General features: G+C 41.5%; 1 protein-coding gene across 2 annotated transcripts; it reads right to left on the bottom strand.

Moving 5' to 3' along the window:
• Positions 1-32,913: 32,913 nt before the first annotated feature.
• Positions 32,914-69,378, bottom strand: LOC117560218 (titin-like). 2 transcript variants are annotated; one of them, XM_034237061.1, is made up of 16 exons: positions 69,269-69,378; positions 54,213-54,560; positions 53,860-54,087; positions 53,387-53,716; positions 52,506-52,733; positions 50,383-50,736; positions 50,047-50,256; positions 49,562-49,915; positions 43,377-43,604; positions 39,239-39,508; positions 37,111-37,371; positions 36,046-36,306; positions 35,115-35,196; positions 34,958-35,018; positions 33,472-33,698; positions 32,914-33,357 (listed from the first exon to the last, which is right to left on the bottom strand). In XM_034237061.1, exons 1-16 carry the CDS (start codon positions 69,321-69,323, stop codon positions 33,279-33,281), a joined length of 3,576 nt encoding a protein of 1,191 aa, XP_034092952.1. In that variant the 5' UTR covers positions 69,324-69,378; the 3' UTR covers positions 32,914-33,278. The 2 variants fall into 2 exon arrangements, with proteins under 2 accessions (XP_034092952.1, XP_034092953.1); XM_034237062.1 differs by having other exon boundaries at positions 33,472-33,695.
• Between the last annotated feature and the right edge of the window lie 2,711 nt (positions 69,379-72,089).

Genomic DNA, 72,089 nt, shown 5'->3' with positions numbered 1-72,089 from the left:
GTGTATTTAGCTGCTGGGTTAGCATCAGTGCTACAGGTCAGAGTCACTGAACTGCCCTCCTCTATCTCAGCAGAGAGACTCACTGACACAGAGGGGAGCTTTGGAGCATCTGGAGGAAATGTGGAAACAAAACTCAATCATAAAATAATAGAGCTGAAAAAGTAGTAATGAATAGTACAACCTTCCCTTGCCATACATGGACAGATTCAACCTTTAAATAAGTTGTTTGACTCACATTTCACATCAATAAAGTAATTTTCAGATGTCTTCCTCCCCATCATGTTCTCAGCTGTACAGAAATACTCTCCAGAGTCAGAGGCCTGCGTAGAGCTGAAGACAATCTGATGTTCTTCACTGGAATATATTAAGCCATTCTCCTTGTACCAGGTGTAGTTAGCTGCTGGGTTAGCATCACTGCTACAGGTCAGAGTCACTGAACTGCCCTCCTCTATCTCAGCAGAGGGACTCACTGACACAGAGGGGAGCTTTGGAGCATCTGGAGGAGATGAATAGAAATATCACTTTTACTGTAAAGGCAAAATCAAACTAGCTTGTCTTTAGTGCCCCCTAAAAAGAGGCAGCAAACCTTAACGATAATGACAAAGTGCAAAAGCAGAAGACGTTAAAGAGGCCCTGTTATGCTTTTGGGGGTTTCTCTTTCCTGTAGTGTGTCATGTAGATTTGAGTGCATGTAAATGGTCTGCAAAAGCTAAAATCCCTGTGTTCCTGCAGAGGGAGTTTATCTCCATCAGGGAGAGCGCTTGTGCTCCAACACATTGTACGTGATTGACTAAGGAGCGGGACATCTCTAAGCGGTTGACCAATCACAACAGAGCCGGCCAGCTAACCAATCAGAGCAGACTGGGCTCTGGTTTCAGACAGAGGGTGAAAAGAGGTGCTGCAGCACAGGCAGTATGAGAACAATAAAGAGCTTTTTGAACATTAAAGCATGGAGACATGTAGAGACACTACATACTGATATACACCTGAACATCAGCAGGAGAGGACTCTTTAAAGTAGAGACACTACATACTGATATACACCTGAACATCAGCAGGAGAGGACTCTTTAAAGTAGAGACACTACATACTGATATACACCTGAACATCAGCAGGAGAGGACTCTTTAAAGTAGAGACACTACATACTGATATACACCTGAACATCAGCAGGAGAGGACTCTTTAAAGTAGAGACACTACATACTGATATACACCTGAACATCAGCAGGAGAGGACTCTTTAAAGTAGAGACACTACATACTGATATACACCTGAACATCAGCAGGAGAGGACTCTTTAAAGTAGAGACACTACATACTGATACACCTGAACATCAGCAGGAGAGGACTCTTTAAAGTAGAGACGCTACATACTGATATACACCTGAACATCAGCAGGAGAGGACTCTTTAAAGTAGAGACACTACATACTGATATACACCTGAACATCAGCAGGAGAGGACTCTTTAAAGTAGAGACGCTACATACTGATATACACCTGAACATCAGCAGGAGAGGACTCTTTTAAAGTAGAGACACTACATACTGATATACACCTGAACATCAGCAGGAGAGAACTCTTTAAAGTAGAGACACTACATACTGATATACACCTGAACATCAGCAGGAGAGGACTCTTTAAAGTAGAGACGCTACATACTGATATACACCTGAACATCAGCAGGAGAGGACTCTTTAAAGTAGAGACACTACATACTGATATACACCTGAACATCAGCAGGAGAGGACTCTTTAAAGTAGAGACGCTACATACTGATATACACCTGAACATCAGCAGGAGAGGACTCTTTAAAGTAGAGACACTACATACTGATATACACCTGAACATCAGCAGGAGAGAACTCTTTAAAGTAGAGACACTACATACTGATATACAACCTGAACATCAGCAGGAGAGGACTCTTTAAAGTAGAGACGCTACATACTGATATACACCTGAACATCAGCAGGAGAGGACTCTTTAAAGTAGAGACACTACATACTGATATACACCTGAACATCAGCAGGAGAGGACTCTTTAAAGTAGAGACACTACATACTGATATACACCTGAACATCAGCAGGAGAGGACTCTTTAAAGTAGAGACACTACATACTGATATACACCTGAACATCAGCAGGAGAGGACTCTTTAAAGTAGAGACACTCATACTTGATATACACCTGAACATCAGCAGGAGAGAACTCTTTAAAGTAGAGACATACATACTGATATACACCTGAACATCAGCAGGAGAGGACTCTTTAAAGTAGAGACGCTACATACTGATATACACCTGAACATCAGCAGGAGAGGACTCTTTAACGTAGAGACACTACATACTGAATACACCTGAACATCAGCAGGAGAGGACTCTTTAAAGTAGAGACGCTACATACTGATATACACCTGAACATCAGCAGGAGAGGACTCTTTAAGTAGAGACACTACATACTGATATACACCTGAACATCAGCAGGAGAGAACTCTTTAAAGTAGAGACACTACATACGATATACACCTGAACATCAGCAGGAGAGGACTCTTTAAAGTAGAGACGCTACATACTGATATACACCTGAACATCAGCAGGAGAGGACTCTTTAAAGTAGAGACACTACATACTGATATACACCTGAGAATGAGCATAAAATGTCCTCTTTAAAACAGTGCAGTGAACTCACACACTGAAGGAGAACGGTGATTCTCTTGTCCGTTTAAAGCACAGGAATAGATGTCTGCTGAACCAAAGTTGACTAAACCAGAGTAAGATATTTCTGTCCGAAGTTCCTCTCCATTCTTGTACCAGATTTAGGAATTATCAGGTGCCCGACAGCTGGTCTGACACTTCAGCTCTGCCTGGCCTGAATACGCTCTGCTCACCTTCAACTGGAGATCTGGATTTGTGAAGAAGAAACAGGAACGACAAAACTCTCAACATACGTGCAAAAACACAATGATATTATTTTGAGCTACTGAACATTTGGAAATATAAAACATGAGTGTTACCTGTGACAGACAAAGTGACTCCAGGTTCACCAAAAAACTTATCATAGTTTGTGGCGAATCTGAACTTGTACACAGCAGAGTCGCTTTCTATCAGGTCTTTGATTCTCAGAGTGCAGATGTTGTTTTCACAGCGATCCTCTACACGACCTGCGTACTCTGAGTCTGTGGTCAGATCTACAGGGTCACCATCATTCTGTTTAGTAAACCAGAATGTTTTCTCAACTATGTTAACACTGCCTTCCCATGTAGACGGGTATGTGAAGCTGCATCTTATTTCCACTGTTGATCCTTTCACTGCACAGATCTCAGTAGAAGAGTAAGTCACTCCCCAGTCTTTCTGACCCTGAGCCACTGAAACACAGAGCACACCAGAAACATTCATCAGACTCATATCAACATCAGGAGACACATTTTCATTGGTGAAGCTGCTTAGTCCACATTTCTCACAGCTACATATTCTCCAACGCCATCAAAGTAAAATAATGTTATAGCGCCAACCTTTTGTAGGGTAAAACTCTGACTGTTTTACTGCAGTTTGATATTATTTCTATCGTTTTGCCTTCATTGGATGGACCCCCTTTTGATACATGGCTTTCTCTAACAGGTGAGCTACATGAGCGCCCCCTGTTGATTTATTTGACTAAACTGAGCCTAGGGTTGAGGTTGAATCATCATGAAAAATCAGGTCCTATTGTTAAGGTTGAGCAGCGCAGGGTGAGGGTCTGCTAAGTGCAGACAGACGAATGTTTTAACTGAAAATAAACCTTATTCAGGGAAACTGGATAAAACCAACAAGTACTCCCATTCCCTCTAATCGCAAAAAGAACCCACCAAACCAGAACTTAAATACATACATGACCAATCAAGAGACAAGACACAGCTGGGGACAATATTTGTGCACCATCAAAATCTTCAACACTATTTTAATTTTTTTCATAAACTTAGCATCTTCTGCATTTCTGAGGTGCATTCACTGCCTTCAAATAGAAAGAGATGCACAGTACCTTGTGCAGAGAGAAGGAAGACGACAAATCCTCTCGCTGGTAAACTCATAGCTGCTCCTCACGTCTCTGATAAATCAGGTATCACATACTGTACAAGAGAAATGGGACGTTTCCTCTGTTACTATGTCAATGTGCTAATAAACTGCTGGGGATCCCTTCCTCTTTTCAGTTTGAAAATAGAGATGCCTTAAATAAGGCTTTAGGTTAAAATGAAGAACTTATTCCTGCTATGGTTTTGCAAACGATGCATTCAAACAGCTGGACATGGGCAGCCCTGAAGCCCCACTGATCCTTAAAACAGGAACTAACACAGTGCATGGTTGTTTTGTTGTGAAAAATCATCATTGATGTTGGTGTTAGAGCAAGTATTTTATAAAAAAGGCCACCTAATCGTGACGTTCCTTTAAGTTACAAAGTGATACCAGCCTTAACATAGAAAGACAGCAAGAAAGAATACCTAAGTTGCTTATTGTTTTAGTTGAGTTTTGCCTCTTTTGTTTTGACTATTGTAAAGGCCTGTTTTCTTTGTGTAAAAAGCTTGTTATTTTATTTTGAGTATTGCACAATATCATCCCACCATCGGATGCCAAGCAACTCATCAACTGTGAGTAACACAAGTGTAAAGGAAAGGAAACAAGTTAGAAATGTCTGTTTAAGGCGTCTAGTGGCTTGATGGAAAATAAGGAAGGAATGAAGGAAAACACGTTAGATCTGCTCTTCACCTGTAGTATTATGGTCTGAGGTGCAGGGTGTGCAGAGATCTCAGTAGAAGTGTGACTAACCAGCCTGTCTTTCTGATGCTTTACCAGAAACTCTTATAAGACCATATTTGTTCAAAGATGAACCCTTGCCCTCTACACTTCATATTTTTGAACGCACTTTGATGGAAATGTCCAGATCTTTGTGAGAAATCCTGTGTTTTAATCATTTGCTAATAACAAACTGCTGCTGTCTTATAAATGATGGCTGATGAGGACTGAACTGGATCTGCTGACCTTTGATTTTTAGTGTTAATATCAATATAATTCATACAGAGAATATTCAGCCGAGCTTAACATAGACACTTTTTACTTTTTAAATGTGTATTTATTAACTCTCACTTGATACAAATGGCACAGTGGACAGTTACGTTACAGACGGACAACCTAACATATTGGTCTCTGGAAAACAGCAAGATTACTTTTCCAAAAGCTAAATAAAGAGGATTAAAATTAAACTCAGGTTCATTTGTATAGTTGTTTACACTTTAGACTCTATAACAATTCAGAAAAGAGAAAGAAACCAATAGCAAGATGTACTGTCTGATTAAACATTGAAGCACAATCTATGATGAGGTTTAAAGAAGAACTTAAACATGTTTTAAAAGAGGAAGAAGCAAGTTACAGATATGTATAAAGGATGCTTAGAAGAACAGCTGTGAGAAAGAGAATGAGGAACTGGTTTAACCTTCATTTAACAACAAGGAGTTAAATGTAAGCTTCATTTTAGAAATACAAAAATAACACATATCTATACGTATACATATTTGGAAAGGTGGAATGAATGGATTAATATGAGGATCAGAATTCAACAATAAGTAAGGTGTTTGAAGAATCAACCTGTGTGTGTGTGTGTGTGTGTGTGGTGTGTGTGTGTGTGTGTGTGTGTGTGTGTGTGTGTGTGTGTGTGTGTGTGTGTGTGTGTGTGTGTGTGTGTGTATGTGTGTATGTGTGTGTGTGTGTGCCGATGTATTTACGTGTGTGTGTGCGTGTGCGGAGCTTGTCCCAATGGAATCTATAAAATACCCTAAATGAGAGGGGGATCTAAAATGGTCAATTTAAAGTGATTCCAGTTCTATTAGTATAAGCCGTGCATAGAAGTGTAAGTGCAGTTAAAACACAAGTGCAATGATAAAGATACAAATAATTAAAACAATCTCCCCAGTAATATTAATTAAAAAAGTAAGGGAGTGTTAAAATGAACTAATAATAATAAAATCAAGGCACACCGGGTTAGTAAAATCGTATAAAATGAACTGGATGTCACTGAAAAACAAAAACCACTAAAATCAAGGTCGGGTAAGTTTAAAAGATTCCAAAGGGTGTTTTGTGGCTCTGTGTATTTAAAAGGGTAGCAGGTTGGTGAAGAGTTCCTCTCTGCGGGTGGTTCTCTGGCCTCCAGGTAATACAATTATTTAAATAAATATAAATAAACAAATAAAAGCGTCCCTCCTCATGTGGCTTTGATCATTATCAGATAAAAACATACACATATATACATTAAAAATATAAAACATGTAAGAAGTAATAAAAACATAAATATGAACACCATTAAGATAGATAAGATAGTGCTAAAAACATGCGATAAAAATGTAGCACACCAATAAAAAAAGTCCAGATGAGGAGGATCTATAAATAATTAATAAATAAATATAAGTGCTAAAATACGTGGAGGGCGGATTAAAACAGGCTGACACACCCGCAGAGAAGGGAATTACAATCACCCATCTGCAGGGGAGAGACCCCGGGGGAGAGGAGATCACACAGGTTATTAAAGTTAATAAAACATGTTTAAGTCATGGGAGGCGGACCCATCAATTGAATTTTTCATTTAGTCCACCCGGGTCAATGGTGCCCAGGCGATGGATATGTGTTGGTTATGGTTAAGGGTAGGATAAGTCTCCAGGAATTGCATGCAAGACAATTGAATGTCCCCTGAAGTGATGGAAACATGGTGTGTGTGTGTGTGTGTGTGTGTGTGTGTGTGTTTGTGTGTGTGTGTGTGTGCATGTGCATGTGTGTGTGTGTGTGTGTGTGTGTGTGTGTGCATGTGCATGTGTGTTTGTGTGTGTGTGTTTGTAAAGATGCATGTGTTGTGCAAATACTGTCTTTCTTTCTGTTTTTCCCCAATTTTACTTTTATCGTGACATTTTCATTATAAATATATACATTGAAGGAATGCTGAACATATGATAAGTAGTTAGGATGCTAAATGTAAGCTGATGCACATTTCTGTTTACACCCCGACTCTTGCAGTAAAGTGTGTGTATATACTGTACATTAAAATACACATTTTACTCCATCTCCTGCTACATGTTGTTTCTGACTGCTTTCACTCCTACCTACTGTTACTTAACACCATGGAAACCTGAGGGTAAATGTTTCCTCTTCAATGTTTCACTTCTCTCTGTTTCATCCAGGTGAGTCTCCCTCTGGTTTGATGCATCTAAAATAAATCATGTACAGTTCTGGTGAGTTATTTCTCAGGAAGTTGTTTTGGGTTTGTTTTCATAAATACAGCTGAGTGAGAGCTTGCTGACCTTCAGACCAGGTCCTCCTGCTCCTCTGGTTCTTCTGTCTGTTCTGCAGAGACCATGTTCAGGTCTGAGACGTTCTCATACACAGAACAATGGTCCAACTGATGGAGAGACAACGAGAGGAGAGTCAGAGGCCATCATTTGAGAGAAATACAATTATATTTGATATTAAACTAAAATTAGGAAAACAAGTAATTTATATGTGATCATAGGCGGCGCGTGAGGCTAATGTTTGGGAAGGCTAAATCACTTTTTTCACCTGACGCTGCCTGCCTCTGGCGTCTATAGATAAGAGATCAACTCAGTGAAAGCACCGCCTGCTGATCAATCAGAGCTCAGTGTGCGGAGTTTAAATCTCTCAAGTCATATTACAGGAGAAAGGAAATACAGTTTAAACTGTCGTATGCAGGGAAGACGCCGACGTGTCGCACTTATCATTCATATTACATCATCAATCACATCAGCGATCATATAATATCATAATATATCATGTGTTTCCTTTTCTGTGTCAGCTTCTGGAGCCGTATCTGGCCGTGCAACACTTACAGTGTCACATAGGCCTACATATTAAGCAACACATGAAGTTGACGAAACACTCAACTCAAAGTCAGATCCACTCGTGTCTTAGATGAGGCAGTGATATCATAAATCTGTTAATGTACGCATTCAACCACTCGGTAGTTTATTTATTTTTTAACCAGCTGTTCTGTATTCACCTTGGAGGTGCAACTATGTGGCTTGTATCCTGGATCAGGCACGTGCACACATAGACATAAAATGGCGCATTTCCACCATGGCGCGGAGCGCGGTTTAAGCGTGCCATGCCGTGCCGGGCCCGTTTTTGGTTGCGTTTCCACGAGTCCTAGTTCCGGCCCGGGGCTACTTTTTCACCTTTTTTCTGGCCCGACAAAATCGTGGTTCTATCTGGGCCAACAAGCGGGCCAACAACCGGGCTAAATATGCAAAACTAGTGAGAGAATCGCTGGCAAGGGCGCTACAACTACAACAAGATGAACATATTTGACCGTGATTTCATTGTAATACACGTTTCTTAATGATGTCGTAACAACATACTGATACCGGTTAGTCAAAACCATGAATTAATGCTTTGACAAGTCTGCAGACAGACGGCAGGCGAACAACCTTTTAAAATGCGTGTTTTCTAAATGGAGGTCGGCTAAGCTAACGCACTAGATGCTCCGACCGTCCACACTCACAACAACGGCCTATACAGACATAAATAAACCAGCGACTGTATTCGCCATGACACAGGCAGTCTGTGGTTTGTACTTGTTTAACTTTTGTCTAGTTTCTGAACAGATATGAAGAGCAGTGAGCTCTGAGGGCTAACAGCTAACGGCTGATGTTGTTTTTCTGAAGATGACGTCACGGCTCCGCCTACACTGCGTTACTATAGATATTACCCCAGTTCCTAAACTGTAATGGAAGCGCAGCATTAAAGTGAGCCGGGCCTAACAAGGCCTAACAAAACCGTACTAAGTCGAGCGAGGCCTGCGGTGGAAATGCGCCAAAAGTGGACTTGAGCCCCTGCCCTTTTTCTTCCTCCAGAGAAAGTGCCCTTTATTCCCCTTTAAAAAAAAAAAAAAAAAGATTAAATATCTACTGCTGTTTGTGCACAGTTTCCCTTTCCAAATATATATTGATTGAATACAAAATAAAAATATCAGGCCGGGAGATTAGACTGTGAAGTTCCGATGCTCTCTCTACCCTCCCTCCCTCCTTCCACGTCTCGCACACAGCGGTGTGGACATCGGCAGTCACCTGGATTATGTGTTTAAGTCATGGATGTTTAAAGTTTAACTTCTTCATATTTGTCTAATATTATAGTCTAATTTTCATTTCACGCTTGTCCATGTTTGTGATTGGTCAAATGTTGCTAGCCCCGCCCCTTGAACACGCTCTAAGCCGGACAGAGAAACCCTGGGCGTAGTAGGACTGCTTAGCGAGATCGCGTTTGTTAGGGTTGGATAACTCCAACATATCCAGGGTATGTTGAACTGGCTTCGTAGTACAGGGCACTGGTGGATGCATAGCAGCGCTAATACCAAAGACACAAATATTATACTTTATATTTTAATTTGACCAGGATGCAGGGACAAAAACATTTGGGAAGGCTTAGCCTATCTTACAGTACCCACCGCCCCTGTATGTGATGCGTGACCTTGTTTATTAACAACAGGTAATAACCAGTTTCTAGAGTAGGATCTGTCACTGTGTAAATATACATGGGTAGTTGCTTTAAGAACGTAGTTACTAAGGTAAATGCACATTTTAAAGATGACCCTATTCAACAACAGGTAATAACCAGTTGCTAGAGTACGATCTGTCACTGTCTCACCTCGACAGTCTCTATGGGTTCATTCGCTTCAGTGGTGGAGCTCGAAGCCTTCTTGTTCCTGAATTTAATCCAAAAACAAACAGATTCATGAATAAAAGGATCATAAAAATCCATCTTTGAGGGTCAGTAAACAGGGGAACATATGCATGCTAGATATGATTATGTATTTGCAGAGTTACCTCAACCAGAGACAGACAAGGAGCAGAGGAATCAGCGCCAGAACCACCAGAACCACCAGAACCACCAGAGCCAACCTGGTGATGTTCATGATCATTTGGGAATTATCTAGAAATGGAGGTAAACAGTTGTGAGATACTTTACATACGTTAACTGGAACCTTGAACAAAAACAAGCCTGTTTGCTATCCTGGTTCAATAAATGTTAGAACGAGCTGCCCATCGACACCAGAACAGCAGAAAGATGACACAACTTGCGTCGTAGACTGAAAACCAAATCTGTTTCGACTGCATGATGGTGTTAATATAAAACAAATGTGTATATAAAAAAACTTCCTATTTCTGTATATTCCTAAAATAGTTTGGATTCTTTGAACCGAGGTTAGACCGCGTGAGGAGTTTAAAGAAGCAACACTTAATAAAAAACTAAAACGTTGTCTTTTATTAAATGTATTATGTCAACAGATTTCACATAACTGTATCAGGTTAATTGAATGCAATAATATTGCGTTGAAATTCAAAATATTAGGTTCAACTTAATATATTTGGTTCCAACTAACCTAATGTAACTAATGTAACTAACCTAATACAGTACTGTGAAATCTGTTGAAATAATGCATTTAATTAACCTGTTGAGCCTGAAGCCTGTTTTTCAGGTCTCATGCTCGAAAATGACATTCCATGAACAAATGACTATAACTTCACTTCTAAAAGGGGTAAATTAATAGTCTTTTTACTCAAAGCAATGATAAACCTGTGAGTTGGATGTAGTAAAGTCAGAATCAATATAATTTTTCTTATTTTACAGTAAATTCAGATTTAACATAGTAAAAAAATGTAAATTATAGTTTCCGTCAAAAATAAAACCATTACTTATAGTGAAAACCACCCTTGGATGATTGGAGAGTAGATAACAAGCTTTAGGAATCCAATCTATAACATATAATAAGCACCCTGTATCAAGATTGATGTAAAACAAGTGAAAAAATGTGACCTTTTTTGAGAGGTTTAGAAAAAAAACCCACCTCTGGGGTCATTTGGGTGTATTTACATTTTCTCTGGAACCCACGCAGTTTACCCAAACCGAAAGCTCTGTTACGCTCTGAAAACTGAAAACTACGCTTTTTGCCATACATATGATGATGGATTATCAGTAATAATTTCAAAGTGACACAGAGACATTGGATTAACCTTCAGCAGCGTTTTATGCGTTTTTATGCCATTGAACACAACTTTTGATGAGGGGGGGGGGTCAGCTTTCGGCCGGCGGGATCCCGGCCTGAGTCGGGCGGTGGGGGTATGTGGCAGCGGGGTGTGGTTAGGGCACCGGCTGCTGGAGTGATGGGAGTGGCTCGGCCGGAGACCAGACAGTTGATCAGAATCAGGTAATTATGCTCTCTATAAGAAGCATGCCGGTAACCTGATTCTGGTCTGTCTTGCAGTAGCCTGGTTCCTGTGAGGATTTCCTGGCCACAGAACGGGTCTGATTAGGACTACCTCGCACAGCGTCTGCACTATTTGAGTGGCGCATGATAATCTTCGACAATAAAATCCATGATTATTCACCTGACTCCTTCTCCTTCTGTCCTTTTTAACCCGGGAGTGAGCGGAGGTGCTCACAATCGGGTCATACTTATCGTTCTATTTTTACTGTGTAGCTGCATTTTAAACTTGGTCTGGTCTTACATATTGGTTGTATTGTTTAACACTTCAGTTTGGGTCGTGGAACGACGGATCAGCTTTCGCAAGGATCCTGGAGGGGGCCTGGGAGTACGCTTATCCCGTCTATATGTGCTTTGTAGATTTGGAGAAGGCGTATGACCGAGTTCCAAGGGAGATACTGTGGGAGGTGCTGCAGGAGTATGGGGTAAGGGGGTCTCTACTCAGGGCCATCCAATCTCTGTACTCCAAAAGCGAGAGCTGTGTCCGGGTCCTCGGCAGTAAGTCGGACCCATTTCCGGTGAGGTTTGGCCTCCGCCAGGGCTGCGCTTTGTCACCGATCCTGTTTGTGATATTTACGGACAGGATTTCAAGGCGTAGTCGTGTGGGAGGGGGTCTGCAGTTCGGTGAGATAAAGATTCCACCACTGCTTTTTGCAGATGATGAGTCTCACTGGATCGGTACGCAGCCGAGTGTGAAGCTGCTGGGATGAGGATCAGCACCTCCAAATCTGAGGCCATGGTTGACATCAGGAAACTGATGGACTGTCAAATCCAAGTAGGGAATGAGTCTTTAACCCAAGTGAAAAAGTTAAAGTATCTCGGGGTCTTGGGTTAGAACCTAACCGTTCTCGAGTGAGGGAACAATGGAGCGTGAGATGGGCCAGAGAATCGGAGCAGCGGGAGCGGTACTGCAGTCGCCTTACCGCACCGTTGTGACGAAAAGAGAGCTGAGTCAGAAGGCAAAGCTCTCCGTCTACCAGGCCATTTTCGTTCCTACCCTCACCTATGGTCATGAAGGATGGGTCATGACCGAAACAAAACGAGATCGCTGATACAAGCGGCCGAAATGGGTTTTCTTGGTAAGGTGGCTGGCGTTTCCCTTCGGGATAAGTTGAGAAGTTCAGTCATCTGGGAGGGACTCAGAGTTGAACCGCTGCACCTGTTAAGGATGCCACCTGGGCGCCTCCCTAGGTGTTCTAGGCACGTGCAGCTGGGAGGAGACCGAGGGGCATATCTAGGACCAGGTGGAGGGATTATATCTCTTCGCTGGCTTCGGAGCGCCTTGAATTAACTGTTATATCTCTCACAGGCTCCGCCCTCTACTGGACTCTATGGGTACTATCTTACCCCGCGAGCATTCTCCCACTGAGACTTCTATAGACGTAGCCGGCCTTGGGCAGGCCTACCTGAATGCGCGCGCATCACACCGTATAAAAGGAGGCCTCGCCTCCTGACTATCATCCTTTTCTCTTCAGCGGCGGAAGTGTTTTCACGGAGCTTAAAAAGACGAAGAAAAATAAGAGTAATGGAGTCAGTTCTTGACCACAGGACCTGCCCGAAATGTCCAAACCTGATCGCGTGGGCGGATCCACACCCCTTCTGCTTTTGTGTATGGGGCCTGACCACGCCATGAGCGGTATGGGCCCAACGCCGGCATGCTTAGCCTGCCAGATGCTTCCTCGGCTCACGCGTGAGCATCGTGGGCAGCATTTCCTGTCGGCAGAGGCCCCGCAGGAGGAGGTGGAGGATTCGGATCTCGACGTCGTCGAGATGGGCGAGTCTCAGGTCTGCGCGTTTGGATTTCCCAGCGGTGATGATCCTGCCGGCGGAGCGCGTAGGCCTACCGCTCCCCCCACCGCTGCCACCGAGGCCTGTAAGCCGCCTGAGACAGGGGTTTTACGGCCCATCCAGCGCAGCCAACCTTCGTTTCGCCCCAGCTGCCTGATATATGGCGGTGTGTGGAGGCGACATGGCAGCAGCCATTTAAAACGAAGGCCCCAGTAGCCGCTATGGCAGGCATCATCAAGGTGGAGGGCCGCTCGGACACAACGTGTTCGGGTGTGCCCCCCCTTGATGAGAGCCTGGCGGCCCATCTGCTTCCGCGGGCGGCTGGTTGGGCGGAGGGTAAGCGACCCCTGCCCCCGCTTCCCCGGGACCGAGACACTCTGGAATATCTGGACAAGATGTTCAAGCTCGGTACGCAGATGGCGGCTGCAGCAAATAATCTCGGCGTGTTGGGCGTCTCCCTGATCACCCCTCAGGCAGTCGTCCCCGCCTTCCTGTCTCAAGATGGGAGCGATTATCCGGACCGCGCTATAGGTCAGATGAACAATCTGATTCATGGCGTGGCCGCTGCAGCAGGGCGGGTGATTTCCTTGGCCACAGTGGCGTCTCGTCACGTGTGGTTGGGACTCACTGCCCTATCTAAGAAAGACCGAGAAGATCTCCTCGGAGCCCCCGTGTCCACGGAGGGGCTCTTTGGGTCAATCTCCTCGGTCACTCAGCGCTTCAGCCGGCTGGAGGAGGAAAGGGTCCAGCTTAGCCGGATGCTACCGCTGGCCCCGCCTCCGGCCCCGCTACGCGCTCCTCTAAGCGTTTCCATGCAGGCGAGGGAGCGCAGTGCGACAGTGAAGCGGAGGGAGAGGCGCCGGCACGGGGGTCCCGTGGCTGCGGCGCCCTCCACCTCTACGGCCCATCCCGTGGTACCGGCATATCGGCAGCCACGGGGACGGGCTGCCGATATTGATTCACCACCATCGACCTGAAAGACGTGTACTTTCATGTAGAAATTGCTCCAGAGCACAGAAAGTATCTGCGTTTTGCCTTCCAGGGAATAGCCTACGAGTACAACAGGCTGCCGTTCGGCTATTCCCTATCCCCACGCACATTCAGTAAATGTGTGGCCACAGCGCTTCAACCACTGCGCGCACACGGCATGAGAGTTTTATTTTACATAGACGACCTCATAGTCATGGCTGGGTCACGGGAACAGGCAATGTTTTGCACAGCACAATTGATCACACACCTGACCAAATTGGGCTTTGCGATCAATTGGAAAAAGAGCACCCCCATACCTCACCAACGGGCGTTTTATTTGGGTGTTGTGCTCGATGCGGGCACGTTGCGCGCCACCCTGTCAGAGAGCAGACGTGCGTCCCTTCTTCAGGGGGTGCGCAGGCTGCGACAGGGGGCAACAGTGACAGCTTTTACTGTCATGCAGACACTGGGTCTCATGGCGGCTGCTCACATGGTGGTCCCGTTAGGGTTACTACATATGCGCCGCCTGCAGAGGTGGTTCTCCAGCCTGCGCTTGGATCCCAAGAGGCACAAGCGGCGGCTGGTGACCATACCCCCCTCAGTGAGGGGCAACCTCCGGTTTTGGGGGTCCCCGGATTACCTCCGGAGGGGGTCTCCACTGGGACGGGTGACCTCCTACATCACAGTGTTCACGGATGCATCCAGAACAGGATGGGGAGGGACCTGCCGGAAGAGGGCTATAGGTGGGCGCTGGGCTCTAACAGAGTCTCGACACAACAACCTCCTAGAGCTACGGGCGGTAGTGTTAGTCCTCCAGCATTTCAGGCCCCTAATTCAGGGGAGACATGCAATGATCAGGAGCGACAACAGCACCACAGTGGCTTATATCAACAAGCAGGGCGGAGTTCGATCTGCCGCCTTGTTGACCACAGCGGAGGAACTGTGGTTATGGGCTTCAGAGGTGGTGTTATCTCTGAGAGCCCTCCATATCCCGGGACTGGAGAACAGAGGAGCCGACCTCATGTCGAGGGGCGGCCCCCTGCCAGGCGAGTGGGTGCTTCACCCGAAGGTGGTGTAGCAGATCTGGGCCCAGTTCGGGAGAGCGGAAGTGGATCTGTTCGCCAGCCGGCGAAACAGCCACTGTGCCCTGTGGTTCTCCGTGGCGCGGAGCGACGACCCACCCTTGGGGGTGGACGCGTTTGCACACGAGCCATGGCCAAGGAAGCTGCTCTACGCCTTTCCACCGCTGCGTCTCATTCTCCCTCTCCTGAGGAGAGTGAGGCGAGAACGTCTGTCAGTCATCCTAGTGGCTCCGGACCGCGTTGGGGCGCCGTGGTACTCAGAGATGACACAGATGAAGGTGGGCCAGCCCTGGGCGGTTCCCCAGTTCTGGGGGGCGATGTCTCAAGAGGCAGGTGCAATCGGGGCGTTACCCACTCTCGGCCAACCTCTCCAGGCTTGGCTCCTGAGAGGGACAGGCTGAGACAGGGTGGATTGTCTGATAGCGTTATTCAGTCTATCCAGGCAGCTAGAGCTGGATCCACCACAGCCTGTTACAGGCCAAAGTGGCTAGGATTCCGGCGATGGTGTGAGGAGCGGGGAATAGAGCCTCTATCTTGTGAGTTAGGCTCTATTTTATCCTTCTTACAGTTATTGGTGGACAGAGGGCTTGCACATTCAACAGTGAAGGTGTATGCAGAAGCCATCTCGTCCTGCCATGAGGGATTTGGCGGCAGGTCAGCCTTTAGTCAACCACTGATGTCGCGGTTTTTACAGGGGGTCAGGAGGCTGCGCCCAGTAGTGCACGCCTCCACCCCACAGTGGGACCTAGTGCTCGAGGCTCTGGCCTCGGGGCCCTTTGAGCCTCTGGAGCTCTCCTCTCTGAAAGCATTATCGTGGAAAACAGCTTTGCTTCTTGCCTTAACGTCAGCCAAAAGGGTGTCCGAGTTAACTGCTCTGTCGGTACACCCGAGTTGTTTACTGATTCGGGGTGACCGGAGCGGCGCGACACTCAGACCGAACCCCTCCTTTGTGCCCAAAAACCTAAGGAGTGCCTTCAGGTCGAGGGCTATTCAGTTAGGGGGGTTTAGTCTTCCCCCCCATGGTGGGGCCAGGGAAGCTAGACTGCACCTCCTCGGCCCGGTGCGTGCGCTAGCATATTATGTGGAGCGCACGGCTGCCCTTAGACGCACCGAACAGCTGTTCGTGTGTGTGGGGGGCGGTGTGATCGGGAAAGCTCTGTCCAAGAAACGCCTGGCAGGCTGGCTCTGCGAGTGCATTGCACATGCCTACGGACAGGCAGGGAGAGCCTGCCCCACGGGGGTTCGTGCGCACTCCACACGGGCTGTGGCTGCGTCGGCAGCCTTATTCAACGGTGTGAGTGTGGAGGATATATGCACAGCGGCGTCTTGGTCGACGCCAGGCCCCTTCATAAGGTTTTATCTCTTGGACATGTCGGGCTCTTTCTCCTCGTCTGTGCTGGCGGGGGCAACACAGGACTGGAGGGGGGAGGGGGGTTGTGAGTCAGTTGGCATCTGACCCCCTCCCCAGACGTAATGCGCCTTCGCTGTTCTCGGGCCCTCTGAGGGTCCCGGGAGGGGCGAGGGGCGCACTGGGCCCTTACAGGGCTGGAGGGCTGCTCTCCTCCTGCCGAGAGCAGGAGGGGGGTAGCCCTCCACAGTTTAGTCCACACACTCTGCACGGGGTCAGTGTTTGAGTGTGGGGCAGGGGCTCTGGCGCTCTCCCTGATATCCTTAGGGATTCAGGGAGGCAGGCGTGTAGTAAGCCCATTCGGGGCCGGGGGGGGGCTCTCCCCATCCGTCTGTGGGGGGGGTCCCCCGGCACTGTTTTTTTAGCACACTTTCTGCGAGGTAAGCGCAGCAGGGTGTGCTCTGTCAGCCACAGCCCAGTTTTCTCCTCGGTTATAACCGGGTTAAGGGAGAATGTGGGGCAGCAGCTGCTGACCATAAAAGCCGGTCAGGGGCAGTAGGGTGGAATATTGTTGTTGGACGACAGTGCGCTAATACATCGCGGCTCCACCCACTGTACCCATAGAGTCCAGTAGAGGGCGGAGCCTGTGAGAGATATAACGTTGGGTTACGTATTGTAACCCTTGTTATATTAGCACAGGCAGAGCCCTCTACTCAGGGCACTGTCTGTCCTATTCCGCTCGCTGAAGAGAGGTGTAGGATGATAGTCAGGAGGCGAGGCCTCCTTTTATACGGTGTGATGCGCGCGCATTCAGGTAGGCCCGCTCAAGGCCGGCCACGTCTATAGAAGTCTCAGTGGGAGAATGCTCGCGGGGTAAGATAGTACCCATAGAGTCCAGTAGAGGGCTCCGCCTGTGCTAATATAACAAGGGTTACAATACGTAACCCAACGTTTCACTCACATTTCACATCAATAAACAACTTTTCCGATGTCCTCCTTCCCATCGTGTTCTCTGCTGAACAGAAATACTCTCCAGAGTCAGAAGCCTGCATGGAGCCGAAGATAAACTGTGGTTCTTCATTCAGAATAGAAGAGTATGAAGTTTCATCCTTGTACCAGGTGTAGTTAGCTGCTGGGTTAGCATCAGTGCTACAGGTCAGAGTCACTGAACTGCCCTCCTCTATCTCAGCAGAGGGACTCACTGACACAGAGGGGAGCTTTGGAGCATCTGCAGGAGATGTGGAAACAAAACTCAGTCATAAAATAATAGAGCTGAAAAAGTAGTAATGATCAGTACAACCTTCCATTGCCATAAATGGACGGATTCAACATTTAAATAAGTTGTTTGACTCACATTTCACATCAATAAAGACGTTTTCAGATGTCCTCCTCCCCAGCTCATTCTCAGCTGAACAGAAATACTGTCCAGAGTCAAAGGAATTGATGGAGCTGAAGACAATCTGATGTTCTTCACTGGAATATATTAAGACATTCCTCGTGTACCAGGTGTAGTTAGCTGCTGGGTTAGCATCACTGCTACAGGTCAGAGTCACTGAACTGCCCTCCTCTATCTCAGCAGAGGGACTCACTGACACAGAGGGGAGCTTCGGAGCATCTGGAGGAGAAAAGGTGTAGAAATACAACTATTACTGTATAAGGTAAAATCAAACTAGCTTGTCTTTAGTGCCCACTACTAGAAAAGGCAGCAAACCTTAACGATAATGACAAAGTGCAAAAACAGAAGATGTTTAAAGAGGCCCTGTTATGCTTTTAGGGTTTTCTCTTTCCTGCAGTGTGTCATGTAGATGTTTGTGCATGTAAATGGTCTGCAAAGGCTAGAATCCCTGTGTTCCTCCAGAGGGAGTTTCTCTCAGAGCGCTAGCGCGCAAACACATCTCTTAGCGGTTGACCACTCACAACTGAGCCGGCCAGATAACCAATCAGAGCATACTGGGCTCTGGTTTCAGACAGAGGGTGAAAAGAGGTGCTGCAGCACAGACAGTATGAGAAAAATAAAGAGCTTTTTGAACATTAAAGCATGCAGACATGTCAAAGTAAAGACACTAAATACAAATATGAACCTGAGAATGAGCATAAAATGTCCTCTTTAAAACAGTGCAGTGAACTCACACACTGAAGGAGAACGGTGATTCTCTTGTCCGTTTAAAGCACAGGAATAGATGTCTGCTGAACCAAAGTTGACTAAAATAGAGTGAGATATTCCTGTCCGAAGTTCCTCTCCATTCTTGTACCAGATGTAGGAAGTATTATCAGGTACATGACAGCTGGTCTGACACTTCAGCTCTGCCTGGCCTGAATACGCTCTGCTCACCTTCAACTGGAGATCTGGATCTGTGAAGAAGAAACAGGAACAAAACTCTCAACATACGTGCAAAAACCACACCGCTCTACATTACATTATTTTGAGCTACTGAACTTTTGGAAATATAAAACATGAGTGTTACCTGTGACAGACAAAGTGACTCCAGGTATACCAATATATGATCCATCTTCTTGGATGGTATCAAACCTGAACCTGTATTCAGCTGAGTCGCTCTCTCTCAGGTTTCTGATTCTCAGAGTGCAGATGTTGTTTTCACAGAGATCCTCTACACGACCTGCGTACTCTGAGTCTGTGGTCAGATCTACAGGATACCATCCTTCGTGTTTAGTGAACCAGAATCTTTTGTCAACTAAGTTAACTCTGCCTTTCCATGTAGATGGGTATGTGTAGCTGCATCTTATTTCCACTGTTGATCCTTTCACTGCACAGATCTCAGTAGAAGAGTAAGTCACTCCCCAGTCTTTCTGACCCTGAGCCACTGAAACACAGAGCACACCAGAAACTATTATCAGACTCATATCAACATCAGGAGACACATTTTCATTGGTGAAGCTGCTTAGTCCACATTTCTCACAGCTACATATTCTCCAACGCTATCAAAGTAAAATAATGTTATAGCGCCAACCTTTTGTAGGGTAAAACTGTAGACTGTTTTACTGCAGATTTATATTATTTTTACCTTTTTATCTTCATTGGATGGACCCCCTTTTTGTACATGGCTTTCTCTAACAGGTGAGCATGAGCGCCCCCTGTTGTTTTATTTGACTAAACTGATAGGGTTGAGGTTGAATTGTCATAAAAAATCAGGTCCTATTGTTAAGGTTGAGCAGCGCAGGACGGACCCAAGTGCAAAGTACTCTCATTCCCTCTAATCGCAAAAAGAACCCACCAAACCAGAACTTAAATACATATGCACCATCAAAATGTTGAAGATTTGTTTTCATAAACTTAGCATCTTCTGCATTTCTGAGGTGCATTCACTGCCTTCAAATAGAAAGAGATGCACAGTACCTTGTGCAGAGAGAAGGAAGACGACAAATCCTCTCGCTGGTAAACTCATAGCTGCTCCTCACGTCTCTGATAAATCAGGTATCACATACAAGAGAAATGGGACGTTTCCTCTGTTACTATGTCAATGTGCTAAAAAACTGCCGGGGATCCCTTCCTCTTTTCAGTTTGAAAATAGAGATGCCTTAAATAAGGCTTTAGGTTAAAATGAAGAACTTATTCCTGCTATGGTTTTGCAAACGATGCATTCAAACAGCTGGACATGGGCATCCCTGAAGCCCCACTGATCCTTAAAACAGGAACTAACACAGTGCATGGTTGTTTTGTTGTGAAAAATCATCATTGATGTTGGTGTTAGAGCCAGTATTTTATTATAAAAAATGCCACCTAATCGTGACGTTCCTTTAAGTTACAAAGTGATACCAGCCTTCAATCAATCAATCAATGTTTATTTATATAGCCCAATATCACAAATGTTACATTTGTCTCAGTGGACTTTACAGTTTGTACAAAATATCAGTATGACAATACGACACCCTCTGTCCTTAGACCCTCACATCGTACAAGGAAAAACTTCCGGAGAAAACCCACAGTTTAAAGGGAAAAATGGGAGAAACCTCAGGGAGAGCAACAGAGGAGGGATCCCTCTCCCAGGACGGACAAACGTGCAATAGATGCCGTGTGTAAATTGAAAAGATAATACATTTGCAACATAGGTAGTCCAAATGTTTGGAAATGCATGTGTGTATAATAGGAAGATGAATCCACGAGGATATCCATCCAGGACCTATGATCCAGGACCACAGCCACGACTCAAGATCCAGGGCTCGCGATCCAGGACAGAGGAGCGCAGGATCATCCATGACTCCGGATCCCGGCGTATATAGACACCAAAAAGAAAGACATTTGGGGAAGCTGGGTTAATCGGAACATGAGAGTACACAGGTATAGACAGAGAGAAGGAAGAAGTAAGATGTCCCCCGACAAACTATGCCTATATCAGCAAAACTAGGGGCTGGATCTAATCAGCCCTAACTATAAGCTTTATCAAAAAGGAAGGTCTTAAGCGCACTCTTAAAAACGGATAGGGTGTCTGCCGCCCGAACACAAACTGGAAGCTGATTCCACAAATGTGGAGCTTGATAAGAAAAGGCTCTGGCTCCCATTGTACTTTTAGAGACTCTAGGAACAACCAACAACCCTGCATTCTTGGAACGCAATGCCCTAGTAGGACAGTAGGGTATAATGAGTTCTTTAAGGTAAGATGGCGCCTGCCCATTAAGGGCTTTGTAGGCGAGAAGAAGAATTTTAAATTCTATCCTGTGTTCTATAGGGAGCCAGTGTAAGGCAGCCAGAACAGGAGTAATGTGGTCCCTTTTCCTAACTCTGGTTAGTACACGAGCCGCAGCATTTTGAATCAGCTGAAGCGACTTGACTGACTTCTTGGTACACCCTGATAATAAAGAGTTACAATAATCCAGCCTTGAAGTAACAAATGCATGGACTAGTTTCTCTGCATCGTTTTGAGGCAAGATATGCCTGATTTTTGCAATGTTACGTAGATGGAAGTAGGCGGTCCTTGAAATTGATTTTATGTGGGCGTTAAAGGATAAATCCTGATCAAATATAACACCAAGATTCCTTACAGTCTCACTGGAGGCCAAATTAATGCCATCCATAGTTAGTATATCCTTAGATAATTTGTTTCGTAGATTCTTCGGGCCAAGTACAATAACTTCAGTTTTGGTCGTGTTTAACATCAAAAAGTTTAAGGTCATCCACGTTTTTAAGTCCTTAAGGCAGTCTTGAATTGTATTTAGATGATTAATTTCATCAGGCTTGATTGATAAATATAGTTGAGTATCATCCGCATAACAATGAAAGTTTACAGAATGATTCCTTATAATATTGCCTAACGGAAGCATATATAATGTGAACAAAATAGGTCCGAGCACTGAGCCCTGTGGCACTCCATGGCTAACTTTGGTTTGCGTGGAAGATTCATCATTGACACGTACAAACTGAGAGCGTTCAGATAGATAGGACCTAAACCAGTCTAAAGCAGTTCCCTGTATGCCAACTAAGTGCTCTAGTCTTTGCAATAAGATATCATGGTCGATAGTATCAAATGCAGCACTGAGATCGAGCAAAACAAGAATAGAGACACGTCCCTTGTCAGAGGCTATTAGAATGTCATTTGTGACTTTAACCAGAGCTGTCTCTGTGCTATGATGTGTTCTAAAGCCAGACTGAAAAGCTTCAAATAAATCATTGTTTTTTAAGTAATCACACAACTGTTTTGCGACCGCTTTCTCAAGAATTTTTGAGAGGAACGGAAGATTAGAAATAGGTCTATAGTTGGCTAAAACCTCTGGATCGAGGTTGTGCTTTTTAAGAAGCGGTTTTATCACTGCTACTTTGAATGATTGTGGAACATAGCCTGATAATAAAGACATATTCATAATATTTAATAAATAAGTGCTAATTAATGGAAAAACTTCCTTCAACAGCTTAGTTGGAATTGGGTCTAACATGCACGTTGATGGTTTAGAAGAGAGAATCATTGAATTTAATTGTTCAAGGTTTATGGCTGAAAAGCATTCTAGTTTACTATCTAGTGTAATATTAGAACTTACGTTTCCGGGAGCTGTTGATAACACTATACTGGTCAAAGGCAAGAGGTCATTAATTTTGTTTCTAAGAGTAACAATTTTATCGTTAAAAAAGCACATAAAATCATTACTACTGAGTGCTATGGGAATAGAAGGCTCAATCGAGCTGTGGCTTTCTGTCAGCCTGGCTACAGTGCTGAAAAGAAATCTTGCATTATTCTTATTCTCATCTATTAATGAAGAGTAGTAGGCTGCTCTCGCTTTACGCAGTGCTTTCTTATATTCATTGAGAGTAATATGCCAAATTAAACGAGATTCTTCAAGTTTAGTAGAACGCCATATCCTTTCAAGTTGTCTCGACTTTTGCTTTATTTTGCGGGTTTCGGCATTATGCCATGGAGCTAGTCTATGTTGTTTTATTTTCTTCTTTTTCAAAGGAGCAACTAATTTTATTCGCAGCGCATCTGTAGCACTATCAACAACATGATCAATTTGGGGTGGTGTACATTTTGTATAAGTTTCCTCCCTTACATGCAGACATGCTATCGAGTTAAGTATTGGTGGAATCTCTTCCTTAAATTTGGCTATAGCACTAACAGATAGGTTTCTGCTGCAGGAGCTTTTGACTAATGCTTTGTAGTCTCGTAACAGTACTTCAAAAGTTACTAAGAAATGGTCGGATAAAGCAGGATTATGCGGTTCGACTAATAGTTGCTCAATTTCAATACCATAAGTCAGAACAAGGTCGAGAGTGTGATTATAGCAGTGGGTTGGTTTATTTACACTCTGACAAAAACCAACAGAATCTAATATAGAGTTAAATGCAACAGTAAGGCTATTTTTATCATCGTCAACATGAATATTAAAGTCACCTACGATAATTACTTTATCTGTTTTAAGAACCAAAGTTGATAAAAACTCAGAGAATTCAGATAAGAATTCTGAATAAGGACCTGGTGCACGGTACACTGTAACAAATAAGATTGGCTGCAAAGTTTTCCAGGTCGGATGCGTAAGACTAAAAACGAGACTTTCAAAGGAGGTATAATTTAATTTTGGTTTAGTATTGATAAGTAAACTTGAGTCAAAGATGGCTGCAACTCCACCTCCTCGGCCCGTGCCTCGGGCAATATGAGTATTGATATGGCTGGGTGGAGTGGCCTCATTTATGCTGACATATTCTTCATGTCTCAACCAAGTTTCAGTGAGACATTATATATCAATATTATAATCTGATATTAAATCATTTACCAATATTGCTTTAGATGCTAGAGATCTTATGTTTAAGAGACCACATTTAATATTCCTGTTTTGTTGCACTGTAGTAGTTGTTACATTTACTTTGATTAGGTTATTATGTATGACACCTCTATTAGGTTTTACCTTAACTTGTCCTTGGGCAGACACACACACCGCTAATATTGGGTATTTTATTGGGTTCGGGATTCCTATGGATGACTGCCTAGGAGAGAGCGCAGAGAAGCGTGTAAGACTGCGACTCCGCCTCCTGGTCTCAACTCCAGTTTGTCATGGATTAAGTCCACAAAGCCCTGAAATGTTTGCCGAAATGAGATCGGCACCTTCCAAAGTAGGATGAATGCCGTCTCTCTTAATCAGACCAGGTTTTCCCCAGAAGGCTGTCCAATTATTTACGAAGCCCACATTGTTTGCTGGGCACCACCAAGACAACCAGCGCTGAAATGATGACATGATGATACATGTCATCATTGATCAGATTGGGGAGGGGACCAGAGAAGATTACGGTGTCCGACATTGTTTTAGCATAACTACACACCGACTCCACATTAAGTTTGGTGCATTCTGATCGGCGTATACGAACATCATTACCACCGACGTGAATAACAATCCTACTGTATTTACGTTTATTTTTAGCCAGCAGTTTAAGATGCGCCTCAACGTCGCCCGCTCTGGCCCCCGGAATGCATGTGACTGTGGAGGCTTCGGTCTCTAATTTCACGTGTCTCATAATAGAGCTACCAATAACCAGAGTTGGCTTCTCAGCGGGTGTCTCGCTGAGTGGGGAATATCTGTTAGATACGTGAACGGGTTGGTGGGGACCTGCGGGTTTCGCGTTATGCCCCTTCTGAACAGTCACCCAGTCTCCCTGCTGCTCGGGAGTTGCCGGGGGACGGCTAATAGGAGCTACCTTTTGCCGGTCCGCACCGGCTAACATGGGCTTTACTGTAGCTGAGTTACTTTCTAAGATGCGGAGCCGGGCTTCTATGGCTATGATTCCCGCCTCCAACCTAACAACTATACTACATTTAACACATGTACCGGTACCAGTAAAGGAGGTAGGGAAGTAACCAAACATGAGACAGTTAGAGCAGGAAATAGCACCCGAGGGTGGGGAAAGAGCCATGGCTAAAGTAGCTACCGTTAGCAAACCCGAAAAGAGTGTAGGCAACTGTGGAGTTACAGTCGCTAAGAGAAGGAGAGTTGTGAGAGCTTAAGTTATAGTATTTTCGTGTTGCACAGCACGATTTTAAAAGCAGTGTATTTCTACTGCTTGCAGCACGTCTTTTTCTCCGGTCGGGTCGAGGAAGACCTGAAGCTGTGTGGTTCATAAAAACATGTTCTTACTCAATATCAAGCCACAATTATTGCTTTTATTTTAAATCGTATAATTTCGGACTTTTGTTGCCGTCTGTGAGGAAAAGAAATGGGGCTCAGAGCCTCAGAATACTGAAATCTGTATTTTTAAAATATTTTTTTCCTTCTAATTTGTTATTCTTTTCAAAATAACAGACTGTTATTTACTCACCAATAACACACAATTATGCTTGATTTTATTTATTGCTTTAATTCCATAATCTCGGGCTTTTTTGGCCTCCGTCAGAGACTGAATTTCAAAATAAAAATAACCGGACATAGGCATTACTCAAGATCCTCAGCTATGGTTTTAAGCTCGCTTATTGGATGTTTTAGCCGCAATGCATGCTGGGATTTGGTGTTTATATGATATGAAATCCGGAAAACATTTGTGTACCTTGTGTGCATCTAGTGGTTAAAGCACGTTATTGAATTATTGTGTTTGATTAAAAAAATATTAAGAGTACATACTTTCATAGGGGGAAAGTATAAATATAGAAATATAGAATATAAAAAATCAAGAAGATACTATAAAGTGATCTCTACAATAAAACAGTTTAGTGCAGGATGTACAAAGATATTAATAGGAGGAGGTGCAAAACAGAAAAACGAATTAACCTTTATTTAAACATTAAATAACAGATTAAGGTCTTCTTTTAAATAAGAAAAAAACGTTGGGGGTATCTATCTACAGATAAATATTAAGCCTGACAAAGTACTTAACGTCTAATATATTGCTTTCCTGCAATGTTAACTATGTTGAAGCACTTATTTTAACTGATATTATACATATGAATTATACTCTTATGTATGTAGATAGAATAAGAAATGTGTAGAATATGACAGTTTAATGGTGGAGGTACACACATATTGATAGATGTCTTGTAATGCACTGTTGAGGAACCTGTGACCCAAGTGTTTCATTCATTGCATAACTACACCGTAGTTGTGTATATGATATGTCAATAAACCCTTGAAAATCTTGAAAGGGATGTGCAAAATAGCCATAATATACAGTCTTTAATTAACTATTAGTAGAAAATAACGAGTAATGAATATACTTTATTACTCGTTTCCATTCATGTCAATTGCAGATACATGTTTAGTCTTCTCAAGCCCCAACTATCAAATATCTCTCCTGATTGTTGGCACTTGACAATCACCTGCCCTGAATTTTACTCAGGTGTAACTAAAGTCTGCTTTAAGGGTTGTTTATATTTCACATAATTAATCAGAATCTGCAAAGTAACTCAAATAAATGCAGTGGAGTAAAAATACCAGGTTAACCTCTGAATTGTAGTGGAGTAGAATTACAAAGTAACAATGAGCTGTCATGTGGGTATATATAGCGATTTTCACCCATTTATTAATTATAATAAATAATATATAATAGTTTTACATTTGATAACACCAATGTGTTTAATACTGGCAACTTCTAATTGTGGGAAAAACGAAAACGTTCAGTAGAGATGTCCCATAGAACATTTGGCGAAACACAATAGCCAGCATCCAGCATGTGTAGTTCTGGGGGGGGGCGTTCGATTCCAGTTTTGGATAGTCTGCCGTGGTTTCGTTCCATTTCACACAGCTGTTTGACGCTCTGCGTAACCTTACGGGGAACTGTAGTCCTAAACGATAGCTGGGGATTATGGGTAGTGTAGTGTCTTCGGCCATCCTAAACTCAGAAAGGTTGACAATCGCAATGACGCTCGAAATGTCCCTTATAGTCCTACGTCTGTTTCCGGATATTTTATTTTGAAATTCAGTTCCTGACGGACGCCAAAAAAGCCCGAGATTATGGAATTAAACCAATAAATAAAAGCAAGGATAATTGTGTGTTATTGGTGAGTAAATAACAGTGTGTTATTTTGAAAAGAATAACAAATTAGAAGGAAAAAAATATTTTAAAAATACAGATTTCAGTATTCTGAGGATCTGAGCCTCATTTATTTTCCTCACAGACGGCAACAAAAGTCCGAAATTATACGATTTCAAATAAGAGCAATAATTGTGGCTTGATATTGAGTAAGAACATGTTTTTATGAACCACACAGCTTCAGGTCTTCCTCGATCCGACCGGAGAAAAAGACGTGCTGCAGGCAATAGAAATACATTGCTTTTAAAATCGTGCTGTGCAACACGAAAAAAAGGGGCAAATCGTGTTGGGGAACACGAATCGATAGATTAAAAATCGTGTTGGTGAACACGAAATGCCGTGAGACTGGGTTGCACATACACACACCCTCCCGGTCCTCCAGATGGCCAGTCGGTGCCTGCCGGTGAGCGTGGAAGTGTGTTCTGCCACAAGCGGGCGGCAGGAGCGGGGCTGTCAGCATCAGCTTGTAGATGGTATTTTAAACTCGATGGGCTCTGAAACTACGGGGCGGCCGAGGAAAAAAAATACACATAAGTTAATCGAGTTAAAATAATTAGTGGCGTACATTTTTTTTGTATCGGTTATCGGTATCGGTCTTGAGAAGCAGGAAGTTATCGGTATCGGTATCGGTTTCAAAAAACCAATATCGTGCATCCCTAATTATGGTATGAGGTGCAGGGTGTGCAGAGATCTCAGTAGAAGTGTGACTAACCAGCCTGTCTTTCTGATGCTTTACCAGAAACTCTTATAAGACCATATTTGTTCAAAGATGTACCCTTGCCCTCTACACTTCATATTTTTGAACGCACTTTGATGGAAATGTCCAGATTTTTGTGAGAAATCCTGTGTTTTAATCATTTGCTAATAACAAACTGCTGCTGTCTTATAAATGATGCCTGATGAGGACTGAACTGGATCTGCTAACGATAGATTTTTAGTATTAATATCAATATAATTCATACAGAGAATATTCAGCCAAGCTTAACATAGACACTTTTTACTTTTTTAATGTATATTTATTAACTCTCAATTGATACAAATGGCACAGTGGACAGTTACATTACAGACGGACAACCTAACATATTGGTCTCTGGAAAACAGCAAGATTACTTTTCCAAAAGCTAAATAAAGAGGATTAAAATTAAACTCAGGTTCATTTGTATAGTTGTTTACACTTTAGACTCTATAACAATTCAGAAAAGAGAAGGAAACCAATAGCAGTCACATTTTCAAGATGTACTGTCTGATTAAACATTGAAGCACAATCTATGATGAGGTTTAAAGAAGAACTTAAACATTTTTTAAAAGAGGAAGAAGCAAGTTACAGATATGTATAAAGGATGCTTAGAAGAACAGCTGTGAGAAAGAGAATGAGGAACTGGTTTAACCTTCATTTAACAACAAGGAGTCAAATGTAAGCATCATTTTAGAAATACAAAAATAAGACATATCTATACGTATACATATTTGGAAAGGTGGAATGAATGGATTAATATGAGGATCAGAATTCAACAATAAGTAAGGTGTTTGAAGAATCAACCTGTGTGTGTGTGTGTGTGTGTGATCTAGCATTACTATCCTTGTGGGGACCTACATCTGTTTACAGACTCACGTGTGGGGAGTCGCCTCCCTTATGGGGACATAAGTGCAAATACTGTCTTTCTTTCTGTTTTTCCCCAATTTTACTTTTATCATGACATTTTCATTATAAAATATACACATTGAAGGAATACTGAAAATATGATAAGTAGTTAGGATGCTAAATGTAAGCTGATGCACATTTGTTTGCACCCCCACTCTTGCAGTAAAGTGTGTGTATAAACTTTACATTAAAATACACATTTTACTCCATCTCCTGCTACATGTTGTTTCTGACTGCTTTCACTCCTACCTACTGTTACTTAACACCATGGAAACCTGAGGGTAAATGTTTCACTTCTCTCTGTTTCATCCAGGTGAGTCTCCCTCTGGTTTGATGCATCTAAAATAAATCATGTACATTTCTGGTGAGTTATTTCTCAGGAAGTTGTTTTGGGTTTGTTTTCATAAATACAGCTGAGGGAGAGCTTGCTGACCTTCAGACCAGGTCCTCCTGCTCCTCTGGTTCTTCTGTCTGTTCTGCAGAGACCATGTTCAGGTCTGAGACGTTCTCATACACAGAACAAGGGTCCAACTGATGGAGAGACAACGAGAGGAGAGTCAGAGGCCATCATTTGAGATAAATACAACTATATTTTATATTAAAGGGGACCTATCATGCAAAATGCACTTTTGTACGTCTTTTATACATATGTGTCCCCGGTGTGTCAGGGAACTCACCAAGTGTCAGAAAACACAACCCTCTCTCTTTTCTTCCATACCCAAATCTCTAAAAAAACGGGGCTGCAACGGATCTGATACAGACTGATCCAGATTTGAAATATCTCTGAAGTCAGAAATGAGGAGCTCCGCCTATATGGCCAACTCTCCACCTATCAGGGGAATGAGAGGTTGCATGATAAGTCCACTTTAAGGCGAGACACGGCAGGCAAAAACATCGTTTTTCAAGTACTGGTCAATTTTGAGATGTTGTGCTATTTTGATTCCATAACATGTTTTCTTTCAGGCTTTTGGAAGGAAAACGTACAAAATACACATTTAAGTGTTTATTTTACTATAGTTTGTCTATTTGCGTCTGTATATTTCTCCTAAATTCACCAAAAGTTAGCATTCTAACGTAACATAAAGTATCGCGACCGCTGTGTGCACCATGTCAACAGAGGTATCGCTGGAAAGCTCCGTCTCTCCTGCACAATCTCATCGGATCCAAATATGGTCATTTCCTTTGTATCAGCAACCAATCGTGAAAGCACAAAGGGGTCTTAAACCAAGAAACGAAATCTCATTGGCTGGTGTCAATTTCTGACAACGTGATTCGTTCAGATGCGTCACGTGGTGTGCTAAAACACTTCCTGGTTAGCTTTCAGCTAGAAATTGAAATCTCAAAATGCCAAAAGAACGGCGAAAAAAACGTTCACAGAGAAGACGACAACAATTGTCACTTGCACGAAGCAAGGTTATATAAAAAAAAATGACCCTGAACATGAAATACCTTCACGGAGTGCGTCGATGCGCAAGCTGTCATCCAAAGAACAGGAGGGTTTAGCTAGCGCCTCACTGCAATCTTTAAAGGTCGTTTTCTCAAAATAAGTTTTTTCTCCTACTCTGAGTTCGAAATTTCAACTTCAGTAGCACGTAGAGACACCAAACCTTCCAGTTATATTCCTATCAATATTATGAAGGCTTTTACAGAAGGGTTTGTTCATATATAATTCATAGCCTGAATTATACAACATTGTATACCTAAAAACATGGCGAAAATGGATATTTTAGGGCTGTTGACAGTATTTTCTGATTTATGGAGTGATAAAAAGAGATATCCAATATCCCTTCTGTAAAAGCCTTAGATACTAATATGACTACAAAATGAAACAATAATTTTGAATCTGGCTATATCCAAAGTTCAGATTTCGATTCCTGAAATGTGTTAAAATTAGGGCCGGGACTCGATTAAAAAAATGAATCTAATTAATTAGAGGCTTTGTAATTAATTAATCGAAATTAATCGCATTTTTAATCACATATAAATATTTGACCTGAGAACAGTGAGAAGCAATTTTTTTCGCATGGATTTTAGTATACCATTAGGCGCATTCACACCGCAGTACTTTTCCCACAAAGATTCATGAGAATTTAGTTCATGAGAACTCTTTGAACCTGGGGGAGGATTAGGCAAATGAAGCAGCTGACGTCACTTCTTCTTCTTCTGCTTCAGTAGAAGCTGCGTCCCAGCAGCCTTCCGAGTAAATCGCCAGAACGCCGACACCTCCTCATCTCCACCGCTCCCATGTTTTATTTTGTGTTGCCATAAATTAGTCTCTCTGCGTTTCTGCGCTGGGCTAATGCTAATAATGCTAATGCGAGGATAATAAAATTCACAAAACTTTTTGGGAGTTTTACGGGGCGTGGTTTGCAATCCGCCCAGCCAATCAGAAATATAGCTCTTTTCTCACAAGAGAGCCGTACGAAAGTCCCTGCTCTCTAGCAGCTCTCTGCTCTCTAGCAGGGACTTTCGTGGGGGTAAAAAGGTTCTCATGAACTAATTTTAGTACCGGCTCTATTTGGTGTGAACGCGATAAAAGAGGCTAACGTCCACGCTAGCTGCTATATGTTTTGCATTGAGGTGATACTTGAGGCTTGATGTGCTGCGGTGATATGCAAATTCCTTTTTGCATAATTTGCACACAACCGTGCTCTTATCGACGCTTCCATCCGTCCGTTTTTTAAAACAACATTTCCCACTGTTGTTCACTGTGGTTTGTTGTTGTCTGAAGTCATGAACGTTAGTTGGTGCTCCAGTATAATCGGTACGCCTGAAACTCATCCAGTGAGAAACGTTCCGCGGTGCAAAAATAAGTGCGATTAAAATGCGTTAATTTTTTTAACGCGTTAATTTTTGTGTAATTAATTAATCTTAATTAACGCGTTAAAGTCCCGGCCCTAGTTATAATATGTGCATATTTAATGAGATAATGGTAATTTGCATATTTAAACATGCTATTTCAGGAAACTTGTAATACAAAAGACAATTGCCTTATTGTAAGTAATTAACTGGAGACATTTCTAGCTGATACCTTTAAGTTAAAAAAATTACCCTATTCACCTGGGGTGTCTCGCCTTAAACTAAAATTATGAAACCAAGTAATGAATATGTGATATGTGACCTTGTTTATTAACAACAGTTAATAACCAGATGCTATAGTACAATCTGTCACTGTCTCACCTCCACAGTCACAGTTCATTCACTTCAGTGGTGGAGCTCGAAGCATTCTTCTTCCTGAATTGAATCCAAAAACAAACAGATTTATAAATATGAGAGTCAGTACACAGGGGAACATATCAATGCTGGATATGATTATGCATTTAAAGAGTTACCTCATACAGAGAAAGAAAAGGAGCAGAGGAATCATATACTGTGATGCTAATACTGTCAGTATTACTTACGTTAAATGTAATTTAGCTGACACTTTTATCCAAAGCAACCTACCTACAATGATTCAGAACGCCGCTGCTCGAGTCCTCACTGACACTAAGAAAGTGGATCACATCACTCCTGTTCTGAAGTCTTTACACTGGCTTCCTGTGTGTCAAATAATAGATTTCAAAATACTGCTGCTGGTTTATAAAGCACTGAATGGTTTAGGCCCAAAATACATTTCTGACCTCCTGCTAAATGATGAACCATCCAGATCTCTCAGGTCTTCAGGGACTGGTCAGCTTTCTGTCCCCAGAGTCAGAACTAAACATGGAGAAGCAGCGTTCAGTTATTATGCTCCAAATATCTGGAACAAACTCCCAGAAACCTGCAGGTCCGCTGCAACTCTGACTACTTTTAAATCCAGGCTGAAGACTTTTCTTTTTGTCGCTGCTTTTAATTGAACTATTCATATCTTAGACTGCACTGTAACTTTTATCCATGTATTTTTTCTTTTAATGTTTATTTTATTAGCTTTTCTTTTTAATGACAGATTTTAAATGCCATTTTCTTAATGTCTTTCATTTTTTGTAAAGCACTTTGAATTGCCTTGTGTTGAAAAGTGCTATATAAATAAACGTGCCTTGCCTTGCCTTACAATACGGTAGACATGCAGGACCCAATGTGGCTTATACATCTTGCCAAAGGACAGTTTGACATGTTGACTGCAGGGGACTGAACCTCCGCCCCTTTGATTTATAGACATCCATGAGCCATCATAGCTCTCACCAATGTAGTCTTAGTCACATTAGGCGTTCATAATAATACACTGTTTTGAGATGAAGCACCTTATGAAACTATTAGGATGTCCCTCTGGCTCCCTCGTCACTTAAACATTAAACACCTGGCTTAGAAATGTTGACAATCAGTAACAGGTAATGAACTGAATAACTTTATTTAATGATATGGTTACTTACAAACAATACACATCAGTGACATCAAATCAGTTTTACAAATTACAATTTCTTTTTTAACAAAACACTAACTTATGATGATAATGAAGCAGAAGTTAAATATGAATAAAATGAAAATGATCAACATGTAAAACAATAAAAAGGCAATTAAACTGAACATCAGAGCAGAAAAAGATGATGGTAAATATATATTGTACATAGAGAAATGTGGGCTACTTTGAGAAGCTTCAAAATAGTTTTCTGTCTTGGAATTTATAAATTACAAGCTTCAGCATACGTTAGCTACATGATACTAGAAATCCAGCAGACCTTATATTTATATGTATGTTTAAACAGTTTGAGCACTGTTGAAGAGAACACAGATGTTATGTCAATACTCTTGGTTTTTTGTTGACTACGCTGTACAATGCAGATGGATCGTCCGCAGCCTCATGACGCTCTGATCTGTTGATAAAGCAAATTATAAACTCACATTACTGACTAAGAACATGTTTTTGTAAAGAAGGATGAAACAACATAATAACTTTATGTAGCAAAGAAAGAGGATCTTTTACTCACTCTGCAGTAGCACTGTGACCTTTAAATGTGACAGTAGAGTGGTCAACATCTTCCTCCTTGTCCTTCTCGTCCTTCTTGTGTCTGCGGAGATGAGCGGGCTTGATGTTGGAGTAGAGAGCATCTTCCTGGTTTTGAATGAATCTCACGCTGGCATAGCAAACCTCGGCCTCCGGCTCTGGTGTTGCATTCTGTACTTCAGCTGAAGGGCGGTCATACATGCGTACCTGCTGGAAACATCACAAAGACAAACAACATATATTTCTAGTGGTTAGTGTCTCATAGATTGGCCTTTAAGACACAATCACCATTACTTTTGCAATGGGGCTTCTTTGCAATTTCAGTACATTTAAAAATTCCAAATCAGGCACCAAAAACTCCTCGATTTACTAAATGTCCTCATCTTTCAAAGTCAAGTGCAATTTTCAAAGTCTAAAAGTGATTAAAAGGTTTGAGGCATAAACTGTATTTAAGAAGTTGACATGATCAATATGAATTTGGCTAATTATGGTGTTGAAGCCTTGAATTTGGTATTTTGCCCACTGCCACCTCAATGTTCTGTTCTTTTCTGAACAAAAAACATATTACAAAAACTTTTTTTAGGACTGCAAATTGGTTCAAGTTGTAAAAAAACAATTGTGGACAACATTATGTTTTTTGATAACAAGTCACCTTTTTGCTAATATACTCTAAATGGGACCATAACTTACAACACATCAGTTGTGCTGTATTAAAGAAGACTTTAAATCATCAAGTAAGACCATAAACTCATCAGGAAAACATATACTGAGGTCATAAATCATGTTAAAAGTAGGGTCATTTTCTCATAGAATTCTACACAATCAGATGCTGTGTTATAGCCAGTGGATTCGCTCTCTGCTGGCCATTGGAAAGAATGCAGCCTTAAGGCACTTTGGCATTGGATTCATCTTTCAGACCTGAGGTGGCTGCTTGCTTTGAGATCACTTCTGTTATTGTCATTGTATCCCCCAATATTTAAAAAATGCTTACATGTATGGAAAGGTTTACATCCCAAGCAATGGAAAGACCAAAGACACCTTACACATAATGTTGATAACCGTATGACACAGAATGAAAAGACAAAAGCATAGCTATGGATTTATCAAATTGAATTTAACAGGAGGAAAAAAGAAAGTATGATAGGTACTGAATGGTAATCACCTGCACACTGGTAAGCACTGCAAAAAGGCCTCTCATTCACCAAACTCACACACAGATGGCGACAAAGCTTCACCGAAAAAGTACTACATGGCCCATGAAGAGCATCTTGATTACATTTATTTTGGTCTTTAAACACACAGACAGGGATCAAAGCCTCAACACTGTGATTAATGGATGACTCACTCCACCTCCTGAGTCATATTTAGTTTGGGAAAAGGACGTTTCCAAACTGGGACATGATGCACTGTTCAAATGAGTTTGCAGATGAGGGTTGACCCTTAGTGACACCTGAAATCTTCCTTCTCACCTGAGCGTCGTTGTCTGGTCTCTCTCCAGCTTCCGTGGTTGGTTTCGAGGACCTCTTTCTTCTGGAAAACAAAGTGAATTAACAAAAAAATTAATCTTAACATTAAATAACTGTGAAGCATAACTGAACGTAATCAAAGTAAAACTGAACTGCTTACCTAATCAACAGAAAGGCAATGAGGAATATGATACCCACAATAACAGCAGTTATTGATCCAGCAGCGACTGATTTCATTGAACCTGGGAAACAGTGACAATTAGCTTTTGTATTACAGCTATATTTGAGTTCCTTAACAGGTGATTATTGGTCATTATTACATCTGAGATCTTAAGAGAGAAGCATTTAAAATAGCAACTCATCACAGTTTTTTTTTGCTTTTGCGTCGCATAAATGATCAACAGCACAAGGGTGTTTTTAAAACGGAAACAACCGTTGATATTGGCGCCCCCCAGACTAACGATTAATAGTTGACTTTGCACTCAAATGTTCAAATCTCTGTTTTGGATTCTTTAGCAGAGCAGTCAGTTGATCCCAACTTAGTGATGAGGTTAATCACCTTATCAGGAATGCTGCCCACAAATATTTCATGGAACATTTGGGAAACTATAGTTTTCGATGCCAAAGAGAGGGACTCGATGACATTCTGGCAATCTGTCAGGTGACTGAAAAAAGGGAGGCAAGACCTTTCCTAGCATCTTGTTAAAAGTGAAGAAGTGCTGACCTCGACTGGGAGAGCAGAGAGTGTTGGAAGACTTGCAAGTAGTCAAAAAGCCTCACTTTAGCAAGATGACCAATGGTAAGGCAAACATAAATATAGATTGGTTGTACTGGTTGACAACCCAATGCAGAGTAATGCAGAGGTTGTTGTCGATGCCTGTGGCTTAGCAGAGAGGGGAAGTAGACTATGTGGGTGCTTGAAATTATCACAAAAAGTCCGGCAACTTCGAGTAGCAAACCTCAGATTTAGAATTCAAAATAAAAATTCTGTCCAGAGAGTGTAACAGTTAATTGCATCTTGGATCTTCAAAGAATTGTAGTGCTAAAGTTGCTGTGCCTCTTGGGAGGTCCTGTGGTGTGAAATGACTTACCTGCCACAACAGACAGATGTAAGGTAGAGTTAAGACGTCCTATTTTGTTCTGGGTTACACAGTAATAACTCCCACTGTGTTCAGCTCTGAAGTCAGTGATGGTGAAGATCTGTCCTGAAGCTTTTGGAGAGTCTTCATTCCTCTTGTACCAGGTGTAGTTAGCTGCTGGGTTAGCATCACTGCTACAGGTCAGAGTCACTGAACTGCCCTCCTCTATCTCAGCAGAGGGACTCACTGACACAGAGGGAAGCTTTGGAGCATCTGGAAGAGAATGTGTAGAAGTGTATCTTTAGTAAAGTAGATCTACTAATTCCCCACTTGATATCATCAAGGTGTGCGGAAGGGGAAACAAAGTGGCCTTGTTTTTGACCTGAGCACTGCAATCTAGATTGTGTACTATGCAATATTTTAGGAGATTGATAAGATCGTTAGTCAATCAATCTATTAGCAGCAAACACATGTTCTTGATCCTACGATGTGTACATTGTTCCTGCAAAGATTGTGCCAATAAGCTCGAGTCGTATCCTTAGTTGAAAGCTACAGTTCATTTGATTGAAACGTTGGTTTACTCTCTCAGCAGACATAAGAGGACCAAACTAATGAAACTAGAAAAATGAAAAATGTGTTCATCCCTAAGATTTACATAAAGAAAGCCAAGTAGGCAAATCACAGAGTAAAGTATGGAGAGCTCATGTCATGAATGGCGTAAATCCTTCAGCTGCAGCCAATAAAGAGTCATCCCTTTATCAAACACAGAGGCATTTTGGACTAAAACAAATGAAACCTTAGAAGTAACAGTGACATATTAGCATTACATGAAATCCAACTCTTTTTAGAGGTATTGCTTCCAAGCTGGCATGGACTCGAGGAATGACTCAAGGGATCACAAACCTTTTTTAACGTACACATGGCATGTGAATATGTTAGACATCAAAAGGTGATAGACATGCTTTATGAATTTATTTTAGATAATGTTTTTACCAGGGAAAGATCATCACAGGTTAACAATCACCATCTCTACTCAACACATGTATATTAGGTGACTTGTTGATGTTTTGGACTTACATTGGACATCTATGTGTACTGATGTAGAGTTGATCTGGCCGTACTTATTCTTAGACTCACAGTGGTAGTTCCCTTTGTCCTCTAAGGTGATAGAGGCGAGTTGATGAATGTCTTTTGACCCCCAAGGCAGTGTTTGGTTGTCCTTGTACCAGGTGTAGTTAGCTGCTGGATTAGCGCCACCTTTACAGGTCAGCTGCAATGATTTGCCAATCTCTATTTTAGCAGAGGGACTCGCTGACACAGAGGAAGTCTTTGGAGCATCTGGAGGACAAAAGAGAGAAACCAGTTTTGTGGGCATATGGCTACAACAAACCAGAAGCAGCAACACAACGATTAAGCTCACTTCACTTCCATCTACAATAGAAACCCTGCTCCATGAGACAGGGTGTTATCAAATCTGCAAAGATGGCAGATTAAAATATTTCCTGATAGACCTGACGATGACATTTGGCCACAAGTTTTCTCTTCATGGCCTCATCTTTTTGAAGAAGATGCATCACAACAATGTTAAGTGACTCAAAATCTCCTCACACTGTAGAAAAACACAGTTTGTGTAGCAATGTGCGTCTGGGACTTCAAATGTTGCAATAACAAAAGTGATTGCAATATGTTATGGCTTTACTTAGAAAGGCTATGCATGTACTTTACATTTGGTTTAACACTGCACCAGTTGCATCCAAGACAATGTGTTGCTTACTAGATTAGCAAAAACGGTTAGGAGACTGACCTCCTGCGGTTTTATACACACAACTGGAAAGGTATAAGAAAGACACATTTCCAAATGTACATTGAAATAATGAGTTGTTGAGTGGATGAATATTCATCTATAGCACATATAGAATTTAAAATGTAAACACTAGTCCATAGCCCATTTTATGCCAGAGTCACAGTATTTGCATTTGTAGTATTATTACTGTATGCTTGGATATTTATCAGACATGATATGTGTTGCGCCCATTAGAATGGTTTATATGTTTTGTTATTTGAACACTAGATGGCGTAATGGGGCAACAGCATACAAGTGATCTCCAGGCACAGGTGCATTGATTGTGACTGGGAGAGCAATCGTTTTTTTAGCATGTCTGTGAACACGCTGTTTTCTTTGAAAATAAAAGATATTGAAAGCTACACTTCGTCATACTTGGAGATTACACGCGTCCAATTAGTTAAACCCAGTTTGGTCAATCCCAGGTGATATTGAGTGGCAATAGTCACCACATAATGAATTAACTGACACCCACTGTAAATACTGAAATAACTGACACCATAATAAGGCATCCGACAGAGCTGTCCTTACACACAGACCGGACTTTTACTGAAGCCTCAGGTCAAAAGAGGATGAGAAGCCCTCCTATGATTACTGATGTTACTGAGGCTTGCCCCACTGCAGCTGCTCATTCTGACTTTCTTCTGCTAATAATATAATCAGCCTTTCTTCCATGTGGGCAGTACTGTGCATTGATCTTTCTTGGATTTACACCTTTGCCCAGTTATGGGAAAGTTCTGCTCCAGTTCTTGAATAGAAATGTGTTAACAAAGATTACCCTAAGTGATGTTGTTTCTCATGTAGTACATGTTGTACAGGGTACAAAATGACAATGACAAAAAAAATGACCATAACTACATTTCTCTAAAAAGGGGAAAATTAATAATCTTTTTTCTCAAAGTAATGATAAACCTGTGAGTTGGATGTAGAAAAGTCAGAATCAATGTAGATTTTATATATTTAAAAACAAAAAAAGATCAGTTAGCTGAGTTTCTTCCCGTTACATGGATATAAAATATTCATAGTTTATTAAATATTAAGATGCCCTCAGACGCTGTGTGCTGCAGATGATGCGTTTTTCCACCCGGGGGCGGGGGGGTTGGGGTTCAGCAAAGATTACCTTAGGTGAAGTTGATTCTCACGTAGTACATGTTGTACAGAGTATTTAAATCACAAAATGTGAATAGCTGTGTAGATGCATTTTAGACTTTGAAGGTGGAGTGATAAATGGATGGCTCATTGTTTGATTCTGGGACTTTAAACCGGACAAAGCTTCTATAATCTCCTGAAGCTTCTCGGTGAATTACACCAGACTCTAAATGTATAGCAAGTAGATATAAGAAACTAACAACAATTACTCACAATTCACATCAATAGAGATGTCTTTAGATGCCTTCGTCCCCAGCTTGTTCCCAGCTGTACAGCAGTACTGTCCAGAGTCAGAGGAATTAATGGAGCTGAAGACAAGCTTTGGTTCTTTTTTGAAAAGAGGAAGATATTCTTTTATATTCCTCTTGTACCAGGTGTAGTTAGCTGCTGGGTTAGCATCACTGCTACAAGTCAGAGTCACTGAACTGCCCTCCTCTATCTCAGCAGAGGGACTCACTGACACAGACGGGAGCTTTGGAGAGTCTGGAAGAGATGTGTTAACAATATTAAGAATGTGTTGCTCACTAGATTAGCACAAAGGGTATCTACATTATTGAACACTAAATGTAGCTACATTTTGGACTTCGAACATGGTTTGACAAAATGCTTGTTGGACGGATTTAACCTTTGTCCAAAACGTGCACAACATTGAAACTTTACACTTTACACTAAGGTACACTTGATTTTTAGTCGATACAGGGCAACGGATGAAGACTGTGATGTTAATCACTACAAACTCAAATGTATGATTGAAGATTATTATAATATTGTACGTCTCTCTGTATGAGAACCTTGTTTCATTTATTTGTAATTATCTTATTGTTTTTTCACCTCCTTAACCTGTTTTTGGGTTGAGGAGCTTGGGGGAACGCTACAAAACTCAGTATTAAAGGTTTTTCTTACATTGTTCATATTATAATAATTTACCTTAATGGGTTAAATATATTGTGAATATAGTTTTAGTGTTGTTTCCATGTTATGCCATAGTGTCTGAGGTATAGAGTTATGAGTATAATACCCCTTTCACACCAACGCGTTTTCAGCTCGGACTCGAAGCTGGAGCCTGAAAAGTACCGGTTTTTCCTGTTCACACCGCGCCGCCTCTTAGCTCCGGAATCCGGTTAACTTCCAGCTCCACATTTTTTTCGGTCTAGAGGCAAGAGCTTCGGAGCTAAGAGGCGGCGTCGCTTACGTCTCTCTTACGTCGAGGCGGGAGCAGGGGCAGATTTGTCGTTGATGCTGAAGACCACAAAGAAGACTCTTGCATTTCGCATGTGATGTTTGTAAAGTTCCAAGTAAAGTCGTCCGATGCCTTCCATGCAGGGCCGCCCCTCCCTACAGGCCAATCACGCAGACTGCATGGGGCCCCGCCTTGCGCAGGGGGCCCCGCCCAGAGGGCCTCAGCTGCTGTGCGCAGTTCTCCGCTCAGTTCTCCGCGCACCCCCGGCTGACACGCGAGAGTGAGAGGTGACAAGGGTCTGTAACCCGACACCGTTGCAATGAATCGACATCTGACCAATCACGGCTTTGATACGGCCACTAGTGCAGGTGAAGAGATGTCGGTGAAAAGACAGTTTCAGTCCGGCACAAGCAAGAGGGGAAAAAAACAAAACATGAAGAAACTAGAGCATCACTCGAAGGTGGGTTATTGTATGAGTCAAATGTACAACTTGCGAATGTTGTATAAGTCAAATTGCCAATTGCCATATTAAAACATCAGCTGTAATTCAGGACATGAAGAAGGCAGTCTCTGCATAGCATATAGGCTAATGGAGATGCAGTTATTTCCAGCATTCTTTATTTAACATTCATTCAAGTATGTTATGCCTTTTATCTGCTAATGTACAGGAGGAAGAGTGATACACTGTCTGTCTAGTTGGCTTACATAACAGTCAAAGTTTACAGCCTAAAAAACATGGAGCATTTTTCCCCCTTATATTCATTTTTATGTCAATTTGCACATTTCATGGTGACGCTCAGCCTCTCCCCTTAACTCCTAACAGTCATCATCATGTCAACCACAACACAGACAAATACTGATAGAAATGTGTGTGTAGTTGTTGATACATTGCTGACAGAGGGAACTTATTTTAATACAGATTTAAGAAATATCAGTTTTGAGCATGTCATAAGCATGTTTTGTCTTGACTATACAACTATATTATAATAAAATAATATAGTATTTATATTATTGAATTGATTATGATTATTATTATTAGTAGAAGTTGTTTATTTGCATTAATTATATTTTAATCTTTTTGAGGCTAGTATTTGGCAGGAAATGCAGACGTATTCACCTGTAAACGCATACTGAACGACATACATGCACAACCATTTACCTCACTGCATAAAAAAGTGTTGATAATAATAATAAACAGGAATTATATTTGCAAAGTAGCCTACTTTGTTTCCAAAAACATTTTATTTCACTCCTGTCGGTTGGGGGGGCCTCATCTCACAATGTCGCTTGGGGCCCCAAGTTGGCCAGGGGCGGCCCTGCTTCCATGTCGTTTCGTAAGAGGATAACCAAAGCGAACAGCGCTTCAATACAATCGGCCATTGTTGTTGTTGTCGATGTGAGGGATTTCCGCGGTTTGGATTTTATGAAGCAGGCACGTAAACGGTGACGTCATGACGCAGCAGCGGCAGCTCTGGGCGGTGTGAACAGAGCGGGAGCAGAAAAGGGAAACCGGAGCTGAACCAGAAAAGCTCCGGCACGGAGCTAGAAAGGGAAAAGCGCTGGTGTGAAAGCCGCATAATACCTCATTCACACCAACGCAACTCCGGTTCAAGCTCCGTGCTAGAGCTTTTCAGGTTCAGAACCGGTTCTTCGGTTTAGCTCTGGCTCTTTTCACACCGCCAGAGTCCGACTGGTGCTGCGTCATTGCGTCATCGTTTGCGTCATGACGTAACCGTTTGCGTGCCTGCTTCATAAAGCCAAACCGCGTGGATGAAATCAGTTGCATTCATTTCTTATGGCTCTATCTGCAGCTTTTCCGGAGTCATTTCTGTGGTTTAGAGTTAGACTATATTCTTATAAAAAAGTGTACTCGTGTCAATAAAGGTTTTTTTTAAAACACAACTGCTTCCGAGGTCGGTCTTATTTCTTAAGGTGGACTGAACCATGAGTGTGGAGTAACGTTGTATCTTTCATTTAAATGAACTGTAACCTTCACCCAGGTATGTAACAGCTGTTCTCAAATGAACACGTGAAGTAAAGTTTAATATTTATAGTTTTATAGATTTATAATGAGTTATAATGAGAGGTGATCAACGTGAATGCTCAGGTTCCACCTTAACACGCAGACACGTTGCTTCACCATGAGCAGAAACCTTTATACAGTCTATGGCAGAAACACTGAAACTCTGAAACTCTTGTTAAGTTTCTCCATCGTTGTGAACAAACTGGATAAAACGCGGGCTTTTTGTTGTTCTTCAGGAGTTGATCCTGTCTCTGCCCCCGCCTCGACGTAAGCGTGACGTATGCGGTGCTTTTGCTCTGACCGGACCATTTTTGGTGCTTGAAACGAACCGGATTCTGGAGCTAAGAGGCTGCTCCGCTGCGGTGCGAACAGGAAAACACGGTGCTTTTCAAACTCCAGCTCCGAAACCGGCCCCGAAACACCGTTGGTGTGAATGAGGTATAGAGTTATGAGTAAGTGATGTTAGTGCACTGAGGCAGGACAAAACCTTAACACAGTATTTCTTAGACAAAATAAATGAATACATATTAGAGGGTGTGGTACATAAAAAGAGTCTTCTTTGCTATGTTGAGTGTTTCTCTGTGGAAAGGCCATCCATACAGACATAGTATTACCATGCTAAATGGTGCTGTATTTCTAAAGGGTTTGAACTATCTTACAATATAAATGCAGATCGTACAGTACGTCTCACAGAGAGGAGGAAGACAACAAATCCACTCGCTGCTGCAGTTCAACCCATGGCTGCTGCTTTTGTTTTTTCACCTCCTTAAATTATCTTGTGGGCTCTCATCAAGATTAAATTACGTTGCAGGTGCTTGCAAAATCAAAAATGTCTCATCTTGCACCTGCAACCTTGAATGACCTAATTTATGATATCTTTCTTTGTGGGGTCTCTTGGTGCCTAAATGATTTTCTGTTATTGTTGATATTTAGTTTTGTTTGTAACTCTTCTTTATTCAAAATGAGGTCTCCACCTAAATCTATGTCATCTGTGTGTCTCTTTACCCAAGATGGCTTTTTTACTGGCTGTAGTTAAGCTTTCTTTTTCTATATAATTGCGGCATCTGCATTCAGATTCAGAAGAATCCTCTGAAATTGTCATTGTAATGTCAGTGTGTGTGTGTGTGTGTGTGTATGAGTAAACTCACACACTGTAGGAGAGGGGAAGTCTTCATGTCCTTCAAAAGCACATGAGATCCTGTCTGCGTGGTGAAACAAGCCTTTATAAGAAGATCTCGTTGTTGTGTGGATTTTCTCTCCGTTCTTGAACCAGACGTAGGAAACACCACCAGCTGGACTGCAGCTGCTGTGACACTTCAGCTCTGCTAAGGTATCAGACTGCTGGATTGTTGCTGTGATCACCTGCACCTGCAGAGCTGGATATGAGAAAAATAAACATTTGAAATGACACAATATTATATCAGTTGGTCCAGCGGTTTATTTGGGGTTTGTTATGTAAGGGGTGGGGGGCTGATAGATGAAGAGCACAGTCTTTTTTAATAGTCCCATTAAACTGTTATTCATTTACATCTTAAATATTGCAATATACACACCTTTTCCTAAATCAAAACTTTCCCTTAACTTTTCTAAGTGCCATTTTCAATTACCATTTACACCTTATCATGCAGGCTCATGGGGAAAGTGATAATCATAATTACAGTTGGTCAAAAAAGTATTTAATCAGCCACCAAGTGTGCAAGTTCTCCCACTTAAAAAGATGAGAGAGGCCTGTCATTTTCATCCTAGGTACACTTCAACTATGAGAGACAGAATGGGGGGAAAGAATCCAGGAAATCACATTGTAGGATTTTTAATGAATTAATTGGTAAATTCCTCGGTAAAATAAGTATTTGGTCACCTACAAACAAACAAGATTTCTGGCTCTCACAGACCTGTAACTTCTTCTTTAAGAGCCTCCTCTGTCCTCCACTCGTTAACTGTATTAATGGTACCTGTTTGAACTCGTTATCAGTATAAAAGACACCTGTCCACAACCTCAAACAGTCACACTCCAAACTCCACTATGGCCAAGACCAAAGAGCTGTCAAAGGACACCAGAAACAAAATTGTAGACCTGCACCAGGCTGGGAAGACTGAATCTGCGATAGGTAAGCAGCTTGATGTGAATAAATCAACTGTGGGAGCAATTATTAGAAAATGGAAGACATACAAGACCACTGATAATCTCCCTCGATCTGGGGCTCCACGCAAGATCTCACCCCGTGGGGTCAAAATGATCACAAGAACGGTGAGCAAAAATCCCAGAACCACATGGGGGGAATGACCTGCAGAGAGCTGGGACCAAAGTAACAAAGGCTACATTACATTACATTACATTGCATTTAGCTGACGCTTTTATCCAAAGCGACTTACAATAAGTACATTCGACCAGGAAGACACAACCTTGAAGAAAACAGAATCATATAAGTACATCAGGTTTCATAGAGCCAAACATTTCAAGTGCTACTCAACTGGCTTTAGGTAAGCCAGCCCTTTATTAGTATAAAAGTGCTTCGTTAATAGTTCTAACGCTCGAAGTGGAGTCGAAAGAGATGAGTTTTCAGTTTGCGCCGGAAGATGTGCAAGCTATCTGCCGTCCTGATGTCAATGGGGAGCTCATTCCACCATCTTGGAGCCAGGACAGCAAACCCACGTGTTTTCGCCAATGGGAACTTGGGTCCCCCTCGCAGCGAGGGTGCAGCGAGTCGTTTGGCTGATGCAGAGCATAGTGCACGCGCTGGGGTGTACGGTTTAACCATGTCCTGGATGTAGGAAGGGCCAGATCCATTCGCAGCATGGTAAGCAAGTACCAGTGTCTTGAAGTGGATTCTAGCAGTTACCGGAAGCCAGTGAAGGGAGCGGAGGAGCGGAGTGGTGTGGGAAAATTTAGGAAGGTTGAAGACCAGACGAGCCGCTGCATTCTGGATGAGCTGCAGAGGTCGGATGGCACATGCAGGTAGACCAGCCAGGAGGGAGTTGCAGTAGTCTAGGCGTGAGATGACGAGAGCCTGGACCAGAACCTGAGTCGCTTTCTGAGTCAGCTGGGGACGTATCTTCCTGATGTTGTAAAGCGTGTATCTGCAGCAACGGGTTGTAGCAGCGATGTTTGCAGTGAAGGACAGGTTGTTATCTAGGGTCACACCCAGATTCCTTGCAGTCTGAGTCGGGGAAACAACTGAGGTGCCGATGTTGATTGTTAGGTCAAGAGTGGGACAATCTTTTCCCGGGAGGAAGAGCAGCTCAGTCTTGTCAAGGTTGAGCTTGAGGTGGTGAGCAGACATCCACTGAGAGATGTCAGCTAGACAAGCAGAGATGCGTGCGACGACCTGGGTCTCTGAGCGGGGAAAGGACAGAATTAATTGGGTGTCATCAGCGTAGCAGTGGTAAGAAAAACCATGCGGGCTAATGACTGATCCGAGCGAGTTTGTGTACAGGGAGAAGAGGAGGGGACCAAGAACAGAGCCCTGAGGGACCCCCGTAGTTAATTGACAAGGGTCGGACTCAGACCCTCTCCAAGTCACCCTGTAGGTACGGTCTTTCAGGTATGAGGTGAGGAGGGAAAGTGCAGAGCCTGAAACTCCAAGTTCTTGGAGAGTGCGAAGGAGGATCTGATGATTCACCGTGTCGAATGCAGCAGACAGGTCCAATAGGATGATGACAGAGGAGAGGGATGCAGTTTTGGCAGTGTGCAGTTCCTCCGTGACAGCAATGAGAGCAGTTTCTGTGGAGTGACCTGCCTTGAAACCAGACTGGTGCGGATCCAGAAGGTTGTTCTGATGGAGATAACAGGAGAGTTGTTTAAAGACAGCGCGTTCAAGTGATTTAGACAGGAACGGGAGGAGAGAGACAGGCCTGTAGTTTATAACATCAGACGGGTTGAGAGTGGGTTTCTTTAGGAGAGGGTTTACTCTTGCCTCCTTGAGACTGTTTGGAAAGTGACCAGAAGTTAGAAAAGTGTTGATGAAATGGGTGAGAAACGGTAGAATATCAGGAGCGATAGTCTGAAGGAGGTTTGAAGGGATAGGGTCCAGAGGACAGGTGGTAGGGCGGGCAGAGGTAATGAGGGTAAGAACCTCACTTGGAGAGAGAGGGGAAAAGGAGGTAAGTGTGTTGGTGGAAGGAGGGTCTGGTGACCCAGCGGTGAGTAAAGGTGAGTCAGAAAAAGAAGAGCGAATATCATCAACCTTTTTATCAAAGTGGGTAACAAAGTCGCTTGACAGAAGTGAGGAGGGGGGAGGAGCTTTTGGAGGGTCCAAGAGGGTGGAGAAGATGGAAAATAGTTTTTTAGGATTGGAATAGGAAGATTGGATCTTATCTTGAAAGAAAGTGCTTTTTGCCTGAGAGATCGAAGCAGAGAAAGAGGAGAGGAGAGCCTGATAGGTTAGGAGGTCGTCACGGTGTTTGGATTTCCACCATTTCCGCTCTGCTGCCCTAAGGACGGTTCTATTAGCACGCAGTGCATCATTTAGCCAGGGAGCAGGAGGGGACTGACGAGCCTGCCGAGATGTGAGAGGACAGAGCGAGTCCAGAGTGGATGAGAGAGTAGAGAGGAGAGTTTCTGCAGCAGAGTTTGGAGGCAGGAGATGGAACGAATCAGAGGAAGGGAGGGCTGAGAGCACCGACGAGGCAAAGCTAGAGGGGGAGAGGGAGCGAAGGTTACGACGGACAAGTGCAGGATGAGAAGAGATTAGTTTGTTATGTTTGGAAAGGGATAGAGAGAATGAAATGAAGAAGTGATCGGATGTGTGGAGCGGGTTTACAGAGAGGTTAGAAGTAGCGCAGTTCCTTGAGAATATGAGATCAAGGACATTGCCAGCTTTATGAGTCGGTGGGGACGGAGACAGTGAGAAAGCAAAGGCGGTTAACAGAGATGTTAGTTCGTCTATCTTCCCCGTCTGGAGGTTGAAGTCTCCGAGAAGTACAGCGGGAGGGCCAGTTTCAGGGATGAGTGAGAGGAGATTATCTAATTCCTCCAAGAAGTCCCCCAAGGCACCTGGTGGACGGTAGAGAACAACAATGGTTAACTGTATAGGATGGGTTACTGTGACGGCATGGAATTCAAAGGTGGAAGGAGTGAAGTTAGGTAGCTTGAAGAGGGAAAAGCTCCATTTGGGAGAGAGCAGGAGACCAGTGCCACCTCCTCTGCCAGTGGGTCTGGGTGTATGGGAGAAGGAATATGCAGTGGAGAGAGCTGCTGGGGTGGATGTGTTGGATGGAGTAATCCAGGTCTCAGTGAGAGCAAGGAAATCCAGAGACTGCAGGGAGGCGTAGCCAGAGATGAAGTCAGCCTTAGGAACAGCTGACTGGCAATTCCACAGGCCACCAGAAACTAGATGTTGGATCTCAGTGGAGCACGTGGGATAGACGAGAGCAGGCCGGTTATATCGATTAGGAGATACACGGGGCCAGTGATAATTGCGAGAAGACACATGAACAGGAATAGAGAAAATACACATGATTATAGCATGCGGGGCGAGACAACTAAAGAAAAGAGAAATAAGACACCAGCTCGATCAGAGTAGGATTTGCCTCCTCTTTGCCTCCCTCGTGACTCCCGCAGGACTCCAATGTCTTTGTCAGTCTTACTCCCGCAGGACTCCAATGTCTTTATCAGTCTTCGGCTGTCTGACGCTGAAGCTGACGCTCCAGGAAAGAGCTACCCGAAATGGACGCCTGATTGCTCAGTTCTCACAGCTGTAGGGCCACGGCCCTCTAATTAGTTAACTATCTACAGCTGATGGGCGACAATAGACTGGCCGTGCCTATATTAATGCAGGCTTGAGTGCTGAGACCTGTAAAGCAGGTTTCGCCTGAGCAGATCTGAGATTTAAAATCTCTCAAACGCGATTTAGCCGTTTACGCTACAATAACAATTTATATAGAGTCGAATAAATGAAACAGAGAAGTCTAATTAAACAAGAATATAACTTACAGTGGTTGCTGCGTCAATAGGTAATGTCTTCACCGGGTCCAGATGCACACTGGACCCGCTACCATCAGTAACACACTACGCCGCCAGGGACTCAAATCCTGCAGTGCCAGACGTGTCCCCCTGCTTAAGCCAGTACATGTCCAGGCCCGTCTGAAGTTTGCTAGAGAGCATTTAGATGATCCAGAAGAGGATTGGGAGAATGTCATATGGTCAGATGAAACCAAAATAGAACTTTTTGGTAAGAACTTAACTAGACGTGTTTGGAGGAGAAAGAATGCTGAGTTGCATCCAAAGAACACCATACCTACTGTGAAATATGGGGGTGGAAACATCATGCTTTGGGGCTGTTTTTCTGCAAAGGGACCAGGACGACTGATCCGTGTAAAGGAAAGAATGAATGGGGCCATGTATAGTGAGATTTTGAGTGACAACCTCCTTCCATCAGCAAGGGCATTGAAGATGAAACGTGGCTGGGTCTTTCAGCATGACAATGATCCCAAACACACCGCCCGGGCAACGAAGGAGTGGCTTCGTAAGAAGCATTTCAAGGTCTTGGAGTGGACTAGCCAGTCTCCAGATCTCAACCCCATAGAAAATCTTTGGAGGGAGTTGAAAGTCTGTGTTGCCCAGCGACAGCCCCAAAACATCCCTGCTCTAGAGGAGATCTGCATGGAGGAATGGGCCAAAATACCAGAAACAGTATGTGAAAACCTTGTGAAGACTTACAGAAAACGTTTGACCTCTGTCATTGCCAACAAAGGGTATATAACAAAGTATTGAGATGAACTTTTGTTATTGACCAAATACTTATTTTCCACCATAATTTGCAAATAAATTCTTTAAAAATCAGACATGTGATTTTCTGGATTTTTTTTTCTTCTCATTCTGTCTCTCATAGTTGAGGTATACCTAGGATGAAAATTACAGGCCTCTCATCTTTTTAAGTGGGAGAACTTGCACAATTGGTGGCTGACTAAATACTTTTTTGCCCCACTGTATATCGTAATTATTGTGACAAACATTAAGAAACGGCGCACTGCTCTGACTTCCAATGTTAGCCACAATCGTGCTAACTTACAAACTAGGGATGCACCTTATTAGAAAAAACTGAAATTGCAATTTCACTTTTGATTGCAATAATTAAGAATTACAGAAATCTTCCACCCAAATGTTGCATTCTGAAGTCAAATGCATCTCTTAAAACTTTTAATGTAAAGAAATGTGAGGTCCAAACATCTCTAACGCTGGTGGTTTAGGAATAATTTGATATTCGGCAATGTAAACTTTTTTTTCGTAAACATAATCATTGTTGAATAGCTGCGAGGCTGATGACGAGGAGCTTAGGATTGTATTTGAAGGTATAAAGTGTAGGTCTATTTTCATCAGTGTGTTGATCAGTACCTGTGACAGTCAGAGTGGTACCAGGTAAATCACTCCTCCATTCAAAGCTTGGTGTTTTGAATTTGAAGAGATACTGAGCTGAATCTGAGTCTCTCAGGTCAGAGATCCTCAGAGTGGAGCGTCCTCTCTCTGTCTCAAGGATCTGAACACGACCTGCATACTGGGAGTCTTCACTGAGGTCCTCAGGTTGAGAGGGATTCTGTCCCTGATGACTACGCTCAGGACTGAACCAGAACTTTGATGTAATACAGTCATTACTGCTGTACGTGCAGGAAATGTCCACTGATGATCCTTCGGGGGCACAGATACTTCCTTTAATGGAAGTCACCGTGTTGCTGTCTCGACCAGTGACACCTGAAACATTTAAACAAAGTTTTTAAACCATATTTTTACCAGAGTTGATGAGAAGTCACATACCCATACAGTTAGCTAAGGCTTCCACTAGAATGGTGTTATGTTAGAATAAGGTAGTGAAGTGAACTCACACACTGAAGGGGAGGGAGAGTCCTCAAATCCTTTCAAGGCACAGGAATAGCTGTCTTGATAATTAAAGTCGACTTGAAGAGAAGAAGTTCCTGACAGAGTGCTTCGTCCGTTCTTGTACCAGACGTAATCATTATCAGGTACATCACAACTGCTCTGACACTTCAGGTTTGCTCTGCTAGAATATTTGCGTTCCACCTGCACCGAGAGATCTGTATTTGTGAAGAAGGAACAGGAAGGTTATTTAAGACAACTCTCAACATTCATGTATATAAAAACACATCGCATTTATATTATTGTTTTCTTAATGTTGAACATTTGGAACTGATTGGTGTTACCTGTGAGAGACAAAGTGACTCCAGGTGAACCACTATATTCTCCTCCTGCTTGGCTTGTTTTTAACCTGAACCTGTACTCAGCTGAGTCGCTCTCTCTCAGGTTTCTGATTCTCAGAGTGCAGATGTTGTTTCCACAGCGATACTCTACACGACCTGCGTACTCTGAGTCTGTGGTCAGATCTACAGGTTCACCACCTTTCTGTATAAACCAGAATGTTTTCTTAACTGTGTTAACTCTGCCTCTCCATGTAGACGAGTATGTGAAGCTGCATCTTATCTCCACTGTTGATCCTTTCACTGCACAGATCTCAGTAGAAGAGTAAGTCACTCCCCAGCCATCCAGACCCTGAAACACTGAAACACAGAGCACAACAGAAACATTCATCAGACTCGTCAGTAGACAGACTTTCTTATCATTATCAAACACGTCTTTCTACTATTTTATATTATATTGATTTACATACAGAGGAATGTTCTGATGTTTGTTTCTAACTGGGTTTATACTTTTAAATGTTTTAATGTTGTTTCCAGTGAACAGAGGCACGAAAACATATATAATGTTGACGTAGGACATCATGCAGCAGTGTATTTAACCTTTAATGCAGTATTTACCTGATAAATACTAAGATAAATACTTAGATTTCGAACCTTAGAAAAAGATGAGAATAAAATATTAGAGGGGTGTGGATCAGAACAATGAGTCTGTTAGGATTCGGGAAATTGTGGAAAAGGTAGGACCCAAATGCAGACTACAAAAACAGAAAAAGGTTTAGAAACAAAAAGCGAGCTTTATTTAAAAGCTGATAACAAAACGATGGCAAGAATCAAACGGTAGCTCAGGAAAACAATAACACAAAAACTGACCGTGAAAAACATGGAGGAAGAACGGAGAGACAAACATGAAGCGTGAAGGGAAGACAAACAAACAATGAACCGACAGGGGAACACAGGAAGAGACTAAATACAGGGAGGGGTAATCAAGGAACAAGAAACAGCTGGGTAAAGGAGGGAGAAACACAAGGGCAACAGGTGAACACAATCAGACAAATAGACACACCAAGGAAACTAACGACAGGGAGGAAAACACAGGGAGAAGGACCGGACAAGAAACAGGGAGAACAGAACCACAAAACAACACCCATAACAAGACATGACAAAACATTAGGATCGTGACAGAGTCCTCGTTTCTGGCTTGCTTTTCTCTCAGTGATCCGGCTGCTGCAGGGCGTGAATGGAAACTTCAAAGAAAAGCAGAACATTGAGAAGTGTGATTTTAAGATAACAAATGACTGACAGAGAGTTTATTTCTAAGTATTTTACTGCTAATTTCTTGCAAAAGTCGACAAAACTGGTACATGTTGCACCTAGGTCTCCTCATTGTCAGGTAAAAGAAAGCATCTGGCTTCTCTGCAGAAATTAGATATTTATCAAAGCTACAATATCCACTAAACAACATTCATTTAAAGTTATGTTGAGGACTGCAGGACGATAGAGGAAGTTCAACACAGCGATGAATTGGCAATTATCTAAAGCATGTGTTGTTTGTTAATGTAGGTACTGTATGTACAGTCATTATTTCCATCCATACAGACATAGTATTACCATGCTAAATGGTGCTGTATTTCTAAAGGGTTTGAACTATCTTACAATATAAATGCAGATCGTACAGTACGTCTCACAGAGAGGAGGAAGACAACAAATCCACTGCAGTTAAACCCATGGCTGCTGCTTTTGTTTTTTCACCTCCTTAAATTATCTTGTGGGCTCTCATCAAGATTAAATTACGTTGCAGGTGCTTGCAAAATCTAAATGTTCTCATCTTGCACCTGCAACCTTGAATGACCTAATTTATGATATCTTTCTTTGTGGGGTCTCTTGGTGCCTAAATGATTTTCTGTTATTGTTGATATTTAGTTTTGTTTGTAACTCTTCTTTATTAAAAATGAGGTCTCCACCTAAACCTATGTCATCTGTGTGTCTCTTTACCCAAGATGGCTTTTTTACTGGCTGTAGTTAAGCTTTCTTTTTCTATATAACTGCGGCATCTGCATTCAGATTCAGAAGAATCCTCTGAAATTGTCATTGTAATGTCAGTGTGTGTGTGTGTGTATGAGTAAACTCACACACTGCAGGAGAGGGGAAGCCTTCATGTCCTTCAAAAGCACATGAGATCCTGTCTGCGTGGGGAAGCAAGCCTTTATAAGAAGATATCGATGTTGTGTGGATTTTCTCTCCGTTCTTGAACCAGACGTAGGAAACACCACCAGCTGGACTGCAGCTGCTGTGACACTTCAGCTCTGCTAAGGTATCAGACTGCTGGACTGTTGCTGTGATCACCTGCACCTGCAGAGCTGGATATGAGAAAAATAAACATTTGAAATGACACAATATTATATCAGTTGGTCCAGCGGTTAATTTGGGGTTTGTTATGTAAGGGGTGGGGGGCTGATAGATGAAGAGCACCGTCTTTTTTAATACTCCCATTAAACTGTTATTCATTTGCATGTTAAAATATTGCAATATACACACCTTTTCCTAAATCAAAACTACTATTTACACCTTATCATGCAGGCTCATGGGCAAAGTGATAATCATAAATATATATCGTAATTATTGTGAAAACATTAAGAAACGGCGCACTGCTCTGACTTCCAATGTTAGCCACAATCGTGCTAACTTACAAACTAGGGATGCACCTTATTAGAAAAAACTGAAATTGCAATTTCACTTTTTGTTGCAATAATTAAGAATTACAGAAATCTTCCACCAAAATGTTGCATTCTGAAGTCAAATGCATCTCTTAAAACTTTTAATGTAAACAAATGTGTGGTCAAAACATCTCTAACGCTGGTGGTTTAGGAATAATTTGATATTCAGCGATGTTAACTTTTTTTCCGTAAACATAATCATTGTTGAATAGCTGCGAGGCTGATGACGAGGAGCTTAGGACTGTATTTGAAGGTATAAAGTGTAGGTGTATTTTCCTCAGTGTGTTGGTCAGTACCTGTGACAGTCAGAGTGGTACCAGGTAAATCACTCCTCCATTCAAAGCTTGGTGTTTTGAATTTGAAGCGATACTGAGCTGAATCTGAGTCTCTCAGGTCAGAGATCCTCAGAGTGGAGCGTCCTCTCTCTGTTTCAAGGATCTGAACACGACCTGCATACTGGGAGTCTGTACTAAGGTCCTGATCTCTACGCTCAGGACTGAACCAGAATGTAGATTGAACATATGCATTACTGCTGTACGTGCAGGAAATGTCCACTGAGGATCCTTTGAAGGCACAGATGCTTCTTTCACTGTAAGCCACTGTATTGCAGTCTTGACCATTAACACCTGAAAAATGAAATATCTTTGGTTAATTATTATGAAAATGTAATTGCCTTAACTCAAGGCTGAATGTATTGCTGGGGACAGTGTCTCCCTTTTATGTAATAAGGTATAGCATCATGTTGGTGGAAGACTGTAAGTGAACTCACACACTGAAGGAGAGGGGGAATTCTCATATCCTTTAACAGCACAGGCATAGCTTTCTTCAGGATAGAAATAGTAATACAAATGTTCTCCCACTTCTGTCAATTTCAGTCCATTCCTGTACCAGATATAGGGAGGACCAGAAGTTGGAGGACAACTGCTGAGACACTTCAGTGTTGCATATATACAGCTTCCTGTGCAGGAACTGGTTTTGGTCACTGTCACCTGGAGACCTGGATTTGTGAGGAACAAACGTGATAAACTGAACTATCATTGTACGTGTAGTAGATTTACTGACATTCACTGCAGTGTTGACCAAATGTTGAGCTGACTTACATAGTTACAAACAAAGTGTTACCTGTGACAGACAGAGTGACTGGTTCACTAGCATAAACGTCTTGGTTTGTTTCGATCCTGAACTTGTACTCAGCTGAGTCGCTCTCTCTCAGGTTTCTGATTCTCAGAGTGCAGATGTTGTTTTCACAGAGATCCTCTAAACGACCTGCGTACTCTGAGTCTGTGGTCAGATCTACAGGTTCACCACCTTTCCATTTAGTGAACCAGAATGTTTTTCCTACTGTGTTAACAACGTCTTTCCATCTGGACGGGTATGTGAAGCTGCATCTTATCTCCACTGTTGATCCTTTTACTGCACAGATCGCAGTAGAAGAGAAAGTCACTCCCCAGTCATCCATACACTGAACCACTGCAACACAGAGCACATCAGAAACCACAATCAGACTTGTAACAATATAATTTGACTGAATTTAATATGTGCAGGTATTTGAGCTTATTAAAAAAAACAGAATATTGTTCACGTCACAGCTCTTTTGGTGATACACTTACTTACACTTAAAGTTGTAAGCTCACTGCTTTCTAAAACACTCTTTTCTTACTATGGACTGTTGCACATCGGCTCGCGTGACAACCCTGTCTCCTAAAAATTACGATCCCACAGAACTAAACTGCATTCTCAATTACGTTTAGCTAGAAACGTATTTCCTCCCACGTTACGTTCCTTATGAACGTATCTTAAATACGTTTATTTTCTACATATCTTTGCCATTTATTGTCTTGCTTATAATAATGATAATAGTCATTTATAAATATCATTTTAGAGCACACATTTGAAATCAGTAGCTGATGAGCGAGGCAGAAAATAATAGTTTTAACATGCCAAAAAGCTGCTGTGTTACGGAGCCCCCTAGGGGACATGGAGAAGAAAAAAAAATTATTTTACGAGATATCGCAAAACCCTTTTGCGAGATCTCGCAATACTTTTGCGAGATCTCGCAAAACCCCGTTGCAGTTTGTAGACGGTCCCTAAGCACTCCTCTCCCTCCTCCAGCTGCAGATTGTGACCAATTATTGATGTTTAGCTCGGATGACGGCGCGTATCAAACTGTTCTGATAAAAACGACTCTGTAGCTCGTTGTCTACCTTGCTATGATTGTAAAGTCATGTTGTTTGTATTTTTACAACGTTATGTTCATGAGTTATTGATCCGCGAAATTCGAATCTGTCAATAACTCAGCTCAGAGGGACGTGCATGTCCCCTCGCTCTGAGTGTTCTCTTGAGGTGTCTTCACTTATGTGAAACCCTTTTATATGTCTATGTGTGAAACCCGTGCCTATTGCCAAGCACTGATGTTATATCTTTATATTTAATCCAAGGCCAAGCTCAAAGTAAAATCGATGAACCACTCCATTGTTGTGGTTTCTGTGTTGCCGTAGCAGCCCATGTAGCAGCCGAACTGACCAGGAATTACTAAATGAAAAGTATTGCGAGATCTCGCAAAGGTTTTGCGAGATCTCGCAAAACATTATTATTTTTTCAAATTATTTATTTTTTTCTTCTCCATGTCCCCTAGGGGGCTCCGTACTGTGTCATTTATTGCACCTCAAACATTAAAACAAATCCAGAGTTACGTGTTTCTGTACTTCCGAAGAAGAAAGGACAGTAACGGCCCGTCCACACAGCGGCGTGCGTTGAAACGCTTCTGCCCATTCACTTTGAATGGGGTGACGTCACTTTTAGCCGAACTGCATTTTGGGAAGCGACGCGGAGCGTTGCTGGCGTTGCTCGCTTCAAAAGTTGAGCAATGTTCAACTTTTGACGCCTCGGCAGAAGCGTCAGCCAATCGAATCATATGCCAGTACAAGCTCTAGCCAATCAAACCGCTGCTTGTGTGTCAGGGGCGGGAGATTCATGTGATTGGTTGTTGGTCGAGTGTCAGACACGCCCGCCGGCAAGCCTCAACGCACGCCGCTGTGTGGACGGGCCGTAACAGAAGATCTCTGTGGCTTCAGGCTTGATTGCCGTTCAAATGACAGCGTTGGTTTTCCCTAAAGTGGGCGGGGCTGTAAAGTGACGTAGATTTTACTCTCATCAATTATTCAAAACCATTCTATTTATTCTAACATAAATTACATGCCAGTGTTTTATCTTTTTATTTTAAATCGTATAATGTCGGACTTTTTTTCCCGTCTGTGAGGAAAATAAATGGGGCTTAGAGCCTCAAAATACTGAAATTTGTATTTTTGAAAATCTTTTTTTCCTTCTAATTTGTTATTATTTCTAAATAACACACTGTTATTTACTCAACAATAACACACAATTATCCTTGTTTTTATTTATTCGTTTAATTCTATAATCTTGGGCTTTTTAGCATGCTTTTTAGCCGTAAATAAAGTAACCGGAAACAGATGTAAGCCTATAAGGGACATTTCGAGCGATACACACCACAAACCCACTGAACAAATTACCCAAGATCCTAAGCTTGAAGCTCGTTGATTGGATGTTTTAGCCGCAATGCATGTTGGGATATGATGTTAATGCGATATGATATCCGAAAACATTTATAAAAAAAAAATTGTTATTCCGAGTGTGCTTGCTTTTCTCTTTGGAAGTCATCACATAACGGCATTGTAATACATGGTTCGGCCACATTAAATATTACACATCTGCCGTAGTTCATTATTTATAGAGCCCTGCTAAGAAGACTTCTGGACATACTTGAAGAACTGCCGCCAAAACGGAATATGTGACGTGGATCATAAATATATCAGCAATTAAACAACATCTTGCATTTCTTTTCACAAAATACGTCTCCTTGCAGTATCAATAGTAATTCGGCTGACTTTTATATTTGATCCAATTGGTAGATAGGTTATATTTACACCATAACGGTGCACAGCTGATAGAAAAGGACTTGTAGTTTTTAAAGATATTACTGATTTTCTTTGAATATAAGAATGTAAATACTGAGTTGAGAGAATAGTCATGGGTTTTGGGTGATGGGAGACACATCTATGGAATCACAATTGCAATAGCTGACCATTAAATGACGGGTATGCCTTTCTGTCTGTGATGTTTTACAAATCAGATATTAATGTGTAGAAGTAAAACATGAGAAATAGTATAGCAATATCCTGTAAAAGTATGTAAAAACATGAATAAAACTACACATCTTCAGATGTTATACATACATAAGTGTCCTACACTAATAATACAAAGTTATTATTAGTATGCTGTGTGTACTTTGTGTGCACCACCTAGTGGTTAAAGCACGTTATTGCATTATTTTTGTGGAATAATGTTATTTTTGTTGAATAATGTTATTTGATGAACAAAATATTAAGAGTACATACTTGCATAGGGAGAAAGTAGAGGGTCAATGATATAAATATAGAATATAAAAAAATCAAGAAGATACTGTAAGTGATCTCTACAATAAAACAGTTTAGTGCTGGATGTACAAAGATATTAATATGAGGATGTTCAAAACAGACAAACTAATTAACCTTTATTAACACATTAAATAATACTTTAGGTTAAGGTCTTCTTTCAAATAAGAAAAAAGCTGTGGGGGTATCTATCTACAGATAAATATTAAGCCTGACAAAGAACTTAACATCTAATGTATTGCTTTCCTGCAATGTTAACTATGTTGAAGCACTTATTTTAACTGATATTATACACATTAATTATACTCTTATGTATGTAGATAGTATAATACATTTGAAGAATTTGACAGTTTAATGGTGGAGGTATACACACATATTGATAGATGTCTTGTAATGCACTGTTGAGGAACCTGTGACCCAAGTGTTTCATTCATTGCATAACTACACCGTAGTTGTGTATATGATATGTCAATAAACCTTAGAAAATCTGGAAATCTTGAAAGGGATGTGCAAAATAGCAATTATATACAGTTTTTAATTAACTATTAGTAGAGAATAACCAGCCTGTCCTCCTACAAAAAACGACCATAGAGGTCCATTGTTCAGCAGTAGACCCAGAGTCACGTTTTAAAGTGTAGCACCTCTAGTGGTCGTGTAAGAAACAACATGCTCCTGTCGATTGCAAACGCTCCGGAGAGTCGTTTATTCACAAATAACCCTCTCTGGAAAATCCTAAATTGTGGAATAGTTTGGCCATTACAATGCTTTTTTATTAGATTTCTAGCGAGAAGTGTATATTGTACTTTTATAATCTACGTCCAGTGGATGTGTAGGGTCTACAGTTTGATAGATATACGAAGATGATTTGAGGTATCGCCAGGAGAACGGGGACCGCAGCTTCCATGTAAAGTTAGCGTGGGTGAAAACAGTATATCCGGTCTCGAAGTTTTCATAATAAAACCGGAAGTATTCCCCACACTGTCAAATGATTACACAGTGATATCTCCATTACTCATCCACTAAAAAACATCAGTTTATCCTTGTTGATTACACAATATTGATTGGTTTAAATTGTGTACAATGCTTTTGTGTTTTTAACTTTCGATTCGGAGAAACACATTTCTTTTTCGGAGTTTAGACACTACAGAGTTTCCGAAGACACTACACTACCCAGAATCCCCAGCTATCGTTTGGGACTACAACATTCACCTTGCTTTACAAACCCCGTGATTAGCCCTCAAGCTCTGTGATTGGATGTTGGAGTGGCAGTGCGACAAGGTTACGCCGAGTGTCAAACAGCTCTTTGAAATGGAATGGAACCACGCCAGACTATCCAAAACTGGTCCAGCCCAGCCCCCACCCCCCCCCCCACCAGAATTACACATGCTGGCTTTTGTGTGTTTCGCAACATGTTCTCTGGCACGTCTCTACTGGGAATTGTAGTTTTAAAAGACGTTTTCGTATTTCCCACAATTAGAAGTTGCCAGTATTAAACTGTATACATCCCTGGAGGTTTAGGGGATACGAAACACATTGGTGTTATCAAATTTCAAACATATAATTAATACATGAGTGAAAATTGCTTGTGTCCATAATGGGCAGCATTGATATACCCACATGACAGCTAAGGTCAGAAGAGCTTTATTTAACAGCTGGTCTTATGTCTGTGACCCCTCCTGTTGTTAATTGATAAGCCTGAAACATGCACTTGTCAAGGTTCAGATGCACATTTAGCAAATATGGCAGTAGCCATCGATCATTTTAATATAAGATACTTTATTGATCCCAAGTTGGGAAATGTTTTTGTTACAGCAGCATGTCCTACTTTGTTCTACTCCACTACAATTCAGAGGTTAACCTCAGTAGCGTGGCGTGGGAAAAAAATTAGGGGAAGCCAATAATACGTCCTTTCTTTTGGGTCGGGGGGGTGTGGTGGTCAATGTAATAACATAACCAGATGAGTGATTACAGCACCCGGTATCATTTTACCCACATTTGTATCATATGCAGGATGTACACACGCCTGTTATCTAACCGACAGGTCCGCACGCACTCTCCAGCCGAAACTCTAATAAGCATTCATTCACAAACTAAGTCAGGAGACCTTTAACGTTTTACGTCCGATTTGCTCCTTTGTTCCTCGCTGTACACAGCTCCAGTTTGGGCATCGGCCTGTCATCAGATTGTATCTGTTGTTGCTGCTGTAGCGGAAGTTTAGTACAATTATTTTTTTATGAAATACTCAGAATCTCCACCCTCCATAATTGCACTTGCTTCAGTTGCTTGCTACTTTCTAACGGCGGTGAGAGTGGTGCAGTGACGCTATCTATCTTCTATCGATTAGATTTATGATTCGAAAATTATAAAAGTAGGGTAGACATGTGGATATTATCCGACTGAACAAAACGTGCATTTATCTAACAGGTTCGTTTTCCACTGACCTTATTTCGAGCTATTTTCCTAAATCCTATGGAGAAATCCCATTGCTTTTTTGTCGAGGGAAACCGAGAGCAGCTTACTTCCGGATTTTAGGACGCGTCACTGCAACACTAAGTTGATGCGATTTGATTGGATTGTGAGGCAAGGGAAGCCAGCCGCCTCTGGCTTCCCTTGGCATGGCCCTGACCAATCACAGGTTGGCAGGGGCATCACGTGAGCCTCATCTGATTGGTCAATCCCTCCATTTTTTTTCACCAAGGGAAGCCAGATTCAGCTGGCCTCCTCTCGCAACAGAGAGTGCAATCTACTGTTTCACCATAACATCTAGAGGGGCGCTGTTTGTTTCACTCTTTGTAAAATACTCAATGAGAATGGGGGAGAGACGGGCCGGCAGCAACACACAGCAAAGGAGAATTATTGAAACAAAACAAAGTGTTTTTATTTAAATTGTAACTACAATCCGAAAAAACAGGGGAAGCCTGGCTTCCCTTGGCCTCCGGGAGAAAACGCCACTGGTTAACCTGGTATTTTTACTCCACTACATTTATTTTTGTTACTTTGCAGATTCTGATTAATGATGTGAAATATAAACAACCCTGAAATCAGACTTTAGTTACACCTGAGTAAAATTCAGCCTTATCAGTTTGTCTGTTTTGCACATCCTCCTGTTAATATCTTTGGACGTCCTGCACTAAACTGTTTTATTGTAGAGATCACTACAGTATCTTCTTGATATTTTCTATTCTATATTTCTATCATTGACCCCTATTTTGTATGTAGGCTACTCTTAATATTTAAATGTTTTCATCAAATATAACTTATTCAACAACTAAATTCAATAACGTGCTTTAACCACTAGGAGGTGTGGTTTAGACTAGTGGTCTAGTTCAGTGGTTCCCAAACTTTTTGTGCCCAAGGCACACCAAAGGACAAGTAAAAATCTCAAGGCACACCTATTGTGCAAAATAGCCCTTATAACACGTGTTATCACTCATATCATGTAAAATATCTGTAAATGTGCATAATTATTTACTAATGCCAAATAAAATGTGACAAAGACAACTATATTACTCATGAAATATTTATTAACGAAATATTTCAGAAATTAATTTGAAACTTTATCAAATTAGGCTTCATCAAAGCAGCAACACACTCATTTAAACCAGACAGGTCACAACATTAAAAATGAGGCAAAGGAAATTCAGCACAGAGAACTGTCAATGCAAGGAAGCTGCATTGTCCATGGTCCTGAACTACAAATTATACATGTAACATTTCAGCAATCAGCATTGAAACATGTGCTATTGTAAATATTTTTGCCGACTTACAAATTAGTGAGATACATGTGCCTGTCGGGGCGCGCAGAATTCTTTAATCCTTGGTGGCACTGAGGAAAGGGCCACTGGCAAGTCCTGTTCAACAGAGCCGTGACCTCCTGTTGTTCTTCATGTAAATCATAGTAGAGAACGCCAACTCCAGAGATGGGGTCGTTACTAAAAAAATGTAATATATTACATATTACTTTTTTAAAAAAAAGTAATATATTACACTACTTCGTTACGATCTACATAAAGTAACTCGTTACTTTACTCGCCCGAGCACATACGCATGCGTGAGTGGCAATAACTTTCCTTACCAGCAGGCGGCGGTAGTGTGTAATTGTCATTCAAAACAGGCAACAACCGGAAGACAGAGAAGAAGAACAGACTACGTGATATAAACAAACAACAAATAGCTTGTGCGGTAGCTTCACCCTAGCATGTGTTCTTTGCAGGTGCTTGTTGAGGTTTGACCACGTGGTGTTTCCAGCAGTGGATAACAGCTTCTGGCCTGGACACAGTTTGCACCTCACCGTCACATTCCTGTCTATTCTTCGGACAAACTCAAAAATAATGGGCATACTGACTCAGCCATGTTTATGCGGCACTGCACGTGGAGATGTGGACGCGCCAGTCGCGCAGATTACGTACATATAAACCTACAAAGTACTGATATAGTAAATACAATTAAAAAAATTGTTTGTGTAGTTGTATATTGCAATAATAACGTATGGTTGTCACAAAATCCCACGGCACACCCGGACTTGGCTCACGGCACACCAGTGTGCCGCGGCACACCGTTTGGGAACCACTGGTCTAGTTAATAAAACATAATAATATCAAACATAATATGACTATTCACTTTATTGTGAAATTAAAACAGAACGGTAAAGGAAAATACAGTTTCAGTCTCTCGATGTGAAGCTTATGCATTGTACCATACACTTTTATAGACCTGTAACAGTCAACTGCACGAGGAGTTGGAAAGGTAGTTCAGAAAATCAGTAATATCTTTAAAAACTACAAAAAAGTCTCTTTCTATCAGCTGTGCACCGTTATGGTGTAAATACAGACTATCTACTTATTGGATCAAATATAAAAGTCAGCCGAATTAGTGTTGATACTGCAAGGAAACGTATTGTGTGAAAATAAATGGAAGATGTTGTTTAATTGTTGATATATTTATGGTCCACGTCACGTATTCAGTTTTGGCGGCATCTCTTCCAGTTTGTCAAAAGGTCTTCTCATCAGGGCTCTATAAATAAATATCTACGGCAGATATGTAATATTTAATGCAGCCGAACCGTGTATTACAATGCCGTTATGTGATGACTTCCAAAGAGAAAAGCAAGAACACTCGGAATAAAGTATTATTTTATTTTTTTTAAATGTTTTCCGATTTCATATCACATAAACACCAAATCCCGACGTGCATTGCGGCGTGATTTTAGCCTATCAAAACCTCTGAAAAAAGAAATGTGTCTCTCAGAATCGAAAGAGAAAAACCTATGGGAAAAACACAAAAGCATTGTACACAATTTAAACCAATTGATGTCGTATAATTAACTAGGATAAACTGATGTTTTTTAGTGGATGAGTACTGCAGATATCACTGTTAAATCATTTGATCATAGGTTTTATTATGAAAACGTCGAGACCGGAAATACTGTTTCCAACCCGTAACTTCACATGGAAGCTTGCCGCATATACACGTTCTCCTGACGAAACCTCAAATCATCTTCGTAATATCTATCAAACTATAGATCCTACATATCGACTGGACGTGGATTCTAAAAGTACAATATATACTTCTCGCTAGAAATCTAATCATAAAGCGTTTTAATGGCCAAACTATCCTACAATTTAGGATTTTACAGAGAGGGTTATTTGCGAATAAACAACCCTCTGTAACGTTTGCATTCAACGGGAGCACTAGAGGCCGACAACTTTAAAACGTAATTATAGGTCGTATTAAGTGCTTGAACAAACAACATATTTGGTCGTAATAAGGGCTTAAACAATCGACCCATTTGGTCGGATGAGTTGGAGGACTTGTTGAGAATAACAGGTAATTAATATACTTTATAGATAACTGCAGATAAATGTTTAGTCTTCTCAAGCACCAACTATCAAATATCTCTCCTGATTGTTGGCATTTGACAATCTTCTTCCCTGAATTTTACTCAGTTTTAACTAAAGTCTGCTTTAAGGGTTGTTTATATTTCACATCATTAATCAGAATCTGCAGAGTAACTAAAATAAATGTAGTGGAGTAAAAATACCAGGTTAACCTCTGAATTGTAATGGAGTAGAATTACAAAGTAACAATGAGCTGTCATGTGGGTATATATTAATGCTGCCCATTATGGATACAAGCGATTTCCCCCCATTTAGTAATTACATGTTTTAAATTTGTACACCAATGTGTTTCCTATCGCCTAAACCTCCAGGGCTGTACACAGTTTAATACTGTCAACTTCTAATTTTGGGAAAAACGAAAACGTCTTTTAAAACTACAATTCCCAGTAGAGACGTGCCATAGAGAACATGTTGCGAAACACAATAGCCAGCATGTGTATTTCTGGGGGGCCGTTCGCAGTACTCAAGTTGTAAAACAAAATCAGGGGGGATGGTGGATTTTATGGGGACATAATTTGTGCTGATAACCCGCAGAGGGTGGGAGACCAACCAGCATAAAGATAATTATTATACTCCTAAAACAACATGCATGTTATGGATGTTCAGATACTCCTTTCATTGCTCTTGACCAAGGCACCTCAGAATTAGAGTCGGTCCCCGGGCTGCCATGGCACCACTAACATTTAGGGTCAAATGCAATTAGTGCAACATCTTTTTTTACTTTAATTTAAAGGGGGGGAGGGGATACAAAAATGTGGTTATAATGGAAGTCTATGGTACAAATCTTGTAGGTTAACAGTCCCTCATTTATTATTCAGATGGATCAACTGATTATACTAATAATAAAGTCAAAATAGTTTTTAGAATATTGAATTATAGTGTATCTTTTCAAAAAAGCAGTTACTGGTATACGATCAAAACTGGTATCTAAAGGGTTACATTTGTAATTAATCAAATCATTATGTAAATTAAACACTTCATGAACAATTTGAGGAAAACAATTTGAAAAATATTGATCCGTCATCATTTTATTGCAGTTCAAATACAAATATTTTATGTTAACATTCCCAATGTTACTTTTTTTAACAGGGCATTAAGTGCAAATTGAAATTGTTTACAACATATGAAGATATATTAAAAGATTATACAGATAATACAAAATAGGACCAATGTTGTCAATGGCTGCCTACTCCACTCTCCCCCATCTCATAGAAGTTTCCAAAGATTTTCATAATCATGCTTTTTGGTCTCAATTTTTCTGGCTCTTGCTTTCGGATTGTTAGCTAAGCAATGGCTTTGAAGCCAAGTCTTGACATATACATCTGGTCTGAATATGGAGTCAGATTTGGGTCAATATTCTAGCGCGTAAAACAAGCTACTCACGAGCGGAAAATGTGCTTTTACACGCGCATAAAATGACCCTCGCGCGCAGATTAAACCCCCGCGAGCGGCTCTGCGCCCGCTCGCGAGCGGCTCTGCGCTCGCTCGCGAGAGGCTCTGCGCTCGCTCGCGAGAGAGACAGCCCTCTTGCTTGCTCGCGGGAGTATCAGCCTCGCGGAGTCTGTCTACGCGCGCGTGAAAAGTTTCTGGCACTTTGGGGCGGAGCCACTGGACTTTGATTGACAGCTGCCAGGAAACCCGGGGTTGCCAGGTTTGATAAATGCCTGAACTACCAAGAGCCGAGGAGTGACGGCAGCAAAATCAGTTGGACGAGATTGAATGGTAAAATTGTCCATAAAAAACTATTATATTCGTAAAGTGTACAGCTAATATATATATATATATATATATATATATATATATATATATATATAAAAATGTATTTTATATAAAACAATATATTTTTGAGTGGGCTGTATCCGTCGAAAACTGCTAGCTGCTGTCTGCTGTACGCACCTAGCCTACATTTATAAGCTAAGTAAAAATATTTCGGATCCTTAACAGCTATGCTGTGTGCCCATGTATGGAATCGTTTTACAGTTCTTCTGAATGGCCTATAACTGAAGAAGAAAATTCCAGAAGTATTTGACGAACTGCAAACTAATGGCATTCTTATGGAGAAGACCAGGCTTAAACTTGTCAAAGTTTGCATCTCTGACTTGGTGGAGAGGCATTGTAGGTATATGAATGTGAAATGTGTGTATATATAATTGTTGCATTTAAGTGATATATTGGTTGTAAAAATTATTTTTTTATTTGCTTGATATAAAAGGACATTCTTTATTACCAATTGCTTTATTATCACGCATTTGTAATATTTGTATGCTAGAACTTTTTGTATTCTTTTTGAAAAATAAAAAATAAATAGCTCACTTGTCATTCATTTTTATCCTTAATTATCCATCCAACACTGAAAAGGTGGTCCTTGTGAAGAATCTCATCACTATATTCCCTCAGCTGAAAGTCATTTACAACAATAGTTTGCTGAAGATTAAGTTTGTTTTAACCAAGGTATAAAGTTTTTTTAGGTGTGATTTTATGAATTATCTATTCTGTCAACATTTGATGAATTAGAAAAATATTAATGTTTTTAAATGTTAACAATTATTTTCTTAATGACATATTGTGCTAATGAAATCCTTGTAAATAAATGTCCAATGAATGTATTCTTGCATTCGATTTTTTGAATAAAAACCATATCCACCACCTGGTACTTCCAGTAATCGTCATTGACACACAATGTGCAGATATAACACCATCAAATGTTAATTCTGGTTAAAGAAATATAACACAAAATGTGCAGAAATAACAAATGAGTGTGTTCATCTTGGTTACACATTTATGACACACAATGTGTAAAATGTGCACATTGTGTGTTAGGGGCATGTAACACATTTTGTGTGTAAAAATGATTTACACATAAATAAACACAACACGTGTTGTCCCTGAGCACACTCTGTAGGCGTGTTGAAATTCAACACATGTTGTGTCATTTTTGACACATCCCTTCTAAGAGTGTACAGCAGACAGTAGCTAGCAATTTGACAGATACAGCCCACTCAAAAATATATTGTTTTATATCAAATTAATTTATATATATGCAATTTTCGACAGATACAGCCCACTCAAAAATATATTGTTTTATATAAAATTAATTAATATATATATTAGCTGTACACTTTACGAATATAATAGTTTTTTATGGACACATTCAATCTAATCTCGTCCAACTGATCTTGCAGCTGTCACTCCTCGGCTCTTGGTAGTTCAGGCATTTATCAAACCTGGCAACTCCGGGCTTCCTGGCAGCTGTCAATCAAAGTCCAGTGGCTCCGCCCCAAAGTGCCAGAAACTTTTCACGCGCGCGTAGACAGACTCCGCGAGGCTGACACTCCCGCGAGCAAGCAAGAGGGCTGTCTCTATCGCGAGCGAGCGCAGAGCCGCTCGCGGGCACAGAGCACATTTTCCGCTCGTGAGTAGCTTGTTTTACGCGCTAGAATATTGACCCAAATCTGACTCCATATCTGAAGTTCTGAACTTGATCAGTGGAGGGCCAACACACTTGATGAAAAGCCAGGCTGACATGCTTTTTACCTCTAGGGAGCTTCTAGTTGTGGTTAAAATGTTCATCTGACTAAACCCACGTTAACACTCAGCTGTGGAGATGACCGAAGTGTTCACTGCTTGAAGGAGAGGTTTCAGCTCTTCTGGTGCTGGTGGTATCATTTCATCAACAGTTTTGAGTCTTACCAGCTAGCTAACACGAGAGAAAAACGTAGCTAAACTCCAAACTAAGTTGTTATTGCTGCTTATGTCCATAGATTCCACCTTTGGTGACTAAAGTAGTGAGTAATGACTAAGATTACTGACTCTTGATTTACCTGAAATTTTATTTTAGTATTTTTAAATATGAAGTCCCTCAGATCGCGTTGTCCTCCTGGTCGCTTGGCCATTGTGATGACCGTTACCTGCGCTTCTGGCATCGATCAAACAGGCGCATCACGGCGCTCTGGCGCCCTCTAGGGCACTCGCATAGTATAGCGTCAGTGACTTGGTAAAAATGTCATTGCGTGTGTGCGTGCTCACTCGCCCACAGTATTTTACTCAAAATGCGCAAAATTAATGATGAAATAGTAGTAATACCAGTGCCACGTTCATTGATACAATTACATAAGGGATGGAAAGGGGGAATGGCTGTTTTAGAAGGGGGATGATTTTGACCGTTTTTATTTCAGGGGGGATGTCATCCCCCCTCATCCCCCCTCAACTCGAGTACTGGGCGTTCGAGTCCAGGTTTGAATAGTCTGCCGTGGTTTCGTTCCATTTCAAAGAGCTTGACGCTTGGCTTAACCTTGGCGCACTGCCACTCCAACATCCAATCCCAGAGCTTGAAGATGAATCACGGGGTTTGTCAACGGGACTGTAGTCCCAAACGATAGCTGGGGATTATGGGTAGTGTAGTGTCTTCGGCCATCCTAAACTGATTTTTTTTTCGGATAAAATATTGCATTAACAACACCACATCTGGCGTCACAGAGATCTTCTGTTACTGTCCTTTCTTCTTAGAGGAAGTACAGAAACACGTAACTCTGGATTTGTTTTAATGTTTGAGGTGCAATAAACGACACAGCAGCTTATTGGCAAGTTAAAACTATTATGTTCTGCCTCGCTCATCAGAGTAACAGCTGGCGAAATTACAGCCTCGCCTACTGATTTCAAATGTGTGCTCTAAAATGATATTTATAAATGACTATTATCATTATTATAAGCAAGACAATAAATGGCAAAGATATGTAGAAATAAACGTATTTGAGATACGTTCATAAGAAACGCAACGTGGGAGAAAATATGTTTCTAGAAGATATGTAGAAAATAAACGTATTTGAGATATACGTTCATAACAAACGTAACGTGGGAGACAGGGTTGAGCGTGAATGTTTTTGCAGAAGTGTGATTAAGAGTCAAGAATGCAAGCTTTTTGGAAGTAGTGAGCACAGAAATGAATACACTTTGATTATAATGCACGAGTTGTTTGAAGCTTATAAATCAATGTTTTTATTCAGTTTTGTCTTTTGTTAAACGCAGCCCCCCTTTCACTTCCATTTTACCTGACTTGTTTATATTGATATACAAATGCTCATTTCCATTTAAAGTATTCCTTTAAGCATCGTGCATTTCTTCAGTTATCTATCTGAGTAACAATGAAGCAGGGCATCATAGTGTTTGAAGGATCGGTGAGGTAACAGGAAAGTGCTTTTCAGAAAAGAAGAAGTAGAGAATGAGTTGTTAGAGACATGCAACAAAAAGAGATGTGAAACTTTTAATCTTGTTAATATAATGTCTTATTAGGGGAGCATAAATGGCTCAACCAGGTCCATGGCACTGTCTGGATTGTCTGCCTTTCAAGCACTTAGGGCATTTTCTTTTTTAAATCAGCATTTTATGTTTTTTAAGTCTTATGTTTTGAGCCTTTTGTCTATGAACACATGTTGTTCCTTCTCCGTATAAGCGTAGCAGAACCAAACTCTAAGCTAAGGAAACACTTAAATCTCTTAGACATGTTGCTTTATACTAATGGAATTGTATTTTTTTTCTAAACGACCAAGACTGATGTCTTCCTCCACTAAGATACATACAACTCAAATAAGTTCATTTTTAATTTCCAATTTCAACGATTGTGTTGTGTTGCATGATTTTAAAGGTTAATATCAAATAGATGATCAAATCTATAGGGGCTCCAGTGACTCATTACGGGTAATCACTCAACCTTTCTCAGCTTAAATCTACCTAGCCTCACGGTCCTTTAATTAGGGTAAGTGTACCATATGAAAAAGGAACAACAAGTCCTGTAGAATAGATCTTTAGAAATACAAATGAAGATGTACAGTACCTTGTAGAGAGATAAGAAGGAGAATAAACCCACGCACTGCTGCTGTTAGACTCATCGCTGCTCAACTCGTCTCTTTGTGTGTATAAGCATGTCAGAAGGTACTGTGTGTTACCTGTTATTTAAATATGCTCTGCTCAGAACAGAGAAGGATGTGGTGTTGAAACAAAACTTCTGTTATCTGGTGACATTACGAGACAGATGATAGAAGAAGGCCTGGCTTCCTTCCTCTTTACTTCGTTAGTGGGTTGCTGGATGTTGGGAATCCCCAAATTGAAATTATGAAATTACCGTTGTTTTGCAAACTTTCCATGCAGTTACTGGCTTATTCTAGCCCTTGTTGAGATCTCCATATCAGGTTGAATAATTAAAACGAAAGTTAGTTATAATCAAATATACTCAATTATATTCTTGTATAACCCACAATGAAAATGCTTCATATTTTAGGTTTTTCTATATTTACAGTATAAACAAAACACAAGTGGTTTGTTAAATTGAGTGTGAGGCCTAATGATTTATGGGTGTCACTGATAAGGGAGAAGGCAGTTTCTTCCCTCTCTCCCTACAGCGGTGCACAAGGAGGGGGGCTCCTGACTTAAGGAGAAATACATTAAGGCCTCAAAAAAGTTGTTATGTCGTAGCCGAGAATAATATTTTGCAAGTCCTGCAGGGGTCTTGTCCTTTTTACACAAACATGGGAAGGTGTGTCTTATGCCATAGCCAATAGAATATGTCTGGTCATGTCCAGTCCTGTACATCAGAGGCCATGCCCAGTTTCCACAAATATGGGTATAGAGGAGGTGTCTTTAGGTTTCTATATCCTGTTGTTGAGCATAAAGACACTGGCGGAGAGGGGGGTTCCCCTGGTATACTCTCTCCCGGTAAGCTCTGTCCCTCAGAGCTGGGTTTTTGCTCTCTGTAAGGTTCTGTCAGACTTGGTAAATATCTCTCAAATTTCTTGGTTGAATGCTGAGTGAATTTCTTTGTGAGTTGAAGTATACGAATGTGAATTGTGGAATTAATTGATGTTTGTTGAAAGTTAGTACCCTGCCACCTGTGATGACGGGTCCTCCGAATTCATGCGGGACTAGTTGAAGTATACAAATGTCGAAATGAGAAAATGAACTGTTTTGGTGAATGAAGGTTTGAATGAGCTTTTTATTAACACTGGACTTTTATGGGGTAAGACCTCTACAATTCTATAAAAATCACAACTGAATTGGGCAGTTGAAATTACAATTTATGGTAATAAATGTAAAACTGTGAATTCAAGTTTCATATTAGAACATGATCACAGCATGATAGGTTTAGTATGATTATAATGTTGTAAAGAGAGAAGGTAAACACCCTGTATTAGTTTGGACCTATTTTTCTTCAAATAAACTGATCCCACCTTTTGGACTGGGACAACTTAAAAGACATCTGCGCTCTCCTCTCCTGCTCAAAAGGTAAGATTGCACCCTGCCACACTCACACTTAGGTAGGGCCACACCTCATTTACTGATATCAAAATCCTTCGGGATCCCTTAAACAGATTTAAGAGAGTTGTCTGAATTGAAACAGCAGTTAATTAAACCTGGTTCTTCAGGAGTTAATAGAGGTGAGATCTTGCTGACGTTGGTGGATCTGAGCCAAGCAGTAAACGTACACAGACTCAATAACTGCGGTCAGGTCAATTAGTAGGTCAGAGTAATTTCCCGGAATAAATTATCAGCCCTCACCGACTCTAACACCCTTTACGGATAGAGGTCACTACAGTGGACAGATATTCAAAAGATGTTTTCTTGTATATGCATGGGTTTTGATGGCATAGTTGCGCATCAGCCACTACAGTGGACGCTATGGCATCATCCCATACACTGCCACTCAGTGGCAAGTCGTTGTAAGTGCAGGATCCATTTATCAAAACCAAGATGGTCGACAGACAGCCAGACCCTATTGATGACTGACCCAGTCACTCATCAATATCTTGCAAATCCTTCAATGGAAAGCGACCCTTGGAGATATACAAATGTTTGTGACATCAAGTAACGACTAAGGAATCATATAATGCATAACATGTCAAAGTAGTGATTTTATGTTGGGAGGAAATTATGATTAATCATCTGTCCACTAAAGTGGACGTCATGCATCAATCGCTATATTTGAACTACAATTCATACAGTTACTGCTACTGTTGTTTTTGAAAGTACTTCATGTGCAGTAACTTTCTGGGCTGTAAATCAATATACTTATATTATTAAAGTGTAATTTGAAGTTTTCATATATACATTTTGAGGGAGTTGAGGCTGAGGAAGCTGAGGATGTAAATGCTGAGGGAGTTGAGGCTGAGGGTCCTGATGGAATTGAGGATGAGGAAGAGGATGTAAATGCTGACATTGGCTCATATTACCCCACTCTCCCCTAAGTACAGAACTTTTCATTTCGTTCTTCAAGTATACTGTGATGCTAATAGTGTTAGTATTACTTACTAACTTGTCCATGCTTTTATCTTCAGTAGACTGAACTACTGCAATGGTGTCTTCACAGGTCTCAATTCTATGAGAAAGCTGCAGCTGATTCAGAACGCCGCTGCTCGAGTCCTCACTGACACTAAGAAAGTGGATCACTCCTGTTCTGAAGTCTTTACACTGGCTTCCTGTGTGTCAAAGAATAGATTTCAAAAATACTGCTGCTGGTTTATAAAGCACTGAATGGTTTAGGCCCAAAATACATTTCTGATCTCCTGCTAAATGATGAACCATCCAGATCTCTCAGGTCTTCAGGGACTGGTCAGCTTTCTGTCCCCAGAGTCAGAACTAAACATGGAGAAGCAGCGTTCAGT

Source organism: Gymnodraco acuticeps, unplaced genomic scaffold (assembly GCF_902827175.1).
Source record: "Gymnodraco acuticeps unplaced genomic scaffold, fGymAcu1.1, whole genome shotgun sequence".
Classification (NCBI taxonomy): Eukaryota; Metazoa; Chordata; class Actinopteri; order Perciformes; family Bathydraconidae; genus Gymnodraco; species Gymnodraco acuticeps.
The sequence above is the reverse complement of the archived record's forward strand: the minus strand, read 5'-3'. Positions and strand labels throughout refer to the sequence as shown.

Excerpts from the sequence above, each read along its gene's own strand:
- LOC117560218 (XM_034237061.1), bottom strand. The coding sequence starts at position 69,323 with ATGAGTCTAACAGCAGCAGTGCGTGGGTTTATTCTCCTTCTTATCTCT. Across the intron at positions 54,088-54,212 it reads AGTCACTCTGTCTGTCACAG|GTCTCCAGGTGACAGTGACC; the intron begins GTAACACTTTGT and ends TCACAAATCCAG. Across the intron at positions 37,372-39,238 it reads CATCTCTATTGATGTGAATT|ATGCTCCAAAGACTTCCTCT; the intron begins GTGAGTAATTGT and ends TTTGTCCTCCAG.